At 36.6% G+C, this 72,089-nt stretch overlaps 3 protein-coding genes across 3 annotated transcripts; 1 reads left to right on the top strand and 2 right to left on the bottom strand.

The window, feature by feature from the left end:
• Positions 1-27,103: 27,103 nt before the first annotated feature.
• On the bottom strand, positions 27,104-30,535 carry LOC143609397 (protein NOI4-like). The gene is made up of 3 exons (XM_077084162.1): positions 30,379-30,535; positions 27,687-27,875; positions 27,104-27,224 (listed from the first exon to the last, which is right to left on the bottom strand). Exons 1-3 carry the CDS (start codon positions 30,382-30,384, stop codon positions 27,198-27,200), a joined length of 222 nt encoding a protein of 73 aa, XP_076940277.1. The 5' UTR covers positions 30,385-30,535; the 3' UTR covers positions 27,104-27,197.
• Positions 30,536-35,799: 5,264 nt separating this feature from the next.
• LOC143609398 (uncharacterized) lies at positions 35,800-38,356 on the top strand. Its single transcript, XM_077084163.1, has one exon. It carries the CDS (start codon positions 35,966-35,968, stop codon positions 38,306-38,308), a length of 2,343 nt encoding a protein of 780 aa, XP_076940278.1. The 5' UTR covers positions 35,800-35,965; the 3' UTR covers positions 38,309-38,356.
• Positions 38,357-39,483: 1,127 nt separating this feature from the next.
• Positions 39,484-43,071, bottom strand: LOC143609389 (NAD-dependent protein deacetylase SRT1-like). The gene is made up of 14 exons (XM_077084152.1): positions 42,973-43,071; positions 42,302-42,331; positions 42,127-42,219; positions 41,925-42,044; positions 41,747-41,847; positions 41,523-41,631; positions 41,348-41,427; positions 41,173-41,251; positions 41,012-41,065; positions 40,816-40,915; positions 40,625-40,707; positions 40,469-40,536; positions 40,246-40,348; positions 39,484-40,164 (listed from the first exon to the last, which is right to left on the bottom strand). The coding sequence occupies exons 1-14, from the start codon at positions 43,069-43,071 to the stop codon at positions 39,691-39,693; spliced, it is 1,593 nt and encodes a 530-aa protein (XP_076940267.1). The 3' UTR covers positions 39,484-39,690.
• Between the last annotated feature and the right edge of the window lie 29,018 nt (positions 43,072-72,089).

The following is a 72,089-nucleotide window of genomic DNA, read 5'->3' as shown; positions in this document are numbered from 1 at the left end:
CAATGCATCGAAAGGTGCAGGTGGTGAGTTGCCAAGAACTGATCAGGCTCTTGGAACTTCCACAACTCAGGGGGAGTCGACAACTGCAGCTGGTGGTGATGATGTGGTGGTAGTGGACGTAGAGGAGATGGATGATGGTTTGGTTGGTGATGATGATGTACTACCGAGTGATGAGATAGAGAAGATTGGAGAAGAGATTGTGATTGATACAGAGATAGAAGAGGGAGAGATAGTTGAGGAATATATTGAGCATGACATACCAGACGTTGAGAAAGCAGATATGAGTAAAGAGATGGCAAGTGATGAAACTGAATGGGAATAGCAGCCTAGATGGAAGGAAGGCTATGCTCAGTGGTTCGTCAAAACAAAGAAACCAGCGGTTCCTACAATGTTTAAGAAGAGTTACAACATTAAAGGCTATGTTGAAGCGAAGAAAGGAATTATTTGCTGGATATATGATGAGCAGTTGAGGCTCTTCGTGATTAAAAGGTATGACGGTGTTCAGTACTTTAGAAGGATGTTGAGATCGTTGAATACACTGCCAGAATGTGAAGTGAAAGAATTAGCCAGATTGGGATTGATAAACAGAAGTGACGATAATATGGCTAGAGTCATTGGGAAGATTGTGTGGAAAGAGAGTATAAAAGAGAAGAAATTTGAGCTGTTGAAACCACAAAAGGGAAAACTTGTTGAAGACAAGGATAGAGGTTTAAGAGCTGATGGAAAACCTTGGATGGTTATGAAGTATAATCCGATCCGGTGTTTGAAAGAAGTGCCGATGAAACAAATGCCGAGGAATGTGCTTAAAGACCTGAAGTGGTGGTATGTAGATTGTGAGACAGCTGAGGCAGTGATGGAAGACGAGGATGAACAAGAGGTGCTAAGAGTTTATGATCCGATGCACTTGGTAAACTTATCGCAAGCTGATTTGCAGGTGTTGAATGATAAGAAGATATTTTATATTCCTGCTTGGAAAGACGAAGCGAGGAAATATCAAAGAGTTGTCTCGGTTTGTGTTCGAGAAGGAGTGCATGCTTGAAGATAGAAGATTGAAGATTACTAGACACGTGTTTGAAGCTAAAGAGATGAAGCTACTGCCAAGGGGGAGTCTGTTGGTGCATGATGTCAGTAGTTCAGTGTCGAGTGTCTGTAATCGTGTTAGTTAGATTTGAGTTTTGTATGTAAGCGAAGTTGCTAACAAGTTCGCTGATATGGGCGAACTTGTTAGACAAGCGAAGTTAGGGACAACTTCGCCTTAACATGCCAGGCGAAGTTGTCGTGTCTATATAAGTTGTTTTGTTTACGGCTTATTCAATAAGAATTCCAGTTTATTCGTGTATTCAAGTCAGAGAGTTTGTATTCAGTGATCATAGTATCACGTGTTTACGGTTGGAATACAACGTGTGTTTGATTATCATATCGTGTATTAGCTCGTATTGTTTTCTATACTCGTAACGTCTTACGTAGGGATTCCGCACCTACGTAGAATGCGATATCTCGTGTAGATCCGGCTGGGAACCTACAATATATGTAGACCAAGTACAAACCACATAAACTAGGCCCAACAATCTCCCCCTTGGTTTGTAGCTTTGTCTTCAATCTTGTTTATTTCACTTCACACTAGCCTAACCAAAATCCATAAGGATTTCGGTATTATACCAATGCAATTCTTCAACTCGTCTTCGTTTTTGTCACTTTAGTCTTGATCATGTCATGGCCTTTTGATATGCGTCAGTCTAACCAAATTATGGCCCAACAATCTCCCCTTTAGACTGGTGCTTTCAAAACCTTCAGACTCTTTACTTGAACATGATCAACAACTTCAGCATCTGCATCCAATACTCTACCATCTCCCTCTTTTTGATAGCATCATCCAATTTGAATCTCAGATACTTCATATGCTTCCGTTGCAAGAAATCAGTCTTGAAAGAACAATTAACTTTGATAGAAAGATCAACCAAAATATTTTGAAAATAATTAAATAAACAAAATAAGACAGACATATTTTTAATTTTTTATTTCTCTAATTTTTATGATTTTCTTGAAAAGACTTGAGATGAGATCATACCAGCTAAACCAACTATAACACAATAACCGATATCAGGTTTCATTAGCTGAAGACATATTCTAAAATGATTTTTTTAACATATATGTTCCGACAAGAGTAATCAAGAAGTAAAAAATAAAATAATTGAAATAAAATAAGACCAAAAACAACACATAAAACAAATTTAATCACCCGGTCTTCTTGTAACTTAGCAAATTTGGGATCAAATTTCAGTTTTGATAAAAACACCGCCTTTTATGAAAAGATCTGAATATGGAATCATATTGTTTAAGGTGATGTCACAAAGATTCATGTTCAGCGTTATTATGACATAAAGAAACAGGTTGATAGCAGGTATAACGAACTTAGCATGATTTTCATTGCATCAATGATATGAATTAGGTTCAGTTCGGCATAAAGCTTAGATGGACATCACTCATGGACCTGTGGTGCCTCCTATCTCTTCTCAAAGCGTATTTGGCTTTCCCCAGATCACCTCAATTTGACTTCAACCCCCTAGTGCTTGATCAAAAGATTTTATATAAAAGCAAATTTAAGCTTTAAGGTTGAACGTTGGACTTAGTGCCAGTAAACTGACAAGCCTTTCATTCGAGACATGACAGGACTTACTTGTGTGCCCCCATCTCTATAGTTCTAGTTTGACCCTTTAAGCTTTTGAAATACCAAGTTTTTAACAGCACAAGTTATATACATACTCATAATAAGTTCTTTTTTTCATCTTTTTTTTATCCCTTTTTTTATTTTTTTTATAATAATAAACATAATAGCACAATATTTTTGGTGATCAAGACACTAACGGGCTCGTGTATGACTGGGTAATTGCTTTTCTGCCTATCATTCGGAGAGATGTATCTGGAGACATGAACATGTCTTCAAAATGACTCTCCACATTAAGTTTGGCAAATTTAGTTTATATCACTTCAACTTTTACGCACCATGGAAAGCTACCATACAATATCAATGACTGTTCTAGAGCCTTTTAAGCTTAATAACTTCACCCGTTAGGCACACAAAAACAATTTATCTATCACTTTCCAAAGGTTGGATCAATTTTCATTTGAAAATATTTTAAAGCTTCTTAAAAAAAGTTAACTAAATAATAATATCACTTCCCAGAAAGTTACAGAAGACACACATGTTAAGAACTCAGTCACCCCGGTCACTCTTCAGTTTTCAGGTAAATGGCTATCCCGTATGACCACTAGTGGTTAACAGGACCAAACACATATGAGAATACGTGTCCCTCCGACTTAGAATTACCGACATAATTTTAAGTGAAAGAATTCAAAACATAAAAACACATCACAATCGCCCCAGATGCTTTCAGTCCTTAGATAAATGGCTATCCTGTGAATCTACAAGTAGATCACCGGACCAAACATATACAAGTATATGTTCTTCAAACTTGAGCAGCCGACATAATTTTAAGCGAGAGTAAAGTTTGAAAGACATAGATAAATTTTTATTAAACGCACACACACACACACTTTTTGAATTTTTTAATTTTCTCCCCCTAAATTTATGCAAAAACTTTTATGTACAAATTTAACCTCAAAAAGACTCAATCGTCGAAACGTAGTATTTAATAAAAACTTTTATGAATAAGTGTGATAGTCAGCCAACTGATGTACTATCATTTCCATGTACGCTCAAGTCATTTTCTCAATTTTTGAGAAACAAAATACACTATACTTGAAAAACTATACGTGAACATATTTTTGTATTTTTTTAATAAATAAAAATTTTAAAATCTTTTTGACTGATCAATATTTCATACCAAAATGATACGGTTACCTTTTATCTTCAAGACATAACTTTCCCATTTGTGAGAATCTCCCCCTAGGAATAAGCTTGTTTTGAGATTCTGCATTCTTGCGAGTTGAATGTCTGGAACAAACTTTTTAATATGCAATGTATACCCTGATTTGTTCCTCCACACTTAGAGAGCATATTAAAAACGTTCTATCACAATAAAATCATCCCGTCCAGGCAACAAATAATCCATTTCACGGTTTAAAGATATAAAAACAATGGATATTTGCCCTGTCATGTGCCTGGAACAACCCATTTAATAAACAATGAATTTGTGGTTGTTCATACACGCATAGCGGGATTAGTTGGACATAGGAACCCAAGTCATAAATGTCTTGGGGTTTCCTTGAGCATCAACATATGTGACCTCTGGCCAACTCATATTATTCCCATCTTTAACAGAATCATTTGTTATGACAGATTCTGGTTGCAGAGTTTTAAGTTTCCAAGTCTGTCTTGGTTTAATGAAATTTGAAAGAACAGACTTTGGAGTGGTGCAATTCGAATTCGAATTCTTAGAACTCTCAACACTCTTTGACTTCTGAAAATTTATGTTTCTTTTAACAGTTTCTAAATCATTTGAGTGCAAACCTATCATATTAGCTTTGAATCCTTGAGTATCTGTGACCCGTTGTACAGATACTCGTGGTTTTCTAAAATAAGCATTTTGTTTAACCACTCGATTCAGTTGAAACTTGTTACCTTTCACCTGATGAGCTTGTCTATTAATAACACGGTAGTGACACTCCTTTGCCAAATGCCCGCCATTCCCACGCATGAAACACGCCTTCATCCTTCTTCTAATGTCAACGGAAGCACTTATCTCATGTTGGAATTCCTTCTTAGGAAAGGTTTTTCCATTCTTCTTACCCCTTGGCACATCCTGCTGATTTTGCTTGTAATAGGGAACATATAGACGATGGACACAATTTCTGGCTATATGTCCTGGCATGCCACAGTGGTAACATGTTTGCTTCTTGATATAAGTAGCACCCCGATGATTTATCAACACATGGAGATCCGTAGGATCTATGAGGACGAGACTGTCCTTGTTGTGCTGATTTGTGAACTCTCAACACTCTTTGACTTCTGAAAATTTATTTTTCTTTTAACAGTTTCTAAATCATTTGAGTGCAAACCTGTCATATTAGCTTGGAATCCTTGAGTATCTGTGACCCGTTGTACAGATACTCGTGGTTTTCTAAAATAAGCATTTTGTTAAACCACGCGATTCGGTTGAAACTTGTTACCTTTCACCTGATGAGCTTGTCTATTAACAGCACGGTAGTGACACTCCTTTGCCAAATGCTCGTCGTTCCCACGCACGAAACACGCCTTCATCCTTCTTCTAATGTCAACGGAAGCACTTGCCTCATGTTGGAATTCCTTCTTAGGAAAGGTTTTTCCATTCTTCTTACCCCTTGGCACATCCTGCTGATTTTGCTTGTAATAGGGAACATATAGACGATGGACACAATTTCTGGCTATATGTCCTGGCGTGCCACAGTGGTAACATGTTTGCTTCTAGCACCCGATGATTTATCAACACATGGAGATCCGTAGGATCTATGAGGACGAGACTGTCCTTGTTGTGCTGATTTGTTACTTGCCTTACCTTTGTTGCCACAACTCTGTGTATTATTGTTAGTACAATTTGAGTTGTGGTGTCATCTGAGTTTGATGGCACGTCAGAATGATATTCATTTTCACTAGCCTGAACCCCTTTACTATCATAAGCAACATCATTTACTATATCTGCACATGAAGTAGAAGCATCAAAATTGTTCACACATTTAAAAACAAGCTTGATTTCCTCTAGGGATCCTGATCCAACAGTTTCATATTGAACCTATTTACCATACTTCATATCTTTTATCTTTTCCTCCTGTTCTTTAATGACAGGGGTAGGGACATAATTGTGTTTGTAAGGTGGGGGAACTTGACTGTATCCTATTCCCTCACCTTCATTTTCCTTCCACCACAATTAGTTTTCAATCATTGAGTTAACTACTTTACTGGAACCATCGAATTTTTTAAAATCAAGTTCAGCCCTTTCAAACTTGCTAGTTAGATTCAAGATTTCTAGCTTGGAAGCTTCCAGTTTAGCAGTTAACTCAGCAATTTCTTGTTTGACATCTAGGTGATGACAACTTTTTATACTAAAATCAGACTTAAGCTTTTTAATGTCGTTGTTCTGTGCTTCTATTTTGTCTAGAAAGCCCTTTTCATTTTTCTTAAGTTTAAAATTTTCTGATTTTATTCTCTCCATATCTCTACTTAAACTGTCGTTATGAATCTTATACATTTCTATTTTCTCACCACAATTTAAAGAGCATGGTTGAAACCTTATCTCAGACGAACTCATTTTCCAGCCAAATTTTTCGGAAAAAAATATGAGCGCCAAAATTCTCAAGAAGAATGTCCCAGTCAAGAGAAGTGTCTAGGAAAAATTTCGTTAAAGACAAATTTTTCCGAATTTCCCGCTAAAATCTCACCGAAAATCACCCAAAAAATATTATTTTCGCCAAAATTTCCCGGAAAAATTTCGTTCAAGAAACATTTTCCCGCCAAAATACTTTTTTTTTACTCCTTGACCGAGAACTACTTTGGCCGAGAACTCCTTTGACCGAAAACTCAAGCTATTGACCGAGAACCAGTTGCGTTGACCGAGATCTCAAACATTTAACCGAGATCTGAAAATGTTGACCGAGAACCCACAACTTTGACCGATAACAGAGAGCTTTGACCGAGAACTCTTGAAATTTGGCCGAAAACTCAAGATTTTAACCGAAAACTCGAGATTTTGACAGAGAGCTCTGTTTTCTAGCTGAGAACCCCCCAAAATATCAACTTTGACCAAGTAAATTTGGTAACGGAATAACACCCGAAATCTCTGGGATTTGAATTAAAATCCAAATTCAATCCAAAATCTTTCCCAAGTTATCTCAACAACCCCTAAGAACACGAAGAACAGTTGTTCTTCAATTTCCAGAATTCTCCAATGCTCCACAAACATGAAGATCCAAAACTTGAATCTTTGATATCAAACCCAAGCCTTGAATGGTTCAATGGCTCTGATACCAATTGTAAGTCCCGAATCTGGATCACTACAATATGATATCAACCCGAACACGATGTTAGTGCGGAATCCTAACACAGTGGTGATTCAAGAACGATGTAGAACAGAATGAATATAATAAACACGATGTAATACTCCAAATGCACACGATTATATTATTAAACCGTCTGGTACATGAGATTACACACAATCGTTATTGCTCTCTAGATGGTGGCTTACGTTTTTCTCAATGTGAACAACTACTCCTGAACTAGCAACCTTTACCCTATACATTAGAGAACTATATATAGGGAAGCTAACAACCAAGCCCAAGTAAAACCCAAAAGCCCACCGATTCTCGGCTCATACACCAAACCCGTAGCCTATACATACATATGTAGACCAAGTACAAACCACATAAACTAGGCCCAACAATATCCCCCTTGGTTTGTAGCTTTCTCTTCAATCTTGTTTATTTCACTTCAGACTAGGCTAACCGAAATCCATAAGGATTTCGGTATTATACCAATGCAATTCTTCAACTCGTCTTCATTTTTGTCACTTTAGTCTTGATCATGTCATGGCCTTTTGATATGCGTCAGTCTAACCAAATTATGGCCCAACAATAGTAATACATGGTTTAATACGGTAGTATAAGCAACACAATCATACTTGTGTTTACACGAAAGTATAAGAAAGACATTCACACTCTCTTTTATGAAGGATGTGTTTATAAGAAACGTGTTTGTAACTACCTCGATATACGTTAACAATAAATGAAAACTGACTTAATGTAAGCATGAGTTGTTTCATTAATACCATGTATTGCTATATAAGCATTAACTATCTTAAGTCGTTGGAATTATCAATAGTATTATTGGGCCCGACAACCCCCATTCACCGTTGGTCGCTCCAACATCATTATCAGTGTGAATGTTTATTGTCCAAATTTCGTTGGGTAAACTCGTTATCTGCCTGGTTTGGTTATAGGCACATGTAACTACATATCATTTGCATGTCTTGTAAGCTTACGAATAGGTCATATTTCATTTATGTTCGTACATCATATAAATACATATATGTATCGTTTTCAAAGATACGTTTTCATACATTATCGCCATCTTCATGCCGTTTTCAAGGATACGCTTTCATACATTATGGTCACATTCATATCATTTTTAAGGATACATTTTCATACATTATGACCACATTCATATCATTTACAAGGATACATTTTCATACATTATGGCCATGTTTATACTGTTTTCAAGGGTCCATTTTTCATACGTTATGGCTACATTTAAGGGAAACAATTTAAAGCAATTAACACATATACAATATTAGCGTTTTTATGGGAAACGATTTTACATTATGGCTACAAAACCTGTGAACTCACAAACCTCGTGTTGACACTTTTAAGTATGTTTTTTAGGAAATTAACGCACAACTGTGCTAGTGAAAAACATCATAGGAAAACATGCACACAAGATTCGGATACAAATTTTGAAGGATTTTACTTGAATAACCCAACATATTGAGTCATATGAGTGAAATATTAGAAACCGTATCTTTTCATAAATATTGTAATATTTAAACTTGATTTTGAGACGTAAACTATGGATTTTAATCTATGTATCCAATTGTGTGTTTGTGTTTGCGATAATCATATGCTTTGACATCCATGTTCGTCACCCCTCGCGATTCTGCCAAGACGGGGTATGACACAATGTATGTTTTACACATATTCCCTAACTGTTTTGCCTTTGTGTTTTTAGCTGCATCAACCCTACAAGGACATTGAACCAACCTTAGGCTACTAAAATCAAAGGTAACAACTTTTCTGTTATTTAAATAATAGGAAACAAATTCTTTTTTGACGAGTTGAAGGATTAGGATAACATCCCGTCGTATTATTCTACTTGCGAGAAGGAGATTAATCTTGAGATTAAGAAGGTACTTATTTGATAGTTGTATTTAATAGTTGTGTTTACTGAAAGTAGTTAATAGTTGATTAATATATTTTACTTTAGCCAATATTTTGAAACCCAGACTAGCCGGTCCGACCGGGACCCGGTATGAATTCCGGTCCGGTTCGCAGTATAAACCCGTTTTCAAATAACCGGGGCGGTTTGCGACCCGACTGAAACCGTTGAACCGCCATTTCGGCGGTTAAAGCATATGCTTTTACTTAAATCAAAATGATGTATGGGATGGGAGTCAAACACAGGCCAACCATGAAACTGAAAGAGATTAATAAATATTGCAAGAGCCAACCGACCAGGGTTACTTTATGAACATTTGTATATGAAGCATGAAGCTTAAATATGCAAATAGCGGCCCATATAACATTAAATTTGCGATGTGGAACAAAATGGTAAATTGTTAGGTGCAATTGAGGTCCCTCAATTTAGAAAGCTTTTATCATCCACATTTGTGATTTAAATTTATAGACAAAAGCATTAATTTAGGAAAAATAACCTGTATCATTCACATTTGTGACAACCATTTATGGAAAATAGTAATAGAATCACGAGCAAGTCTTTTCTTTCTTTTTTAAGAATTTGATCATGCTCATTTTACATAATATATTAATTATATATTTATAACGTCATCCGGGTCGACGTCCGGTCCGACCTGTGACCCGGTAAGGCGCCCGGGTCGATGTCCGGCCCAGGTCTGAAAACATTGACTTTAGGTTCACAAGGCTCAAAGAATTAACTAACGGTTAAAGATACTTGATAAGCGGAAATGGGAGGATATTATAGAGATTGGTAGTTCTAAAGATGAGGCAGAAGAGGGCTAGGTGCCTATTAAAAGGACTAAGTTTGCTCGTGTTGTCAATTGAGTTGATCTTGTGTGGAGATGGTGTCGCTTAATATTTTTTGTTGTTTTTTTAGTAATATTGTGATGTACCCATGGTAGCAAAAGTCGCTAAGCGGACCCTAGGCGGCCGACTGGGGAGTTGGGCGTACTCGGAGTACTCAGATTTTACTCGGACATGGTAAGTATAAGGAAAATTAGTTTTTGGATATTTATATATGTCGAATATCACAAACTTACTAATATTTATAACAAAATAGGTAAAGATCAATATAAATAAGAGAAATACAATTTTAAATAATAAATTATTCTAAAAATTGTTAGTCATTAAGTAAAAAAAATGATATTTATTCTTTAATTTTAAAGAAATACAAGTTATGTTTTATTTTTTTAAGCCAAAATCGGCTCAAGTTCACCAACTAGTTGCAATTCTGACTAAGGTTGACCACCTTTAGTCAATTCTTAGTAACTATGCAGATTTAAAGAAACTCGCCCCGGCAACATACCTTGTAGCGAGTACTCGGGGAGTACTCGGCCTTGGAAACCTACTTTTACAACATTTCATGTACCTATGTTTGCGTTCCCGTGCCAATTGTTTCAGTTTTCATGTACGCTTTGGTTTTTCATTGTCGTTTAAACTATGTAACATTTTCATTTCATAGTTGAATTATATGTCTCTTGCATTTTAAATTTAGGTAAATTGAATTACAATAATCTTACCTATTATGTATTGACCAATAATAATCTCACATGAGTTATTTCCTTATGATAATCTCATATTTTCCATGTTTTTGTGTTTATGATCCTCTGTTAAAAATAGTTAACGGGGTTAATTTTTTGCTAACGTGGCTTGATGTGTTGGTAATTAAAAATTCTACTTGACTGTGACTTGACTTTTTATTATGATTTCTTGTTTATTTTTATGATTTTATGCATTGATAAAAGAATCCTGTTAACCAACAACTCCGTCTTCGCCGCTGGCTTTCTCCGATCACCAAACTCCGGTAACCACTTAATTTTCTCCATGTATTGCTTCAACCTCACCAAACCCACAACCAGAATCTGCTCAGTCAATGCTGGCTGACTCACCTGTCAACGCATCATTATCTTGTAGAATAACCAATTACGGCAAACTCCAACTCGTCGGACTCCCACTTCCCAGTTCTTCGGCAACACATTGTAATCAAACCCAAACCCTTATTCTTTCTGATGACGAAGCCTGATGCATGGAAACTGGAGTAGTTTCAGTCACTCTACAGACACAATCGTCCTGAATCAAAACATCACTGAAACAACACTCGCCATGAAAAATAAACTTTCTGGTTTACCGGAAAAGATTTAATATTCAACGGAAGCTTTGATTCTGAATCATTATTTCTTGGTTAATAAAATCATAATTAGAAGCAAGAAATAAAATAAAAGCCAAGTCACAGGCAGGTGGGATTTTTAATTGCCAACACATCAAGTCATGTCAAAAAAAAACCACCCCGTTAACAATTTTTAAAGGGAGATCATAAACTAAAAAACATAAAAAATGTAGGACTACCAGAGGAAAGTAACTCAGGTGAGATTATTATTGTCTACTACACAAAGAGTGAGATTAATTTAATTCAATTTGCCCTTAAATTTATTACCAATTTGTGTGATATTATTGCAATTTTATTTTATTAGGAAGACTGAAATGGGTTGTTGTTAATTATTTATACGAGTCTAGCCCAACTATATTCGATCCAATTTTTAAAAAACTTAGGGGGTGCTATGTTGAGAGTTATTGCGGTTTTGTCTATTGGTTAACTTATTGAGTTTTAGCTAATCTGTAACATCCCGAAATTTCTAAAAATAATGTTTAATATATTATTTATTTATGATGGAAAAGTTTACTTGAGTTAGTAGAGAATTAATAAAATAATAAGGATGGAAGAATAAGTAGGCTAATTAGATGGAATTAATTATGGACCAAAAAAGAAAGATGGGTCGTAGGTCCATGGGCTTAAGGGAGTATAAATACCTTAAAACTCTAATCCTTTCCATTTTCATACATCTCTACATCATAGCCTCCACCATCAAAACACACACTTAACTCAATTCCCGTTTTTGAGAAAACCACCCACAATGACACAAAGATTCCCGGAGATCTAGCCGTCGGATCGGTCCCAAATTTTAACTGAGTGTTCACGGTATATAAATGAAGATTCCTACCGATTAGATTTTCGATCAGAGGTCGGAAAGTACGGTGTTTATCAGAAAAACCGTAGCAGCTCAAAATGAAGTTTTCCGGCCACTGTTACACTATTCCGGCGACTGTAGAGGCGGGTTTCGGCGAAGGTGAGATGATGGGTTTGTAGATCGGGACGAGATGGTTCCGTGGACGCTTGAATCACTCAAATCGAAGTTCATTTGATATGGTTTTGAGCATCTCGAGTGATTTCAAACAAAAACCTCAAATGTACGTTTTTGTTAAAAAGGTTTACTTTTCATTAACGGATTTACATGAAAATTGGTAGGATGATAGATCGGGTCTAGAAAAATCGTAAAGTTGCAAACTTGAAGGTTAAAATGGACTTAACGAACTCATGGTTATGAACGGCTCGTTTAAATAAACCCTAGATCTAGTGTTGAACGTTTTAGCCATAAAGGTTCAAGCTTTATGCTAGTAAAGGGTTGAGTCTTGATGATGGGTTGATAACGAATGTAAAACGGTTAAGGAGAAGTGGATTATAGATGGTTAAAAGTGTAGTCATGGACCGGTTAACCGTTAGATGAGCCTTGAATGGGTTTAAGGTTAGAAAAAACAAGGGCTGAAGGCATCAGACATGGGTTCTCGGTCAAAATAGGTTCTCGGTCAACGGAAGCTTTCGGTCAACGAGGGTTCTCGGTGACTCGGGGTTTTCGGTCACCAAAGGTTGTCGGTCAACACGAGTTCTCGGCCATTGAGTTCTCGGCTACTGTGTTCTCGGCCAAAAACATAGGTTCTCAGTCCAGAACAGTGTTCTCGGCCAACTGGGGTTCCTGCTTGAGTTCTCGGCCATTTGGTCCACTGTTGGCTTTGGGCCTAGACTCAGCTGGCCCAGACGCCATTAGAAGGATAGATGGGCCGGGTTTAATTAAACTCATTTGAAACGAGCTAGCCCACTTGTATAACAAAACAAGTCCAACTTAGAAAGTGTGTTGGATAACTAAAATGCCAACTTAAATAATTATACGGTTAGTTAATATATATATATATATATATATATATATATATATTTAACAGTTGGCAGTGCACAATTAAATAAGGGGATAACAATTAACGGTGAATGCAACAGGACCCATGTGAGTTTCTAGCCCAATTCGTTGTTATGTTTTCGGGGCTGTGTGCATACTCGATGTGTTGTTAATACATTTATCCTAAGTGATAAGTGTATGCCATATGTGATAGATATGAATGATTGATTGTCGGTACACGAACGATCTTCGGATATTGCGCGTACTGTCAGGTTATAAATAAAGGTACGAATATTATATATGGAAGATTTATGAACATTACAAGTGAACACTTGTCGGGGCGTGAACGATCTTCGGATATTGCACGTATCGACAAGGGGTATGGTTGTTAAATGAATGATGTAAAGAACGCCTAGAGTGTTCATATGCTATAATGATATTATTTTATATGTGAAGTATGTGTATACAGGTACACTAGTGGTATGTGAGTCCTACGTTAGACATAATAAGTTAGGATGGTGAATCCCTCTAACTTCTTTTGGACCTAGACTCGGCTGGTGATGGTGTAGTTAAGGACTGCGGGCCTTATACGTGATGTAGATGATAGATGTAGATGTAGATAGGGACAGTGGGCCTTATACGTGTTATAGGAGATGGATGTCAACGTAGATAAGGACTGTGGACCTTATACGTAATGTAGATTGGCTTCAGCATAGGAAAGAATTGTGGACCTTATACGTACTATATTTGTGTTAGCATAGGGGAGGACTGCGGACTTCGTACGTGCTATGGTTTAGGTTGCAACATAGGGAAGGACTGAGGACCTTGTACGTGTTGTCAATATAGGATGGTACAGGAAAGGACTGCGGACCTTGCACGTACCATAACTGGTGAACATAGGTAAGGACTGCGGACTTTACATGTTCACGACCTTGAGTATAGGTATAGACGGCGGACTATGAACGTACTCTCGGTAGACTGGGGTTAGTGATATTGTAGATATGTATGTATGTATGGTAGTAGGGTAACGGATTAAGTATGGATATGTATCTTTGGATATGTATGTATGTGTATGTATTGTATGGCGTCTGATTAACTAGAACTCACTCAGCGTAGCTGACTTTTAGTATGCACGCAGGTGAGTAGAATGAGACAGCTAGCTTGAGCGAACACATGGTGGATGAATAAGAGACTGGCATCCGAAGACTCAAGATGTTTTAATGTTAATCGACATTTATTTTGAAAGACAAGATGTTTAACTAAGGAAAGTTTTGGATTTTTGTAATGTTTTATGAAAGTTTTTATATTCCGCGAAAGTTTTAATTAACTCTTATTTGTAAGAACTGTGTTTATGAGTAAATCCGACGTTAAAGTAGGGCTACCGGGTTCGGGGCCTTACATAATCTCTTAGGTATTGACTGTTCTATGTTGAGATCTATTGATTTTTGTATGTAGTTTAACTTATTGATTTGTAGTTAATCTATTAGATGCTGATTGTTTTAGGTTGAGAGTTATTGATGTTTTGTGTAAATTCTAACTTATTGATTTTAGTTTATCTATTAGGTATTGATTATTTAAGGTTGAGAGTTATTGATGTTTTAGTTGATCTATTATGTTTTGATTGTTTTTACGCTGAGAGTTACTGATGTTTTGTATATACTTTAACTTATTGATTATAGTTAATATATTAGGTATTGATTGTTTTTGGCTGAGAGTTATTGATGTTTTGTATATACTTAACTTATTGATTTTAGGTTAACTTTTTGATTTATAGTTAATCTATTAGATGTTGATTGTTTTAGGTTATTTTTTAGTTGATCTATTAGGTATTGATTGTTTTAGGTTGACAATTATTGGTGTTTTGTATATAGTTTGACTTATTGATTGTTAGTTAATCTCTTAGGTATTGATTAGGTTGAGAATTACTAAAGTTTTGTTTGTAGTTTAACTTTGTTAGTTAAAACTCTTAGGTACTGATTGTTTTATGTTAAGAGTTATTGATGCTTTGTTTGTAAGTTAGCTTGTTGATGTTTTGAGTGAAGTCTATTTACAATGTTTTTTGTTTAATGTATGCTTGTTTCTTAAGCAATGTCATTGGTAATCTGATCATTATTTTTAAAATCCTTGTTTCAGGCTGGTATATGGTTAAACAAAATCGTCGAGTATGGTATTACCTTTTTGGCAGCTTCTATTGCTGCTCTTGCTGGAACGAATTATCAACTCATTTATAACAAAACATCGTGTGAGTTCATGCCGGTGTTGGCGCTATTAGGGTTTCTAATGTTCTTCACATCAAAGTATCTGTTTGGGCAGTTGTTGAACACAGTTTTTGTCGGCCTTGGCTTTTAATTTACGAGTGTTCTGGTGTTAATAGCCACTTTGTCTCGCGATTTCGATATCCAATGCTGTTTAGTTCGAATTGTGTTTGGTGTGTCGACATTTCCAATGTGCCTGTTTGTGAAGGTTTATATTGATGGAGGTTTGTTTGAGACGGTAACACATGAACAGTTTGAAGACAATTTAAAGCTGTTGTGGAGGTCTTGGAGTTTGCTTCTTTGCAGTTATTGGAGGAGCCAAAGTGAAGATTGCAGTTACTTCAATAACTACATATGCATTAGTTGCATATGTAGTATTGCTTCAAAAAACATTCAGGCCCACCATCTGCATGTTAAATCTTTCTTGAGGTTCTATACTGTTAGTTTTGTTTGCTACGTTTTTTTGGAGATACGTATCCACAATTTACTTCTGTTGCGTTAGACGTCGTTATTGTTCTAGGTTGCCTTTGTTATGTGTGGCTGATATTGAAGTGCTACCTGTGGTACTTTGGGAATAACAGTTGCTGCTGTTCATATCTAAGAGATTCAAGTTGCTGTTTGAAAGGCTTGGTCGTATAATAACAGGTACTTCCATCCCCGTTCAGCGTGTATCTGCTGTATAGAGTTGTCAATGCAGGATTGCAGGTTTATTTTTGGGATTGTAGTCATTTTTTTTACATGATTAGAAAATATACTTAGTGAATGACTTTGTTTTGAGAGGCGATTTTGACGGTTTAGATTGGTTTCTGCCAATGTTGAGAGGCGATATATCGTTTGTTTCGTTACTAAGTAAATAAAATGCGGTTTAGACTTATTTATGCCAATGTTGAGATATTGACTGATTTGAAATGCATTTGATTTGTTGTTGTATTTTTCTGGTGTGTTTTATAAGTTGGTTGATTAATCTTGTGATTATATATTGTTTGTTTCGTTACCAAGTTAATAAAATGCTGTGCTTTGAGATTTACTTAACCCAAATGTAAAGTTTCCCACCAGATTGTCAAAAAAAGTTGGTTTCCTTTATTTATTACCTAAAACTAAAACAAGTTTGTTTACATTTTATTTAAGCATTTACCTATTCTACTAAAATAAAATAATCTGGACACGTGTCACTCGTAGATTTCTCCTCGCAATGATTTTCCCGCTCATCCAATTAGATCCATATTTTTACCATCTGGATCTTATGCCCGCTTAATATAACCCAACTAAAATCAATCTATAACCCAAAATCTCAAAATTCTTGGTCACGATAAGTCTGTAATCGCCGTTTCTTCTTCATACAACACCACTTCAATCTGGCACTTTCTCATCATCTTTCTGTTGTGTTCAATTTCTTACTTTCGGTTTTAACATTATGAATCAAACTCGCTATCTATTTATTAATGTTGATCTTCATCTTTATTTTGAACATATTGGTTTGATATTTCGGGTTAATCATAAGGATCAAGTTTGCTATCTACTGATTATGTTTCACCAGTCACCAGTAACCTGCGCATACAACCTTGGCTTCTTTAATTTCTTTTGGTTATGTAAGTCAACAAAGGAAGATGAAGGACAGCTAAAACGTATTACGGGGTTGTTTTATATTATTTGTTTCTAATATTTATTTATTTTTTGAATTTTTATTTTTTTGCTATAAAAGTTAATAATATTTTTATGGTTTGATGATAAATTGTTTAACAAATAAATGAGATGTGATATTTGATGTTAAGGTGGGTTTTTTTTTGGTTTTTTTTTTTCATAAAAAAAGTTTAATGGCAGATTAATTTTTTTTGTAACATATAATGTCTAGGTTTGTATTTCCTTTAGTTCGTTATAGCCATATAGACCAAATTTTTACGATTTGAATAAGGTTTCGGGACGGGTCTGCAAATTCAGTTCAACAAATAGGAGTTTCAAAAGAAAGAGTAATTTTGGAAATTGGATATTTGTTAGCAAAAAATAGTTTTGATTACGGGTCAGATTTCAGTTTGAAATCAAAGTAAACTGATAGCAGAAAAAGTAACATTTGACTGGATTGATCTCATGGGCAGGCTTAGAAACATCAAACAGTTCACTGAATGTTGATTTCAGGTTAATGGAATACCTAAAAGTTGATGTTTCTAGGTTTGGGTTGTGTTGACTGCAGATCTGAGTAACAATTTGATTAAGTTGTAAATGAGTCAAAGTTGTGTAAGGGAATTATTGTCACAGTTTTGGTGCAAGAATAATATTGGGCATTTTTACTAAATCAAAAGTCTACTGCAAAAAGAAAGTTCAAAGATTTGAAGAAATTATATTAATTGAAATCATAACTGCACAAGACTATATTTGGTTTAAAGATCTTTCTTGGTTGAAATCGAAACGTGACCCAACCGAGTTCAGGTAATGGACCATTTTTTGGTCAATTTTGACTCTTAGGTTGACTTTGAAGGAAATAATATTTTTAGCAATAGATAGAATACTGAAGTGTGACAATAGTTAGATTATTTGTACTCCCAAGGTTCCGAAGGAAGCAAAGTATTGCATATGTTTTTTCTTTTTCATTTAATATAACCCGTGATAGTAAGTAATTGTGTGGAACTCAAGACGTGCGGGTGGGAATAATAATCAAAGCCGATTACAATGAGCACCCTGATTCAGGTTTTGACCCGAAGGCGTTTTCTATGATCAAGACATAAGCTATAACACCATTCAAAGTGAGACACGAGCCCGTTAGAATACATGGCAATGTAGATATTCTTGTGAGGAATGTGGCATTTAAGGATGTGTTTGTGGGGACCACATATAAAAAAGCATATATTATAGTGTTTGTATGTTTCTGGTTTGTTTGTTTTTTTTTAAAGTATGTGAGAATCTTGATCTTTATGATGAACATATATGTAAGGGTTGTTATGTTTCTGAAAGTGCTTCTGATATAGACTATGATATAAACATTTTGGATATGCGTGTGTCGGTGTGTATATTTACTTTAGGAATGTTGATATAGAAGAAGCTTTGGTGATCTAAATGTTCTTGCTTTTGGTTTTTGTAATACGTGTCAATATAAACTAAATGGTTTCCCAAGACCTTATGGAGTTAAGGTGTTCCTTTTCCATTTTGATTTTTTGGTCTTTAGAACACCTGTAGTGGCAGCTTTGCCACCCATGTTATGGAGGAAAATGCGGGGGTACACCGCCCCCCCCCCCTGCGTTATGTGTTTTTTTTTATCTACGTTGTATGTAAAACGCTAGAAATGGCACCAAATTCAAGGAGATGACCGTTGCTTGTTTACCGTTGGAGAATAAAAAAAAATTTATTTCCTATATATTAAACCATTTCATCCCCAATCAAACCTTATCAAATTTATAAAAATTCTCTTTCAACTCTATAATTCCTTACACAAAATTCACTATATATGGATCCTCCATCTATATATAAACAGTTTTTCGGACCCGACCAACAAGCCGAGGACGTGGAGGAGGAACAGGCGGTTACGATTGCGATTATGCTCGAGACAAAGTATATGAGCTACGTTACGAGTGCGATTAGCTCTCCACCACCCCCCGTTTCAAAAAGAGCATATATCGAATGAGATTGTACCGAAGCCAACAACCGGTTGATGGCGGGTTACTTCGGCGACTCGCCGAGATACAAGAACCCGAAGACCTTTAGGCGTCGTTTTCGGATGTCTAAAAATTTATTTATGCGCATCACCAATAATTTGGAGCTTGAGTTTGATTACTTTCAGCAAAAGCCTAACGCTCGAGGGACGCTAGGATTCACGGCTATTCAGAAGGTTACGTCAGCCGTACGCGTGCTCGCCTACGGAAACACGACCGACATCAACGACGAGTATTTAAAAATGGCCGAAAAAAACAACTTGGGACACCTTGGAGTATTTTTGTTACGGTACGTTTTGTTTTTTTTTTTTAATAGTTTATCACTTGTTTACTGTGATCATTTATTTTATAAAAGTTTTGTAAAATATAGGAATATTGAAACTATATGGACCACATTATCTGAGAGATCCCAACGTTAACGAATCTACAACGTCTTTACGAGGTACATACAAGGGTGCATGGTTTCCCCGGCATGATAGGGAGTGTAGATTGCATGCATTGGGAATGGGCTAATTGTCCAACTGCGTGGCAAGGTCAATTCACACGAGGTGACCAAAAGGGACCAACGGTCAGCCTTCAAGCGATCGCTTCATACGACCATTGGATTTGGTCGGTATTCTTTGGTGTTCTCGGTTCCAACAATGACATAACCGTCTTAAAGCAGTCTCCTGTGATGGAGAGTTACATATCTAGGACCGTTCCCGTCACTTCGTTTTGGGCTAATGATAACTTCTACCATCATGGGTACTATTTGGGTGATGGAATATATCCAGAGTTCGCGATAGTCGTTAAAACATTCAGAGACCCGATGGATGAAAAAAGACAGTATTTTAAGAAAGTGCAAGAGTCTGCGAGAAAGGATATCGAGAAGTGTTTTGGTGTTCTTCCACAACGATGGCATTATGTTAAAATCCTTGTTGTCTGTGGTCTTTAGAAAGAATGAGATGTGCTATGTATGCGTGTATCATAATGCATAACATGATCATCGAGGACGAGGGAAGAGCAATATATCCAACTTTCATACCGGACCCGGATCCACCACGGACTCCGGCAAGTATGGAGCAACGACTCGAAAACTCGGATTCCGTGCGGTCAAGAGAGATACATAACGCACTAAAGGAGGATTTGGTCCAACATCTTTGGATGTATCGGCCTCTGTCTGGTGAAAACGATGATCAAAACGAGGGCAACAATGAAGAAGATGATGAAGACAACGACGAAGATGGCGAAGACGATGAAAACGACGATGATGACGACGAGGACGACGACGAAGAGGGCGAAGACGATGAGGGCGAAGACGACAACGACGACAACAACGACGAATAGTTTTTATTTTATTTTCATGTAATATTTATTTAATAAAATATTATTGTTATTTGATTATTCTTATTAAAAATTAAAAAAAAAAACAAAAAGTGTAAAAGTGACTGGGCGCCACGTGACGCATAATGCCTGGGGGTGGAGAGTTATGACTACAGTCTGTTTTTATAAAAAACCATAACTCTGACTGGGCGCCATGTGGCGCATAATGCCTGGATGTAAAGAGTTATGACTACACATGGTCTTATATGAAAACAAAATCACATAGATACAAGATTTTATAAAATGATGCTTCCTGTGCTAAGTTGTATGAAAACATTTTTCATGATTTGGACCTATTATTCAAGCGAAAATAGAAATAGTTATTTATATTGTTCTTACAGTGTTTGCTATGTATACGGTCACTATAGAAAATCTTCTCAATAACTAATAACTAATGATGCAAATTTGCTTACATTTTTATATAAAGAGGGTTTTAGAGTTTTGTAGATTGTTAATGTAAATTACTATGCTCAATTCTGTAGAACTATAAATGTTGTATAGAAACTTTTTTTACAGATTTGTAAATCGTAAATTTTTTTAAACAACTAAATATTGTACACGATAAGGATTGAACACTTGACCTAAATGTAAAGTTTCTTGTAGGTAGTATAAATGGAATACATTTCCACATAAATTATGTACATATTGCTAAAATACATCTTTATTTTTTTACTATTTGGATCAACTCGTGTATTACACGGGTTCTAAAACTAGTATAGAATAAAGTAACACTAATTTATACAATTACTTTAATTCACCCATTATAAAGTAACACTAATACAATTACTTTAAATAACCCATTGTCTGGTTACAAAAAAAAAAAAGTATTACATTATTTATCTAAGGCTTTTTTGGTTTTTCCATCTTCTACGGACACTTACTCATTTTCTTGCTTAGATTAAAATACATTAGTTCATCGTTGGTATTCATGTTATATTAAAGCGGATTGTTATAACAGCTTTTTAACAACTTGCTAGAACTAGCGCGCATTGACATGCATTGTAGGATAAGAAAAAGATAGCAAGTTCATGTAAGAAAAAACGAGGCACGTTGGCGGCTGGATCCGTACGTTAAACCGTAAACAAGAGTAAGAACGTTATACATCGAGTTTTTTACCATACGCGTAGTAACGGACGCACACGTGGTAGACATAGACGCATTATGATGTTTTAATGTATTACAGTTTTGATACGAAAAATCTCTCTAATGACTTCTCTCGGAGCTTTTATAGTAAATGGAATCTATAGAATTGTGATCAATCAAATATTGCAAAGTCCTGATATTTATTACCAGTCAGAATTAAACGATAACGGAATTTCGGTCTATACCGGGCACCATAGTTTTCTTATTATAACATCTCTTTTTAGTTTCAAAATATAACACGACCCATATTCATAAAAGGCAAAAGTAGATTTAAAGTTTATGTATTTATTTTAAACATTATTAAGGAACAAAAAACATGTATTGTTTGAGTTCAAAGCTTAGATATAAAGTATTTCCAAAGATTCCCATGTGTCCAAACAAAACACATTCTATCTACTTTAATATAATAAATATACACAGAAACACCTTCTCTACATAATGCAACTAAGTTTGAACAGTGGATTTGTAGGACGTAACTGTCATAGTTCCATCGCCGCCACATACAACCACAGGCCGTCAAATCTCTCAAGTGAGGTGATCTCTTTAAGACCACCCACTATGGGGCGTGGTCAGCTGATGTGGCGGGCGTCCTTGGGCGCGGAACACCGCCGTGGGGCGCAATCCAACCAAGGGCACGTAGGGTTGGGTGGTTCCAACGGCCGGCGCGGTTCATGGTGAATGTGGGCCCCCTCTCTCACACACATACATACATATGCATATATATATATAGGGGCGCTTTTGGGGGCATTAAACCATAGCGGGGCGGGCTTCGATGCCCCCCGTTGCTTACATGGCGATGACGTGTCACGGTGGAGGGGCTTTGAAACCCCTCACCATAGAGGATGGTCTAAGCAGAAGAGACAATATTGAGAAGGGTAATTAATGTAATGAAATCTGAAATGGACGTCTGTTTGATAAAAAGCAGAGAGAAGAAAGTAAGGAGAAAACACGTGTAATACACCTTAACCCGTGTGCCACAATAAATGTGATGAATATTGTACAACAAACTAAGACATATGTACAACAAAATGAAGCACAACATCAATGTACAGTAAATAAGAGAGTGAACACAAAGTTGTAGGCTAAGAAAGCGAGAACAACTATGTTGACTTTAAATGGTTTGGGTTGATCTAGGAGTGTTTGAGGATGATTTAAGTGATTTGAATGCTCAAGTCGCTTGAAAAGGCTTTTAATGCATGTTTACCACGTACTAGCCTAGGTGTCAATCTTATTGTTGAGTGATGCATTAGATGGACCGTCACAAAGATTAGACGGTCCGTCTAACCCGAGATTTGCTTTTTTACGCTTTAAACCTTAAACTATAACCTTGACATTTTTACTAGTTGACCCTTTTCATCTTCTAAAGTTGCCAAATTTGGCTCAAAATTTTCATGAAGGTACCCCTTTGAGTTAAAAATTCTTTAATAGGTGAACCATTGATTAAGATTGAACCCTAACCGAACTTAGGCAATAAAAAATCCATCTCCGAAAAACTTATAATGCCCATGATCATAATGAGCAATCTCCAATTTAGCGGGTCATATAATGCCCATGATCATCATGTTATCTTCTGAATCCAGGGTGACCAAAGTTTGGGCTAAGTCATAAGGGTGACCAAAGTCACTGATAGGTGACCGGGCTCAATACCTATAAAATTTCTGAGCCAAATAGCGCAAATATACTATACGAAGCGAAAAACGGTGGTGACCAGGAACACTCCCACCCCCCCCCCCCCCCGCCCCCTATAAAGCTACACCCCTGGGAGGGTTCAAATAAAACAACTAAAATCTTTTAGAACTCGTGAAAATCAATTTTAAACATTAGTTTTTAATTTTTATTTTTTTTATATGTTATTATATGAAAATATATATATATATATATGTAATTCGCGAAAATACATATATTACTTCGTATGTTCGAAAGGTACACATGTACTTTCACAATCTACATATATTTTTTATCCCTTTTTAGGTAAAAATTAACAACATATAAAAATAATGAAAAAAACATTATTAAATAAATTAACGTTTAAAAGTGATTCTCATGAAATTTTGAAGTTAAAATTGGTTGTAGCTGGAACCTTTAAAACTCGATATATTAATCTTTCTGTTATAATATCACATGCAATCAAAATTTAATAACTACTCCACTTAAATAGCCTTAAATTAGAAAGTAAAAAATGGAAAATAAAAGAGACCATATCATGATATGGAAAAATTAGAAAGTAAAAAATGGAAAATAAAAGAGACCATATCATGATATGGAAGCAGAATTTAGGCCAATAATTTAGACTCTTTTTTAAGTTTAGGCGTGTAAGTCAAGAACGCCTAACTTAGCAAGGAGGTATTGCAAGTGTTGTGAACCCAAAGCCTTGGTGAAGAATATATCAGCTATTTGATTTTTTGTGTCAACGGCTCTTGGTTGAATGTTCTTTTATTTGACCTGTTCACGAACAAAACAACAATCCATATAGACATGTTTTGTGTGTTTATGATAAACGAGGTTGTTGGTAATATGTCTCTCGCCATGATTGTCACAAAAGAGTGGGATTGGTTGATTTTTGTAGCAACCCAATTTATTTCAAGAGCTAACGTACCCACAAAATTTCACATACCGTGGTAGTAGGACACAACGGATTGCTTCTTAGACTTCCACGAGATAGGGGCTCTTCCTAAGAGAAGTAAGTAACTAATTCTTGATCTTCTTGAGTAAGGACAAACAAGCCGGTCGGCGTCACTATACGTTGTGAGTTCGGTTCCACCTTCCTTTAGTAACTATATTCCTTGTCTCAGGGTCATTTTTAAATATCTTATGATTCTCATAGTCACCTCCATGTGACTTTGACGTGGATCAGAAACGAATCGGTTCAAGACATTAACAGAGTAAACGATGTCATGCCGTGTTGCTTGTAGATAAAGTAACCTTCCCACGAGACGCCTGTATTGACTTGCATCCACTATTGCTCCATCTTCGTCTTTTCCCAATTTCAAATTTTGTTCCATGGAAAAGGCACTAGGTCGAGACCCTAGAACGCCACAATCTTTTAGAATGCCAAGAGTGTATTTTCGTTGGCTGAGAACTAAACCCTCGTTTGTTCGAGCACCTCAACCCCTAGGAAATATTTTAAGTTCCCTAGGTCTTTAATCCAACTTATCGTTGAGATAAACCTTTGTAGCATGAATTTTGGATGGGTTGTCACCAACTATGATAACATCATCAACGTATATTAAGGTGGCTACATTAGAATTTCTTTTCTTACAAATGAAAAGGGATTGATCCGCCTTTAATTGTATAAAATTAAGTGTCAAGAGAGTTGAAATAAACATTTTATACCAATTTTGAGAGGCTTGTTTTAAGCCGTATAAAGGCTTCCTTAGCCGACAAACTTTGTCGTCTCTTCCTTTATCAAACCCATGTGGAATTTTTATATAGACTTTTTCATGAAGATCTCCATGCAAAATGTGTTGTTTACGTCTTATTGATGGATAAGCTATTTATTCTTCAAGGTACACCCTATATCATATTTTGTTTCTTATGATAATTTTACTAACTCTCATAAAATATTCTTAGTGCCTTAGCGGCCATTACCTCAAATAGCCAAAATATTTTGCTCAAACAGTCCGGAACCCAAAATGGGTGGAAGCAATGAAGACCGAAATCCAAGCTCTTGAAAAAAATTGGACTTGAACACTCGAAGAATTGTCGAAGGGTAAGCGGGTCATTGACTCGAAGTGGGTGCACAAAATAAAATACAAGCCGAGTAGAGAAATAGAATGGTACAAAACGCGACGCGTAGAAAGGCTTCACACAAATGGAAGATGTTGACTATCATGATACTTTTGCTCCTATTGCGAAGTTGGTCACGGTTTGAAGCTTACTAGTCGTAGCAGTTAAAAGGGAGTGGTACACCCATCAACTAGACGTGAACAATGCTTTCTTGCATGGTGACTTACTTGAGGACGTTTACATGAAGATACCTCAAGGCTTTGGAAAAGCGAGATGACAACCGAGTTTGTAAGCTCAAAAAGTCACTCTATGGGCTTAAACAAGCATCAAGAAATTGGTACAAAAAAATTACCACCTCCTTGCAACGTCTCGGTTTCAAGCAGTCAAAGGTCGATTACTTGTTTTTATTCAAGAGAGAAGAAATTTTTTTTGTATCATGTAAAACTGAATAATAAATATATCTAAAAAGGTAAAAATATAATGTTTAAATACATTAAATAAAGTGCAAGGTTTGTTTTGTAAACTTAACGGAAACAACATAAGTTTAACCGACAAGTTTGAGTTGTTCCAAAGTACGTAGTACTTTAATTAAGGCGCAGGTAATAAATAACTAATACATAAACTCCCACTCCTATGCAATACTATTACTATTACTAGATCTATCCGTTCTTCACGTTGGTTTAACCAATTCTTTTGATTTGAGAGAGATGGCTGTTGCCACATTCAGATTATGTCTAATGATTATCGTCGTCTGTTCCGTGTTACTAAGGGAGGTTTTCGGGATTAGATTTGTGATCGACAAAGAAGAGTGTCTGTCGCACAACGTTGAATACGAAGGCGACACAGTTCATGTCTCCTTCGTTGTTATTAAGGCTGAAACTAGGTGGCATTTCACCGAAGACGCTGTTGATCTTCTCGTAATTTTCTTAATTTATTCTATTCTCTTGAATATTTCATTTCATTTGATTGATGTCCTATGTTGTCCCATAATTGTGTCACTTTATATATGTTTTCCTATCTTTGTGCATAAATAATATCTGTGTATAATTTGCAAACATATATAGTACTACTCAGATTCATATTTTCTGCTTGAGTTCAAACATGGCACTACTCAAAATTGTGTTTGATTGACAAAATGTTTTTTATAGAACCACAATTAGTTAATTTTAATTTGAACGAGTTAGAATTTAATAAAATTTGAATTCATCATTCGTTTGGCTGATTGAAGAAATGTGTTTTAGGTTTTGTAATTTTGCATAATCGTGTTTGTTCTGTAAATTTCTCAAAAGAATTGGAATGTATATAATCACAAATAATAGAATTGCCCTTTGTTAGGATCCTTTTGTACTTCGTTGCTTGTTTTATATATTTTTATATATATATTCAATACTAATAATAATAATATAATTGCTTGCAAACTACATTTTTATTAACTTTTTATTCATGTAACCTTTTAAAAAGTTAAATTGTACAATTTATTAAGAAAAAGCAGGACTGGATTCTATTTAATTCAGGAGCATTTTGGTAAATATATTCCTTCACAAGGTGACGGAATCTCGAATTTTGTAAAGGAATTTGAAGGAATGGATTCCAGTTCCAACGAATTCTGCAAACCGAACATGGCTTAAAGCTGACTTTTGAGATAAATGTGAAGTTAATATAATAAAACTGATTTTTGTAAATAATGCAAAATTAGCTAATCATATCTAACTCTCATCAAGTATTTGTATGATTGTCAGATACAAATTATCTTCAGTCTGTTTTGAAGCTGAAAATTTTATTTGACTAATAAAAGTCAACATTGGATTTTAAGTCAATGGGCTTGAAAGTTCTAAAATATTGTGTTTAACATTTCCAGATAAAAGGCCCGGAAGACGAGCATATACACGAGACGCATGACAAAACTAGTGAGAGATACGAATTTTCAGCTAACAAAAAAGGTGTATATCATTTTTGTTTTACAAACAGATCTCCATATCATGAAACCATAGACTTTGATGTACAAGTTGCCCATTTTGTTCAACTGTTCAAAGGTTTACATTATCATCATAAAAATCAAAGCAGAATGAACTCCGGCCCGATAAGATACAAGGAGTCTCTCATCACTTTTATGCCATGCAGCAGAACCATTTTTTCTGCAAAACAAAAACAAAATTAAAAAATTAATTCAACAATTTATTAAAACCAACAGTTGAATGTGTCAAGTCAGGTTATGTTTCATCTGTTAAACGGGTATAATGATAAGAAATTAGTTAAAAATGAAACAGGTCAATCGTGTCAAAGTTACTCCAAAACTCCAAATATAGTTTAAAAGCATAAAATCTCATAAATCATTTTCTCAAAAAATAGAAAACTATAACTTTTGTAATCATATTTGACACATGATTTTTCACGGGTTCACACGAACACGAGACATTTAACCGTATTATTACATTTACAACCAAACCCGGCCCAACCATTTGGTCACCTTTAATATAACATCTACATTTTTAGGTCCGATTCTCGAACCCTTAACCACTAATTCATTAAACACAAACACAATACGAGTTTATGAAAATAACTGTATTCTAATCAAATCAACAAAATGCACAACTTACAGATTGAGGCTTCCCAAGAATAGCTGTCCCAGACTTATTATATGTAGAGTCGGTTTTAGGTGGCGAGTCAGATGTGCCACCTGCTTTTTTCTCATTCCTAGCCTTGTTGAAAATAACTGTAAATCCCTCAGCTGATGCTGGATCGTTCACATCCCAGTCACCAAACTTTGGCAATGGTGGACCTTTTTCCTGTAAATATTTAACCTTTAATTAGCATTCATTCATTTCTAGGTATGGTATAAAATAGCATATCAAGAACAAAGTGGACTTTGACAAGTTTTATATCATTTGTAAATGAGTAGGACTTTCATCCAAACATTCAGAGATGGTTACAAATTAGGGGTTTTGATTCAAAAATTAATGAAAACTAATAACAATGGCTATGCATCTAAATACCAAATTAAATCCATGTTCAACTCCTTATATATTTGCTTGTTTTTCCTCATAATCTACACAAAATTATATCTATCTGGTTTTGATACATACAAAGCTTCATGTATTGTGACTACAAGAACTCATTTATACTACACATTCAAAACATCAAAGTCATGAGTAACACATGGAGCCAATTAGGGGTGCAAAGAAGCCGAGCCGCTCACAAGCTACTCGAGATCGGATCGTTATAAAAAACTTGAAACAAGCCGAGTGTTATTGAGCCACAGCTGAGCCCGAGCGTCAAATAAAGCTCGTTTAGTTATCGAGTAGGAGCTCGAGCCTTGTGTATCTTTGACTTTTAACTCATTTGGACTTTTATGTATTAATTTCACTAGGGGTGCAAGCGAGCCGAGCCGGCTCATGAGCTACTCGAGATTGGCTCATTAAAAGCTTGAATCGTGCCAAACTTAAATTAGTTCGAGCCTTAAAATAAACTTGTTTAATAAACGAGCCTGAGCCAGAGCTTTGTTTATTGAGCTCAAATTGTCAAGCGAGCCTAAACAAGCCTATTACTTATATAATTTTTATTTAACGTATTAAATACATATTTACATAATAATATTTATTACATATGAAATTATGATAAACAAACTAAATAAAAAGTACACAAAAATAGTTAAAAATGTAAATAAATCAATTAATAAATAATAAACGAGCTGAGCCTGATCCAAGCTTGAGCTCTCGTAAGCCTAAACGAATCAAGTTCGACCCAATTCGAGCTTGGGCTCGGGCGCTCGGCTCGTTTGCACTCCTAAATTTCACGCTGCACAGCCGAGCTCGAGCCAAGCTTTGGCTCTTTTAAGGTATCGCACACGAGCTCAAGCCGAGCTTAGGCTCGTTTTAAGGTATTTCTCAAATTAGCTCGAGTCGAGTTGATCTCGAGCTACAATTTCAGTATACAAGCCAGGCTCTTCGAACTGAGTCGAGCTTGAGCTTCAAGAAAGCCTAGCGATCTGAGGTTGAGCAGCGTAAGGCTACAATGCTCGGGCTCGGCTCATTTGCACCCTTAGAACCAATGGTAAGACATGTTTTGGTTTCATTAGGTTTCTGGGTCTAGAAATCCTTTTGCGAAGCCTTAATTTACCACGTATATTGTTGAAAATATGAAATGATGAGGCGATGACACAGCATGGTCCACGATGGTGATCATCACATGCGATGACAAATATGACATGACATTTCTATTCTCTAATAATTTCAATCTTTCCACATTTTCCTTGTGGGGCTTCTTAAAACTGTACTAGGTCCCTTCTTATTAATATTCCAAAACCATGTCCCCTCCCAACCCAAAACGAATATGGATTATTGTTGCGAATGTAGACAACTCTAGCACTTTATTGAAGAAACAATTATTGGTCATACACTCATACACAATATGAGTGAATATACGTGTCAAAAAATGAACCAGTTTCCTTAAGATAATATACAATTAGTAAATAAGAAAAAGCTTGTTCCTTTATAATATGCTATGCTCATTGCAAGGCCAAAAAAGAGTCATACAATCATAGATTCATACCCTAACAAAGATAATCATGCTTCAGAATAAAAAGTTAACTTATTTATGTCAAACCTAACAGTTACCATATGTTCAAATTTAGGAACTTCTTTTGCAAATATAAATACCAACAGTTCTGCATAGAGGCGCACAAACCAGTTCCAGCGTTTGGTCAACAAAAAGTCAAAACCTGGTTAAGTACAAACCGGTTTCTTGACCGGTACAGTTTCACCTGTTTGGAACTGGCTTCAATTGAGAGTATTACAAAATACAAATGGGTCCCAAACCTACGGTTTCGGTTGAAACCGGTTCAGTTCGGTCAACAAAAAAGTCAAAACCGGTTTATGATCGGTTTCAGTTCGGGTTGAAACCGGTTTCTTAACGGGGCTACGATTGTCTTTTGACCAGTTTTGGGTGGTTTCGGTTCTGTTAAGCAGTTTGAAACATGGATAGTTAAAGTCAAAGTGTGGATGATTAGTAGCAACAGAATCCATAGATGATGATTGATTCGATTCAATTCAATTCCTAAGATGAAACAAAAATTAATTAAAGGATGTAATCAATATCAGTAACTGATTGACCTAACGCAGTCCAATCCAATACAAGAACAAAATCAATCATCTTGTTATTACAAATAACACAGAATCAATCAAGAAGCAGAGACGATCGATAGAAGCTAAACACAAGGAATCTAAACACAGCGTATAACAAGCAGAAGATAATAATAATAATAATAATAAGATTTTGAAACTGAAAACATACCGCCATGATAGATAGAAGTTGGATTTGATTTGATTGAATTGAATTGAAAGGTGGTTTTGTTTTGGGGGAATTTTGATTTTGAAGAAGAAATGAAGAACCCAATACCTAACTTTTTAGAGTAGAGAGAAGAAGAAGATGATGCATATACATATACATATATATAAATTACAGCTGGCTATTTGTGGGGTCATATTCCTATGCTTACGTCACCACCACCACCACCCAAGTAAAAGCTAACGCCCTTTTTATTTAGGCTTGAGGGGTGTGGGGATTCAACGGGGGCGCTAGAGCCTCTCCGCTCGCGCCCCCAGGCGCGACCACCACACCACCAGGCGCTAGCCAGGGCGCTAACGGGGCGCGAGCACGAAAATCCAAGCAGGCGTGATGGGGTTAGCGGCAGATGAGGGCATAAAGTGGCATAGGGAAGTGTGCAAAGACCCGTTGGTGGTGTTTAAAAGAGCCGTTGGCTCTTATTTAATTAAAAAAAAAACCTTTTTTTCATCTATAAAATACCCCATTTCATCCATATCAATCACCACAACTTCAAAATAAAACCCAAAATCAACCCATCTTCCCAACTTTTTTTTAAAAAAATGGCTGGAAATTGGTACCCAAACCTAGATTCAGATTATATTGACGACGATTTATGGTCGTCACCGCACCAACCGATGTTTTATTCGGGGCCGCAAGAATCATCCGGCTTTCAACCATCCAACATACAACCGTCTCCTAACTTTGTTGTTCCGGAGACACAAGAATCACACGGTGAAGCTACGGGACCAAGAAGACGCGTCCACCGGAAAAAACAAGTTGCAACGGACGGGTCGGGACCGGCTTCGACTCCGAGGACGAAACGGAAAACCACTCCGTGGTCATCGGATGAGAAGGAAGCCTTATGTCGGGCTTGGATAGTCATTTCTGAGGATCGGCGTTGCGGTAATTGTTTTAACGTTTTTAAAAATGATTTTTAATAAAAAAGTTAAATAAAAAAGTTAAATGGAAATCTAATTTATTTATTCATTTTGCAGCCGACTACCAAAAGAGCAAGATTTTTTGGACAAAGGTTAGGGAGACGTTCTATACGCTCGTTGGGAGTACAGAGCGGAACGCCGATATGATTTCGGGTCGGTGGTCCGAAATTAGAAAATTTGTCGGCTTGTTTACTAATCTTTTCAACAGGAACAGCGGTCGTATGAGACCAAGTGGCAGTGATGATTTGGCGGTTTACAATTTCACGGTCGAAGAGTGGAAGCAGGAGTGTTTACGGAGGTATGAGACTGTGAAGACGTGGGACGATTTAAAGTTGTGGGAGAGGTTGAAAAGGTGTTCCAAGTGGGTTGAGCTGGTGGCGCCGGACGTTGATGCGGAAGTACGGCCGAAACGGACTAAAACTAGTTCGTCAGGAGCGTATAGCACTTCAATCGGGTCGGATTGCCGCGTTGGATTCGACCTAAACATTGCGGAGGAGGAAACGTCTTCACCGCCGAGGAGGCGGCCATTGGGAAGGGACGCCAAGGGGAAAAAACTGGCTGAGGGGGAAGCCATAAACATCGCCAATCTTGTTGAATCCCTCAATAAATTCAACAAAACCATGGAGGTGGTCTCTAATGACAAAAAGGAAAAAAGTCGAATGAGAGATTTGGACTTCCTTACTAGAGACTTCAGTAACTTAAATCCGGTCGATCAAATGCTAATGGAAAAGCAAAAGGAACGTATCCGAAAGAGGTTGATCGAAGAAGACCAAGCCGAAGAATAAGAATAATGTTTTTTTTAGTACTTTTATTTTTATTTTATTTTTAGATATTAATGTGTTTTTTTTATTAATGTGTGTTTTTTTAATAATTTATGAGTTATTTTAATAATACGTTGTTTGAATATATTTATAAAAAAATAAAAAAAAATTCGCTGGAGCCCCTGCTGGAGCCCCTCCACACCAGGGCCAGGGGCTCCAACGGGGGCTCCAACACCCCCCTTATCCAGTTTCTCTCTCTGCCACACGTCATAATATTATTGGCTGGAGCCCCCACTAAAACCCCCATTAGAGCCCCCTACACCCCTCAGCCTTATGCCAACTGCATTTTGACTTTTTCAGATATTTTATTTTACACTAGAAAATTATAAGCCAACAGGAACTTTAGTAACAGAAACTTATGTTTTAAAAAAACCGTATATAACACTAGTTGTGATCTTTTAACATATACAATCGGTAATATATGGTTTTTTGTAAAATGAACCTTGACGTGACATTAAATATTTTCAAATCAGTCATAAAAAACTATTATTATTACTATTCTCTTTTCTTAATATTTTAACGAGCATGTAGTTTTGAATTTGATGTAAGTTGAAGAATTAAATAGAAGCTTTTAAATTAAAAAAAATTATTTAGAAAACTCATAATAAGTTTTATATTAAATTTATTTGGTTATTGATTTAATAATTATCCATAATCATATAATAACCACTCATAATTAAAAGTTATATGAAATATCTACATATATAAATTCTTAATTGTCATTATTATTTAATATCAGTATTTAATATAACATAGATGTGAAAAACAAAAAATCAGATTACCTACAATTATGACAAGTATCTCCTTTTCATTTATTAGTATAGAGATTTTAACTATTAAATTAATTTTAGTTAGATTACCTACAATTATGACAAGTATCTCCTTTTTATTTATTAGTATAGAGATTTTAACTATTAAATTAATTTTAGTGTTTCATAAAGATTTTTCTTTTTTTTTAGCGTGTAGCTTTCATTTCATTGATGTCAAATTTGAAAAGTTTGAGTTTTTGATATCGCTATGGAACTAATATTTTCTGAATTTTGTATTTAATATCGTATTGAGCCAAACATTTCGATACCGACACCAAGAATTTAGAATTATAGATACCGGTATTTTCGGTACCAAGACCCACTCATCTCTAGTATTATATTTTTAATGGTTAATTAAGAGTTCTCTACCATTTTATGATCATTATTATCTAAAAAAAACTCGTATCTCTTAGTTTATTAGTTGCAATGAAAAAAATATCATTATTTATGTGACATGAACCAATATGAATAGAAAATTAGGACGTCCAGCTAACAGACACCCGACCATAAAAAAAACAATCACGTGAAAAAGATTCATGGATCATTCTTTATATTTTTTAAACGACGACTTTCTTGTATTTAGGCTACCGCACTATCCATACTTGGAGAGCCTCGATGCCCCACTCTAGCCAGACTATGTCGTCTTAATCGGGTCCACACTGGCTTCAAAGTTTAGCTTGGGCGTTCCTCCAAGATACCATACCGCGACTGCCACTTGACAGTCGTTGTGCCACCACAATAGCAGAACTCTCTGGCATAACGTAACACACCGTGGGACGAAAACCCGGGTGGGCTCAGGGTTCGAACTGACAATATTTGTACAAAGTCTAGCTCAATTATTCATTGTTAATATCCACCTAAATATGACACAAGTGCAATCCGCCTTTATATTAATAAAGGTTATTGAATTAATAATATTTTATATGATATAATTAAATTAATAGTTCTCCAAAGTTGAAGAACATGTATGCCATCAAAAGTCATAATTAAAGGATTAATTACACTATTATTTCAATGTAATTAATAACTCAAGACTACTTAATGTGATGATTTTCAATAATATAGACAGACAATGGCTTGTACTTATTTAAAGAACCTAACGATGGTTGGAGTATTATTGTTCACCAACCAAATACTTCAACTTGAAACATCATGAATCGTATATTTTTTTATTCGGATTTTTATATAATAAAGGGTATTATAGTTTTGGAATTATATTATTAAAGTATAACCGAAAATAATAAACTTGTAAAATTATTTTGCCAATTCTCATTTTGGTTGACATGGTGAAGAGTTATAGATTAGCTACATGTTCTGCACTAATGGGTGGTAAATATGGAGCTTTAAACACTTTGAGTTTATAGAATTTTGAAGGTCATGACTCTAAGTCTCAAAAACGACAAAAATTAAAAATAAATTTGACAAGAATTAAAAATAAATTTGCTGTTCAAAACGGAATTTTGTTGGTTTACACATGACGTTAAAATATAGATAAAAACTGTATGACGTATAATAAAAAAATATATACTATAATCCTATACATTAAAATAAACTAAAAATTGAATTAGTAATTAGTGATTTAAACAAACCTCCTTTTAGAAAACATTTATATATATATTAAACTATAATGGCAACAAATAAATAATAAAGGATATCATTCTATATTACAAGAACCGGTCATACCTTCCCTCTCTATACAGAGATGGATATATCTATAGTATTTGATAAAAATAACTAGTATTTATGACTCATGTTTTGTGAAGAATTCATCAAAAGCAAATACAAAATTTTAGCATTAAACAGAGGAAAAGTTAACGTTTCGAAAGTTTATATATAAAAACAAAATATTCTATGTAAACTCACACGTTACAGTAAGGGCGTTGCTAATATCCGAAAGCTTACGCTAAAAAAGGTCAAGCACGTTGCAGTAGAACCGCTAAACATAACAGAAGTTAAACGTAAAAATGTTGAACCACGCACGTGTAGCGGCGTGCTAACTCGAATTCAATAGGGTTTGAATTAATATAATATATAATAATTACAATATATAAATTTATGAAGTAAGGGGTTTATTTTTATAAAAGTTAACCACAATGGTCATTTCATGTGTTTTTACTAGTACTCTTAAGAAAAAAAAAGATAAATATATGATATACATTAGATATTTATTATTTATATACTTAGCTTGTAAGTATATAAGTTGATTGCAGCTGTTTTAACTTGAGGGAGGCATGTTTAAGACTTATGTTAGCTACATTTTTATATCACATTAGATACCGTATAGTTAAAAATAAGACATGTTAAAGGTTATTATTTCAATTTGATTTGTATACTGTTCTACTTTCTAATAGCTTTTGCTTATAGTATATTCTTTTAACCCGTGACTATACTATAAGCAAAAGCTATTAGAAAATAGAACAATATACTAATCAAATTGGAATAATAATTTTTAAAATGTCTTACTTTTAACTATACGGTATCTAATGCGAAAAAAAATGTAGAGTTTAAATTCTTGATAGAGTTTAAATTTTTGAAAGTACAAGGTTATATAAGTTTTATTTCACATGTAAAAAGATTGGCTACGTTTAAAGAATAGAGTGAAAGTTAACTTTTTAAAAACCGGCTATGCTTAAAGTAAAAAACTTGTAATTTGTCAAAATAAACAAAAAACTTGGGCTCTTGAAATATTTATAAAGCCCAATAAAAATAAAAGTCAGCCCAATGGCTTCATCTGTGTGAACTCGAAAACAAACTACCCCTGTACTCACTCCGCCGTCTCTGCCATCATATTCCATGAACAGCAAAACCCTAATTCAATGCCCACTTCACTAAAACTATTTTCCATCCAATTCATTTACAAACAACAAATAAAATACTATATGTAAGTTTGTATTCATGTTACTATTGAATTCTAGGGTTTTCATTTCACTGAATTGACATTCATCACTTCAATTCAAAACTCTGTGTATTCATTTCATCACTCATAATGCGTAAAATCTTTCAAATTAACCCAAAATCTTTACTGAGTGTTCATCAAAACACCATAAAAACCCGATCTTTATCCTACACACCAAATCCCACCAAGCAGAACCACTTCTTGCTGAGTGAAATCAAGAATATTCTTCAATCAGACAACTGGGAAACCATTCTTGCACACTCAGATGTGCCCAAGAACCTAAACCCACGTGTAATCCGTATGCTGCTTCAAGAAAACCAGGTGGGTGTTCAACCAAATTCCAAAAAGATTACATTTTTAGCCATTAGTCTGTGTAATCATAACTTGTATGGGTGTGTTAGTATTCTAATTGATGCCATCATTGCAATGCGTTTGTCTCCGGTATCGGTTTTGGAGTCTTTTGTCAGCTGTTATAAAGAATGTTTTGTTTCTTGTGGTAATTTGAATCCCAAGGTGTTTGAGGTTGTTGTTGATAGGTATAGAGTTAAGGGTTTGTTAGATGAAGTGGTTGAGATTCTTTTGAAAACCGATCAGTTCGGGTTCAGTCCTTTGTTTTTCAATTCAATTTTGAAAGATTTACTTAAGGGTAAAAAGTTGGAGCTTTTTTGGAAGGTATGCGAATCGATGCAGAGAAAAGTCGGTTTCTTTGATGTCTACGCGTATACTAATATGATAAAAGCTTATTGTATGGTGGGAAATATAGAGAAAGCGAAAGAGGTGTTTGTTAAGATGAATGTGAATGGGTGTAACCCTAGCTCTGTCACTTACAATGTGTTCATTGATGGTTTGTGTAAAACGGGTTGTATTGATGAAGCCATTAAGCTCAAGAATAGTATGGTCAACAATGGCTTGGCTCCTAACGTATTCTTGTATACCTCATTAGTTAATGGTTTTTGCATTGTGAAAAGATGGGAAGATGCAAGAATGGTGTTGGATGAGATGAGTGATGCGGGCGTGGAGCCAGATGTTGTGACGTATAACGCTTTGGTTAACGGGTTCATGTCAGAAGGTGACGTGGAAGCCGCGTTTAGGGTTAAAGATAAGATGAACGCTAGTTGTGTTGGTGCAAATTTGGTTGTGTATAATACACTTGTTTATTGGCTATGCAGGATGCATAATATGGATAGAGTAAAAGAGTTAGTAAATGAGATGTTGAGTTTAGGCATGGAACTTGATGCTAGAACGTTTACTTTGTTGATTCATGGTTATTGTAAAGTGAGGCGAATGAATGATGCTTTTGCAGTTTTGGAAGAAATGAGAAAGCTTTATTTGGAACCGGATGCAAGAACGTATGGTCTTTTAATCATTGGATCATGTCTCACTGGGAATCTTGAAAAGGCGGAAGTACTTATGCTGGAAACAAGTTTTAAGAATCTTAAACTCGATTATGTAGTTTATGAGACCTTTTTAAGTGCTTGTTCAAAAGAAAATGATTACAAAAAGTTGAAAGAAGTTCTGGAGGTGATGAAGGACCAAAGTGTAATTCCGAATGAGATTTGTTATGGAAGTGTTATAGGATGCTTTTGTAGAGTTGAGAAAATGGATGAAGCAAGATTTTACATGAATCAAATGATGGATTACGGTTTAGAGCCAAATGCTCACGTATTTGGAGCAATAATCATTGGCTATTGCAAGTTAAGTGAACTAAAGGTTGCAAATAAGTACTTTTATGCAATGATAGACCGTGGTTTAGTCCCATTAGCTTCAACTTATGAAGTTTTAATTCAAAAAAACTGCGAAAGTATCAACTTGGTTGACGCCTTCTCCATTTTTAGATTCATGCTTTCTAGAAAGTTCTTTTCCGTCACTTTCACGTATAGAGTCCTTCTTGATGGTCTCATAAAGTGTAAAAAAGATCAAGAAGCTTATGGGCTCTTGATGGAACTAAAAGACGAGGGTCACGTTTTTAATCTTTCATCGTTTAGTCCTCTTTTATTCGGTTTGTGCAATAAAGGAAAAGCTGAAGAAGCTTGTAAGCTTGTTGAAGATGGCTGGTGTACTCCAGATACGTTTATTTATAACATTTTAATGAAGGGTTTTTTCAGAATTGGTAAAACCGAGAGAGTAAAGGAAATGTTTGATAAAATTAAGGAGCAGGGTTTGACTCCAAACTTTGTCTCGTATAGTAGGATGATCGTTGGTTTCTGCAAGTTTAGGGATTTAACTGCAGCGTGTGGAGCACTAGATGAAATGGTGCAAAATGGCATATCACCAGATAATTATTTATATAATGTTCTTGTGAATTGTTGTCACAAGATTGGGGATTTGGAAAAAGCCAAGGAGTTGAGTGAGAAACGTTCTGTGTTGACCGCCTCTTTCGGCACATTGACTTTTAAAGATGAAGAATCCAAAACAAGCCAAATGGGAATATAATAAAGGACGCCGCTTTGTTTGTGCTTAAAATTTATGGGCTTCAAACCAAGAAGGGGAATGAAGAAGAAAGGCTGGATTTTTACCAAAATATCCTTGGGATTCAAGATAATAACACAGTACTTATTCTATTGTAGTTCTACTTAGAAATTATGGAAAATAATCCTTCAGCCTGATTTAATGTGATGACTATTCAGGTCAAACAACACAGGGTCAACACTCAACAGTTTCAGGCATTAAAGTCCTGAACTTTCCAGCTTTACCGAATGACAATAGGCCTACCATTTGGTAGTGATTTTTGACTATTTTTGGTAACTGATTTTGTTAGGAGGGCAGTACTATGTTAATATTATGTTTTTAAAATTATGAAGCTTTATTTTACCCTTTTGGAACCCTTTGCGGAGAAACTATACGTTATTGCTTAGCAGATAGAATGTAAATAAAAAGTTGCAGAAATGAGAATTGAAGTTTAGCAAATAACACGTCACCTGCATTAACAATTGATCCATTTGATATTATTTGATTGCCTAAGGTGCTAAATTCACACCAAGATTTTATCTTGTTGAAGTCTACATCGTTGCCTTTTGAGTTGCTTTCCAAGGGTTGTTTGGGACTTTTATCTAATTAATATAATCAAATAAGCAACTCCTATAAACATGGCAGATGAGATATTTGGATGTGTGTATGCTGCAAGAAGTTGTAGTACTAGTACTCAAAAAATCATTTGTTACATAAACTAGTGTTAGAAGTTGTAAAACTAAAGATAAAATGACCATAAAGGATATTCTTTTATATTCTTTTAAATTTTTGTATTTAAAATATGCTCCAGCAATTTATCAATAGCTCTATTAACTTTTTTACATTTGTTTGTTTGTTTTTACATTTGTTTGTTTGTTTGGTACTCTCTGTGTTTTTTTTCACTTGTTTGTTTGTTACTCTTTGTTTATATTAGTTATAAACTTGTTCTCTGAAACTAAAACATTTCTCTGAAACTACGCCATCGAACCACAAAATTTCCTGGATGATCAGCATGAAAGAATGTTTTCAAATTTCGGTATCCGCACGATAAATTAGCCACTTAAAGTTTTTGTTGAAAAGCCTCATTTTAAATAACCCGATTATATACAGTTTTAAAAATAGCTAAGAAAGGTCATTTTTGCATAAAAGTAGGGCATGAAACATGATGGAATCTAATTAGCAGAGAACAAAATCAAGTCACTCAAGTGGAATGAAGATAACTAGCCAAAACGACCAACTCGGTAACTCACTACAGTTTTGCCTATGGGCTTCAACGTTGACCCGGTTTCTCTTTACTACCCCTATCACCAACTTTCTTTAACCACCATCACACAAGATACATACAGTCCAAACAACCAACAGTTCAATTAATGAACTCGCGCTTTCTTTGAAGGCGTACTATTGGAAGACATATCTATACCATCAAGATTGACTTTTCCCCAACCTCCGTTGACTCTGGTAGTCAACACTGACCTCACTTTCTTTGAAGGCGCACAATTGGTAAATAGATCTATACCATCATCAAGATTGACTTTTTCCCGATTCCCCTTGACTTTATTAGTCAACTCTGACTGCACTGCCTTTGAAGGCACACTATTGGTAGATGTATCTATACCATCATCAACATTGACTTTATCCCGACCTCCGTTGACATTGTTACTCAACCCATTGTAGTGAACGATGTTTGTAGCAACAGCGTATGTAGAAACCGTTTTCCCAGAATCTTGAACATGTTTTCTGTCAATTATAGATGACTGCCCACAATATTGATCTTCGTTTGCCATATCTCTGAGCCGTTGGATCACAGTATTCTTATCTTCGCTGATGTCATCAGGTGATAACTGCATAAATATATGACATTTCATTTCTGTAATGGTATTTTAATTTCAGAGGTTAATTAAACTTAAATGTGTGGACTTTACCAGAAAATCAATTGGACAATCAATGCTAATAAACCGACAACCACAACCTTCACTGAAATTAACCCATAACACCATGTGAATCGGTCTTGATTTAAGTGTTTCCCTGCAAATGTAAATAGAAAATGAGCATTTGATGATAAAAAAAACACAGGGACTAAATTCGGAAAGTTTTTATACTTAAAGAGGGGCTGGAATCAACATCTAAATCTAAATAAGTAATAACCTTTTGAGCAAAAATGGTTGCTGGTTTAGGACCGCGGTTTTCAGCTCCGGTCTCTCGGGAAAGGTAACCTGCATTAAAACATAAAATCATGTATCAGGTAGGTTAAACAAAGAATTATAAAAAAGTTGTTATTTAAAGAATTCAATAATATTAAACCTCTACTGATTCAATAAATGGTAGGGGGGCTTTTTCTCCATGAACACTAATAACTTTAAGAGACCATTTTATATATTTTGATTCTGCAATATAAGTGCAGCAAACAACATATTTATAAAACTATATTTACAGCATAGTAAAGAATAAAATTTGTTCAAGTAATGATCAAATAAACCAAAAAACATATGTACCCGAGACACATCCTGTTTGATTAAGGATTAGCTGGAAAAGATCCACTCGAACGTATGGAGCAATAGGCATTTTAAGAAGTTGCAGTACCTCCACCATTACCTACATGAAAATAGTCTCAATTAATTAATCGATTCAAATATCTTTGTTAACTCTTGACTTCTGTAAATGACTAAACTTGATTCAAATAAATGTTACCTTGTCAACAAGACCATGAATGACCAAACTCGCTTTCTTGTCTTTTGGAGTTTTCTGTAAATAGATAAAATCATTAACACTCGCAATTCGCAAATTAATTTTCACCAATAATATAAACTAAGAAAACATTCATGACACTGAGTGAGGTTAACATGAAATACCTGAAGGTTGACTATTACCATCTTTCCTCCATTGCGAATGGACCTTAAAGGAAGATTGCATGCGGGAGTTATCTGCAAACTGCATTAAACTTAAATATATTAATTTCAAAATTCCAATGATCTTACTATAAAAATTTAAAAACAAAGAGAGGCGTGCGACTAGAATAATAATTACCTAGTCCCTAAACATAACACAAGATCTGCATTTCGACAATGATTTTCTGCTGCTTTCATCTCTTTAGGAGGTAGTTCATCCTATGAGAACAATTGAAGACATAAAAGTTTAAAAATAATAATAATAACAACGCATAATATTCATTATATATAATAATTAATCAGTAGTGTAGTACATCCCAATCAAGAACTGAGTCCTTGAGTTTCGCTCCGCATTTTGGATCACAACAGCGTCTTGATGTCTCCTTTAAACCTATAGTCTCCACCTCAAAATCTCTCAAGTACCTACATGAGCAATGAGTTCCTAACAGTATAAAATTTGGGTTCGAAAACATTCTAAAGAAGTGCAAACAAAGCATTTATAAAAAACTACAAAAAAAAATTATTGATAACAACTTACTCTGTGCGACATGTAGGGCAAACCTCCCTGAATGAATTTCCATGCAATTCTGAAAGCTTGTCCCTCGGTATTCCAGAACGTAGATGAAGGCTATCTACATTCTACACAAAACAATTTCAAAAAATATAAATAAAAATCACAAATTTCACCAAAAAAGAACAAAAAAATTGATTTTAACCTGACTGATAACGAACTTCAAAATACCAGCCCGTTCCAGTTCAACTAAAGCCATATGAGTAGCACTCGGTGCTGCACGATGAAAGGGTAATGATGCTTCGGGTACACCTTTGCCCTCGCGCTATAGTTAAAGAAACAGATTAGACGAATACAGCTTTTTATGTTTTTTTTTATTATGAGTGTATGGAAGTATGGTTATGGACCTGAAGAGTCCAAACTCCTTTCGGGCCTCGAAAATCAGGTATTCCGCAAGAAGTTGATATTCCCGCACCCGTAAATGCTACCAGATGCTTACTCTGCAGACAAACATACAATCCTTAATATACTTGTTCTGAAGATAATATGAACAATAAAAGAAACAGCAGATCTGAGCTCAACCTCTTTAATCATCTTTGCAAGTTGTTTAATCTGCAAATAAAAAGAAATTGCAATATCAGTGGGGATTAAAAAAAGAGCTTGATGGACAAATTTGTAATGTTAACAGACATAAACTTCATGAGCACATATTTCACATGTTTTTGGCCTAAATTGGCAGGAAAAAAAAGAAAAGAAGCCAAATTGATATTAGACTGGCTGCATTGTTGTTTGATAACCGGCTCCATTTTAAAAACTTTTCCTTAAGTTCTTCCAATGGAAACTAGGGACGTGCACGGTTCTGTTTGGTTATTAACCAAAACCAAATTTGGGTTTGGGTTTGCTTAAAAATACAGGAAATAAAATGGAGGTATAAAATGTAGAAATATTAATGGTTAAGTTGGGTTAGGCGAAAACAAAAAGCGATATCAGTTAATTTGGTTTATATTATTAAGGGTTTGGTTAAACTGGAAAGTAATATATGATGAGAAGAAGAAACATAGGTAACGCAACGATCAAGGTGTTATATGATAATAATATATGCGCAAATGAAAGCAATAGCAATAATAATAGTAACTGCAATGCAATGATGAGATGATAACCGTTGAAACTAAAACTAATAATATCTCATATATTGCATTAGGGTTTGAATATGAATAGAAGTGAAATTAGGGAAAAGAAAGAAAGAAAGTGACTTTAAGTTGCAAGAGGTGTTGGGTGTCGAAGAACTCCGACATTCCGACATCGCCGACGTCTTCTTTGTAAGACAGCTTCTGCGCGTATCCCAGAGACATTCTATTCTTTCTCAAATACAATAAAACAACATACAAGTATTATGAGCTTTCAGAATCAGGGGTGTGGTGTGTGTCAACGATTATCGAATTCGGCCTAAAATAGATAGGTCCCAAAGAAGAAGGATTTTGGGGATTTGATTTGCGTAGGGGTACGAGACAGACTACGGATGCACAACTATATCATCATCAAATACTAAGTATATTATTATTATTATTATTATTATTATTATTAAATTCAAACACCACTTCTATGGCTTGTTAAAAACTTTATACGGTTCATATATGGGTTACACAAGTCGTATAGCCTTTACATGACTAACTAATGTATGGATGACAGATTTTCCAGTCTATACAGGGCGTATAGCCCCTATACGAGCCGTATAGGTTTCAAACACCTGACACTCTCCAACACAAAAGTACAACAGTTTGCACATATACGACTCGTATAGCCCCTATACGAGCCGTATAGACGCATATGATGTCCAAATAACCAATATGGTGTGTGAATAACTTATGCCTATTAGAGCATGTTTGGGATTGAGTTTGAAAAGTGTTTATGGCTTTTCAAAAAACCATTTTGAAAAGTAAAGATTTAGGACTTTTGGAAAACTTTTTTTTAACCTTTTTAAAAAGCTAAAATAAAAAGGTTTTTTTTGTGATTGTCAACCACCATTTAACTTATTGGCTTTTTGAATATGCTAATTTAAAAAGTCCCATTGATCGCATGTTTTACATACTATCTATCGTTTAAAAGGTATGGTGAAATCCAAAGGTTAACACAGACTATTTACATTACATGGCTAGTCCGAGTTATAAATAAACTAGTTTTTTGATCCCCCGCGTTGCGGGGGATCATTTGATAAAGAAAAAGAAGCTGATTCAGATGTTGAGTCACAATGTGTTCACACATTTGTTCGTGTGATTTTGCCCAAATTCAAGTGTTATCAATGAACCTTCTCCTCCAGCCAAACCAAAAAATGTCTAAACATGAACAATGAAGACACTAAAAACACATTATGAAAGTTATAATACATACTCCTTAACACATCCATACTCATTAACAACACATCCAGACTCAATACTGACTTACTATCCAAAAACATAAACTACCAAAGAAGCATTACAAATGGAAAAAAATTGAGAAACATGCAAAAATAACATAACCAAAGAAAAACAAAGGCTTGCATGTGTAGCAAAAAAATTTCTTCTTACACGAATCCACTATGGCTGCAATCTAGTTGCATAAAATTTGCCATCTGGATTGCCAAGCCAAGATGCAGATAGGATCTACAAAGACCAATTTCTTGCTGACCCTACATTTCATCATTGCCTCGTATACGAAACACATGGAACCTGGAAACAACACAGACGAATCAGCCACTGGCGTAAACATTTACCATCGCGAATGTTTGTCAAACCACCGCCAACACCAAAAAACCACCACCAAGGTGCAAGAAATTGAAACATGTAACAGTTATGAATAATCTTCAGGTTGAAGTTCACCTCCAACATTCCAAATATTAGCAGATACCCTTAACAACAATAATAGTAATAATCAATATATGATGTAAAACCATTAAATGCGACTCAATGAGTGGCTTGAGAATCATATATACCTGAGCTCCTTTGAGTCATTAAGTTGTGCTCTAAATGTCTTCTTCTTAGCTTGAGGAAAGCTCTTAGATGTCAAAAATGAATCAAGTTATTTCATAATTCTGCAGTTTTCTTTGTAAATTAAGTAATTTTTTTTCTTTGTTTTGTTTTACAAAAGATGAATACATCAGAAAAGATACAATTTTGAATTAAACCAATCTACTTCCTCTATTTATTGGTTAAGTTGCTTCATTTATCTCCATAAGAAAAAAACACAATCGATTATTGTACGTCATTCCATTGCATAATACTTGCAACATAATTTTAAAGAGCATATCATTAACATATTTTATTTTTGGATTTAAAGTTTTAACAACCCGAATTAAAGCTATCTTCAAACTATAGAGTCTCATACAGGGCGTATGAGATTACACGGGGTTTGCTGTAAATGGGTTCGGGTGGACCCCGCAAACTCGTTTAGCTAAATGGGTCTGGTATGATGAACCGCCTAATTAGTGAGACAGACCGTCTAAAACCATACCGAATTTTATGAGTTTGACGAACCACCTAATTATTGTGGGCTGTTATTTCATTTAATTAGTCAGACGGTTTGTCAAAAAGTTGGTTTTAGACGATGAGTTTGACGCGAGCTCTTCAGAATTAGATGATCAGTTTGACATGAGTTCATGTCAAAAAACAAAAACAAATAAAAACTTTCAGGTCAAATTGGTCGTATTCGTATCAATTTTTCAAGTTCGTCTGGGGTTGGACCCGCCAACCTGTGAATATGACATGCTCAAAAACAGCATCTGTAAAAGCAAAACTGAATATGTTATACCAAAAATCAAATTAAACCCTACTTTCCAAAATTAAATGCACAAACAACAAATTAACAGGAGACTCTCACATGTAGTATTGGGATCATGGAAGCTATAATCATAATCAACACTATAATCAGAACTATTAGTAGGAATACTGAGCCACTTGTTAGCAACCATAGGCCACAAAAACTCTACACAACTGCAATCCCAACATTTTTCAACTTAATTTCTAATATGAAATTGGAGATCATACAGACACAAACATATGTTTTGAATTATTATCCCCAAATCAATTGTGCAGTGAATGTGTGATTAATTGTGACATTCATGACAAAACGAGGTATACTTTATTCACTACGTAGTGAGTAAACGATATATTGGTTAATTCGTAGCGATTAAACGAGTAACCGACTGATACTGACTAAGACCCGTATATATACTGAGGGGTCATATACGAGTTATATATATATTATAGTGGCTAACATATTGATATTTAGGCCCCAGTACGTTTAAAACCATTTAAACGAAAAAGGTTTCGTTTATTGATACGCTATAAGTTTAAACGCAATCGTTAACATCAAAACGAGCATTGTAGCATCCGTTAAGCCGAAAAAGATTTATAAATCACTTATATGACATGTTCTAAGCAATCCGTGAAAATATTTTGGATTTTTACATCGAGTCAGTACGTTTTTCTTATTTTACAAAAATAAGCTGAAAAACACTCGTTTTCGCGCTGTTTTTCGCACTCGAACTAGTTTTCTTGCGAAAAACCGAACCCAAACTAAATTTAAACTCGATATTTCACCTTGGTACTCAAAACAAGACCCTAATATACAAAAGAGAGGCCTACAGGCCCCTCATTTGTTGGCGGCCGCAATAAAATACCAACATCACACTTTATGTTTCTTCATTCTAAAGTTTCTAAATGCATAAACAATATATTTTCCTTGTTCCTATCTGCTGAACCAACTCCATACTTTCCAGAAACAGCAAAATTCTTGAGGTAGTTCTTTGGTTTTCATAAATTTTAACAAGTTTATAAACCTTAAACAAGAGTTAATCAAGAAAAAATTATGGTTAAGCACTAAAATCCTTTCAAAATTTTACAAAAAAACATATTATTATGCTAAACATGTTTACAAATCAGAACCATATAGATTTTTGACCAAAAACACGGATTAGAACGTTGATATAACGTTTTTACGGTTCAAAAGTTCGGTTTGAAACCAAAACCAAAACCCTAGTTAACAAGGCTGTTCCATGGATTATTTATGCTAGGTTTGATGTTATATGATATGTAGATACACTGTGTTTGTGACCAAATACCTGGAGAGTTGTTAAAACCATCAAAATCTACCGAAAACCGACAAGGTATCACTTGTTAACTCGTTTAGGGGCTGTTTGTGCTTCGATTGTGACATGCTTGTTTTCAGGTTATGAAACTTTTCAGGGACATTAGGGATCACATAAGTGAGTCCCTGTTAAAACTTGGTAATTTTTCGATAAACGGAGAATATTTGGCGATTTATTACCGTTTATTGGCGTTTATTCGGGAAAAATAAGTAAACTTCATGAAAAATTATGAAATTTAGTTTGGAACCCAGAAATGTTATGTTAAGATCACTGGAAAAATTTGAGAACATTTGGAGATGTCTAAGTGTTTTTTGTGCAATTGTGTTTTAATCGAGTTTTAATAGCCAAAAATGCACGAAAGGGCATTTTGGCCAAAGAGTTAGATTATGGAAATTTTGCAGGAGCTATGTCATAGTATTGTGACCACTTGGAAAAATTATCAGATTTTTTGGATGTCGTTTGGTATAAACGGGCTATTTATTACTTAATTATAACACATTAAATGAATTTTTATAAATAGTTATTTAATGATAAAATTTCTGAAAATATTTTTATAAAATTCTCCATATTTTATTTTATTTTTACAAAAATTTCCACAATTTATATATAAGTGCATAATTAGATATGAATAATCAAAGATTTAAAATAAATTTGTTTTAACGAAACCGGCAGTTTTGTGTTTAACGGACTGACTGGTATGTCAAAATATCAAAAGTGGTCAAATATCGTATTTTTGGATGAATTTGATAAAAACAAACTTTTTACGAGAATTCCGGACAATTCGGATGGATTGTACGCGTTTTGTATAATCAAATCCGTAAGAAAACGGAAACGAACCCTGCGATCAATCGAGATACCGAAACTTCAAAATTATTTTATAAATCAAATCATTTTATCAATCAGTATGTTTACTTAAGTTTATGTGATCTTACATATTTCCGAAACGCGTAAACGATCAACTTGACTAGGCTCGGAAAACGGTGAAACTGAGCAAAATCTGATTTTGAACATTTCATAGTATACAACGTCACAATCGAAGACTATGGTCATGTTCTGGGCCTAACAGCTACATCCAGACTAGTTATGCAGCCCGATTTAACTTAAACACTGTACTAGTGTTAACAGTAGATACCGGTTATAGGATTCAAGCTATAAACGAGACGCACTACTTACTGACACGTATTACCAGCTTGAACTACGATAAGGTGAGTTTCATGACCCCACTTTCTAAACTGTTTTACGGACTTTTGGGGTGGAAAACATGTTTACATATACTTATATACTTGAAAACGTGTGATGATGTGAATTATCTAAGTACTAACACTTGAAAGTCCCCACAAACACAAGTGATTAACTTCGTGCCAGTGACGTGTGGATAGTACTATCGGTTTGACAAACCCAACTGAAGGCGCCGGAGGGGTATGCGGGATATACTTGTTAACACAGTTGCACATTGTCATATAAATTTATTACATTCTGCTATGTGGTGTTAGACATAGTACATATTTGGGGCAAATTGGCTATTAAATGCCAACGAGAGTACATGGGCAAGGGTGGCCATGCGTGCGAGCTGTCTTGGTTTCACTTGTGGCTTAGTATAAGAACATCATGCACATATATACGTAAATACATACGTATTGTGAACTTTACGAACTCATATACTGATTTTGTTCGTACTCGTGAAACTTGAAACTCACCAACTAGACGTAGTTGACGCGTTTTAACATGCTTTTCAGGTAAACCAAAGTTGAATGAATTGCTTACGTACTTGGTGTTAGAAGTGAAGTTGAATAGCTGTGAGTAGACGCAAGTACATAGTATTGAATAAGAAGCTCGTGAACCGGTTATTTGATTTTCATCTAGTTTGTAAACATAGTACCAACCCATGTAATATGATGTAAATTAGTTTGTTGAATTTCTTTATAAACAATGTGGTTGATACCAGAATTATCTGTTACATTCCAGTATTACGCTTCCGCAATTACCTAGTCGGGGTGTGACATTAATTGTCCACCGTCTTGCGATGTCGCCTAGGGTTCATAAATGTGATAGGTATAGAACCGATTAACAGAGAAACTAGAAAGAGAGGCTAGGGTTTATCTCCAAAACATAACCATTCATTCCATAATATGTAACTTAAATAGAATTCAACTTACAATAGCAACCCAAACAAACAAATAAAAACATAAATGGTCCTTAAACTTAATAACAAAATAAATAACGTAACAATACTCCCTCCTTATCTGTCTTTTTGCCCTCAAAAAGTAATTCAAGGAACCTTGTCTCCATCACTTCAACAAACCCCTTTGGTGCTTGATCTTCATCATCTATCACTTGAAGTATATAGAGCTGTCTCTTTTTACACTTGTGGCCCGAAACAAACTTTTCGGTACACCAGAAACATTCACCTTTTGCCCTTTTCAGCTCGAGTTCATCGCTCGTCAAACGTCTCGAGCTAAGTGTTCCCGGTTTGGAAGTCGGTGGCATGGTTGTTGGACTTGGCAGTAAGGGTAGTTTTGAAGCATTTAACGGAGGGGTAATTTTGGTATCTTTACGTTGTGAATCATCATCTCCGTCTTTAAGGGTGTGTTTGTTTGAGGTCTGAATGGGCTGAATGAGGCTGAAGTCTGATTCGCTCATACATCAGACTGTTTGTTTCATTCAAATATCACATCTTAACAACTGAATGGGGCTCTTACCCATTACGCTTTACAACAACGCTGAATGAGAACTGAAGGAAAAGAAGACCTAATTGCCCTCACATTCGTTCATTCCTTCATCTTCTCTTCTCTTTTGGGTGACCGACCAATGCACACCATCACCACCATCGCTCGATTTCTGCCCGATTCAAAGCACAACCAGGTACGAATTCTTTCTCCTTACTCGATTTCTTGCTCTTTTCTTTCCCTACCCTAGTAGATTTTTGTTTCCCGGTCTCTTAGTTTTATGCTAATTGATTTTTATTGAAATTTGCAAGAGTAATTGGTTCAGTTAGGGTTTGATACACTTTTGTGCTAGAATTTGGTTTAGGTTTTGGGGGTATTATGATTACTATTTACAATTTAGGTTTGGTTGGATTTTATTAATTTGGTATTACAAGTGATTAGAAATGTTGATCGACTAAAGTTTTTATTAACACTTTAGTTGCAAAAGCTGGGAGATAATTTGTTGTCTGGTTCTTCATAATTGTTTTCTGATTTTCGAAATTGATTAGTCAGATTGATATGATTTATAACTGATAAGGTTTTTATAGAAGTGTTCAGTTGGTCGGTTTTCAAGTTTTCAAACTGTAACGATTCCGGCAAATCCAGGTATACCCTAGCCGGTATATACTATTTACGTGTCATTTAATATTGATTATATGAGTTATAGTACGTTTATACGAGTATATATGATTCATAGTACGAATCATACTCGATTATATAGTGAATCGTATTGGAATTACAATTAACCAATGAACGATTATTGAAACCCGAACGAATCGGGAATTACATTATAGACGAAGTATATAATGTTTAGTGATGTTACGAAGTATTAATGCTTCGGGATAAGTGAATTATAGCACAGAAAAGGGATTTCGATTTATTAGTACGTCGGTACGATAAACGAAACCTTTAACATCAAACCAAGCAAGAGACGATCGATCAAGCCGAAAAAGATGTGTAATTATTAATAATATGATGTTTTAATGTCATGGTTTAAGTTTTTAAAGTTTTTAAGTCGGTTTTATGTAAATTTTATTTTAATCCGAAAAACGACCATTTTATGCTCGTTTTAAGCCGAATTACGAGTTTAAACGAGAAACGAACTGAGCCAGATTATCCACAACATTATCCGGATTGCGTAATCCTAATGTGTGGCCTAGAATTGATGTGTGGGGCCCACCCCCATCCATCTTAATGGACCGATCGGTCCTTTCGTTTTTATTATTCATTTCATTTTCTTTTTTTTACCACACATCTCACACAAAACTCTCTCAATTCCTTCATCATCCATCCACAACCCTTGATTTCTATCAAGTTTGTAAGGTAAAAACATGGTTTAGTTGGTTAAATCATAGTATTGATTTCATGTATTTGAGTTGTTTTGCAAGAACAAGAGGTTCCAAGTGAAATATGGGTGAAAACCCGAGATGGAACCGATCCTTGCACGATCAAGTGATGTATACAAGTTATACACGGGATCTTGATCCAAGAAAGTAGTTAAAAGAGTTTAGAACGAAATTTTACGGTTAAAATCTTGTTAAAATGAGTTTCCAAGTGAAAGATGGGTGAAAACCCGAGATGAAACCGACTCTTGCATGATCAAGAGATGTATACATGTTATACAAGGGATCTTGGTCCAAGAAATGAGTAAAAAGAGTCGAGAACGGATTTTTACGGTTAAAACCTTTGTTTTTATATCAAAACCGACACTATGAAAGAAATGGTTTGATTGTTGGTGTAACTTGCTTGGTATAGTGTTATTATGCTTGTAAGTGTTGTATCTAGTGGCTAGCAAAGGCTAGAAACCCGGATCTTTGCGATCTAACGCTAGAAAACACAAGATAGTTCGGTTTTCGTGTGATTTAGTGATTTTGGACAGATTGTAATGTGCTTAGAGTTGGGTCACGAAATTTCACAGAGATGATCTACACATGAAAATAAGAGATCTGTGAATTTTTGGTAATTTTTGGATAAAAGATGAATATTTGGTGAATTTAATGCTCGGTTTTGGCCAAAAATGGTGAAAAATAGCTAAACTTGATGAAAAATTCTGAAAAATTTAGGATAAGCTTTTTATAACATATTAAAGTCACACACAAAATTTGAGCTCAGTTGGAGAAGTCTAAAGGGGCTTTTCGGTAAAACGAGTTCTAGGGCTTTCTAGCTCGGTTTTTGTGAAAATGGCTTAAAAATGAGTTTTGGGTTCTGGAAAAATTCCAGGGAGTTATGAGGATGGCAGGGATCATCCCGGAAAAATTTGGGATTATTCTAAAGTCTTTTGGTATTTTTGGATATTTAGTGTTTTAATAAGGTTTAAAAATAGATAAATAAATGTAAATATAAGAAAATAAATCTGGAAAATTTTTATAAAGTTTCTTACTGTCAAAATAAGTTTTGTGCAAAATTTCAAGACCCGAGACTAAACGGGTAATTATTTGTGCTAAAAAGAACATAAAAACAAATTTCTAAAGCTTAAAACGTGTAAACCGGCAAAACTCGCATAAGCGAGCTGACTGGTATATGAAAACCCTAAAAATGGACCATTTCCATAAAACTAAGTAAATTAAGTAAAAATAAATCATCCGAAAATAATTCGGATGATTTGGGTAATTTTACCCGATTTTACTGTTTCCGGCACCTAAATGACGGAAACGGGCCCCGCGGCCAAACGGGGTGTCCAAACCGAGCTCTAATTTCATCACTTTAACTAAATTAACAGTCAAACACCATTTTTGGGTCGGGTGTGACCAAACCCATTTTTGAAACTAAAAACGGATAACCGTGCTAGACACGCAAATCAAGGAAATCATAAAAATGATAATTTTGACCGTCAGACTCTAAGCAATGTCACAATCTGAGTCCTTAGAAGTGTCACGGGGTTAACATTGTCCCCGAATCGAGTACAGTACTGGGCTAACAATGTCCCCAGATGTACCGATTGATACGTATTTAATTTATGGGAATTATATAGTAACGACTAGATATTATATTACAGATCCAGGCTTATAGCAGTTCATTGTATCACGTCCCGACTCACAGAAAGGTGAGTTTTCACGAGCCCCTTTTTACTGAACTGTTTCTAAATATTTTCCCGGGGCGGAAAACATGTCTTTATTAAAGTATTTAAGTACATACCGATCGTATGGAAACACTTGTATATTTATATATATATGTTTGATGCACAGAATATATAAATTGTTTATCGTGTGTAATTGTTCTGGGGTAACATAGTTCCCAGAGGTTATTATTGTTCTGGGGTAACATAGTTCCCAGGGGTTATGATTGTTCTGGGGTAACATAGTTCCCAGGGGTTATTATTGTTCTGGGGTAACATAGTTCCCAGGGGTTATTATTGTTCTGGGGTAACATATTATTGTTCTGGGGTAACGTAGTTCCCAGAGGTTATTATTGTTCTGGGGTAACATAGTTCCCAGAGGTTATTATTGTTCTGGGGTAACATAGTTCCCAGAGGTTATTATTGTTCTGGGGTAACATAGTTCCCAGGGGTTATTATTGTTCTGGGGTAACGTAGTTCCCAGGGGTTATTATTGTTCTGGGGTAACGTAGTTCCCAGAGGTTATTATTGTTCTGGGGTAACATAGTTCCCAGCATAATTTCATTGCTAATAAATGGTTATTAAAATGATCTGTCAGTGTTTATTTAAATTAGTGAAACTCACCAACTATTCGTAGTTGACCCGTTTTCTTACATGTTTTCTAGGTATGCCCAAGATGGAATGATTGAAATGTGCTTAATGATCTGTGCTACTTGTTGGAAGCTTGCTGATCTATATTTTGTAATGAATATATTAATGTCTTATCGGTAAAACTCGTGTGTAACACCTAGACAGTAACGGAACTAGCTACAATGTAATATGATATAAATTAATGTAGTGGTATTTTCTTTATAAGCAATGCTGTTGATATCAGATGTGTCTGTTGCATCCCGTGTACGTTTCCGCTGCGGTTACGGGGTGTTACAGAACTTGGTATCAGAGCCAGGTTATAAAGAATTAGGATGTCTGAAAGAGATACCTAAAATATAACCAATAGCTCAAGTATTATAGGATCTGAATATCAACTAATAATTTATTGTGACGGGATCTGGATGAACTTGGATGGACAAGTGAGTTATTATGGTCCGGAACATAATAACAGACTTGTCTGCACGGGAGAATTCTGGGGAAGTCACGAGGAACTTTAAATAGGTAAAATTGGCAACATATGTGTAAATATATGATAATATTATTATGTGGTAAAGTTGTATAAATAAGTATGTATTAATTTGATTATGAATTACACTATGGAAAGAACTATATGCTTGTTAACTTGTGTGCATGTAAAAATGTCAAGCCCGCATAGCTTATCAGTAGAGGAGGATCCGGAGGAGGTTAGCCCCGGAAACTCCGGGAGCCTACACGTGTCATCCGACTCCGAGCCTAGCGAGGCGAGTCACAGGAGCTCGAGCCAGTCCTCCCCGGCCCGGATCGTCAGATCCCCTACTCCACTCGTACCGCAGGCCACCTCTGTCCCTCCGAGATTTGGTCCTCGCCTTACGGCGCGGATCAGCATTCCGCGTGTCCCACCGACCTCTCCCCCACCCCGACCTGCTACTCGTCGGGGAGAGTCCTCATCTCAGCCCGAGCCGATGGCTCTACCTGTCTGGGGCCTTCCGAGACAGGAGCGGGATGCGGCAGCCTGGCTACGAGTGCTCACAGAGCAAGTAAATGAGCACTCAGCCGCCCTGACCGTGGGGGTACAGAGACGGGTGTACCTTGGTGACCGCATACTGGATTGCCAGTATGCAATCGACCGGTTGACAAGGGAGTGCTCGTACTCCCTATTGATGGTTCAGCGGTTAGAGGCGTGGCTCCGGGGGGTGATGGCAGTAGTGGTGGCGTTGGTGGCAGTGATGATGTGGTGGGCATACCACCGTGTTTAGTAGTTATGTTTGGACGGGGATAGTCAGGGACCATTTTTTTTGATACTCTGTGTAAGTAGTTAGTGGTGATACTAACACGGAGTGAATCTTGTTTAGTTATGATACAACCACTGGCCCCTAGGGTGGGTCTATTTTGGGGCATATCTTTATAGATACTTTTGGGTATCATTCAAGCACTGAACCTTTTACGGGTTATGTCGAGATGATACCGACATAGGGCCCTTGTATTAAAACTTAGTTGTGTAATGTTGACTGGAAAGTATGTAAACTGATGTTTGTGTAATATGTATCAGTGTTTACTAATGAATGAAATATGTATTGTGTTTTATAATTTGAGATGGTATTGATTATATGTATTTCTTGATGTTGTGTAGAATGGCACCGAAACGATCAACGAAAATATCGGAAGTAGATGTGAGCCGTTTGATTGCTCAACAGTTGGAGGCGGCGATACCGGATATAGTATCGCGCATCGCCGCCAGTATTAATAACTCGACCAATCCAACCCCTCCGAGCAATCAAACGCCCATAAATAATGACGGGGAACAAAATGCTAATCCTCCAAGGAATGATAACACTATTCCGAGTAATGACGCACCGCCTAGGGTGGTCGTTACTGACAGCAATGGCCCTATACCTACGGTAGAGACAAACCGTACTGAACCAATTCGTGCATCCAGGGGATGTTCGATCAAGGATTTTATGTTGTGCAAGCCATTAGAGTTTAGCGGGTCTGAAGGACCGAATGGGTTAGTTAAATGGATAGAGAAAATAGAATCAGTGGTGAATATTAGCAACTGTCCCGAGGATTGTGTCGTTAAGTACGCCACCTGTACATTCACCGACCATGCCTTGACATGGTGGAACACCATAGTACAGACTCGAGGTCAGGTGGCGACAAACCACATGACCTGGACGGAGCTTAAGGCTCTTGTGTTGGAACATTTCTGCCCAAAGAATGAATTGCAGAAACTGGAAAATGAGTTGTGGAATCTGGAGATGAAGGGGGCGGACCACTTGGGTTATACCAATCGGTTTAATGAACTGTCACGATTAGTACCGTGGTTGGTCACCCCGGAGACGAAGAGGGTGGAACGTTATATTTGGGGACTTACTCCGGTAGTGAGGAGTATAGTCAACGCGAGGGGACACCGGACGTATGAAAGTGCAGTGACACAGGCTGGCATTGTCACGTATGATTTCTTGCGGAGCGGATCACTAAAGGTGACAGGAGAATCCGCTGGGGGAAAACGGGGTACACATGATCATAGAATCCAGGAAAAGCAGCAAAGCAAACGAGCTAGGCCCGCTGCCCAGAGCTATGCCATGACTAGTTCGGGCGGAAGGCAAGAACCGCAGAAGGGAACGTTTCCTAAGTGCGGGAAATGTGGTTACCACCATGGTGGCGTGTGCAAAGAGGTGGTGTGCCACCGGTGTGGCAGGATTGGACACTACGCACCAAATTGTAAGACAAATCTGAACAACCTGAACCGGCAACCGCAACCTATCCGTGCGCAGCCATTTAGAACTCAACCAGCCCGACAGCAGAACCCGCAAGGAAACCAGATGGTGACCACTAGCCGTGCTTGCTACGAATGCGGCAGCACGGATCACTTCAAAAGGAACTGCCCGAAACTGAACCAGGGAGGAAACGGGAGACAACTCACGGGTCAGGCATCGTCGTCCAATCTGGCGCGAGGCCGAGCATTTGTGATGGGGGCGAACGAGGCACGCCAGGACCCCAGCGTAGTGACAGGTACCTTCCTCGTCTCTGATCATTACGCTTCTGTATTATTTGATACAGGCGCCGATAGAAGTTTTGTCTCCGTTAGATTCCTTTCGATAGCAAACCTTCCTATTGGTGAAACCATAGAACCTTACACCGTAGAAGTCGCTAACGGTAAAACCATGATAGTTAATCGGATAGTTCGGAATTGCCCTTTTATTCTGAACGAACAATCCTTCCTGATCGACTTGTTACCGGTAGAATTGGGTAGTTTTGACGTGATAGTGGGAATGGATTGGTTGGCACGTAACAGGGTAGAAATAAACTGCGAAAAGAAAACCGTCAAGATCCGGGTGTCGGATGACGAGGAGGTATTAGTGCAGGGAGAAAAATCCGGCACCATGATACCATTTATATCCCACCTCAAGGTGTTGAAATATATACGTCAGGGATGTGTGGCGTATCTAGCGAGCCTGACGGCCGCTGATTCTGAGGAAAAACGGGTGGACGATATTCCCGTGGTACGCGAATTTCCACAAGTTTTTCCAGAGGAACTTCCTGGATTACCGCCAACCCGACAGGTCGAATTCAGAATCGATCTGTTACCACAAGCTGGCCCTGTTGCTAAGGCCCCTTACAGACTTGCACCGTCCGAGATGCAAGAATTATCCAACCAGTTGCAGGAATTGTTGGATAAGGGATTTATTCGTCCCAGCTATTCCCCGTGGGGTGCACCTGTACTATTTGTGAAAAAGAAGGACGGAAGCCTTCGAATGTGCATTGACTACAGGGAATTGAACAAATTAACCATCAAAAATAGGTATCCTCTTCCCCGAATCGATGATTTGTTCGACCAACTACAAGGTGCGAGCTACTTTTCAAAAATAGATCTTAGATCGGGATACCATCAGGTTAGAATCCAGGAGGAGGATATCCCAAAAACTGCATTCCGGACTCGCTACGGCCATTACGAGTTCTTAGTTATGCCTTTTGGGCTAACAAATGCGCCAGCAGTATTCATGGATCTCATGAATCGAGTCTGTAAACCCTATCTCGACAAATTCGTCATTGTATTTATTGACGATATTTTGATATACTCGAAGAGTAAAGAAGAGCACGAGCAACACTTAAAGTTAGTTCTAGAGCTCCTGGATCAGGAGAAGTTATATGCAAAATTCTCCAAGTGTAACTTCTGGTTACAAGAGGTGCAATTCCTCGGTCACGTTATAAACCACCAAGGAATACACGTTGATCTGAGTAAGGTTGAAGCAATTAAGAATTGGCAAGCGCCTAAATCTCCAAAGGAAATCCGCCAATTCTTAGGCTTAGCTGGATACTATCGTCGATTTATAGAGAACTTTTCCAGCATCGCCCAACCTTTAACCCTCCTGACTCAAAATGATCGGAAGTATGAATGGGGTGAAGACCAGGAAACGGCGTTTCAAACACTAAAACAAAGATTGTGCCAAGCGCCAATCTTAAGTCTCCGCGACGGAGACGATGGATTTGTTGTATATTGTGACGCATCCCGTAAAGGGTTAGGATGCGTGTTGATGCAAAATAAAAAGGTCATAGCCTATGCGTCTCGACAGTTAAAAGTTCATGAGAAAAACTACACTACTCATGACTTGGAACTGGGAGCAGTCATCTTTGCACTTAAAATCTGGAGACACTATCTCTACGGTACAAAGTGCACCATCTTCACTGATCATAAAAGTTTGCAACACATATTCGATCAGAAAGAACTGAATATGAGGCAACGAAGATGGGTCGAGTTGCTGAGTGACTATGACTGTGACATTCGATATCACCCCGGCAAGGCTAACGTCGTGGCCGATGCCTTGAGTAGGAAGGATCGGGTTAAACCATTGCGAGTGCGGGCGTTGGGGATGATAGTCCGGTCAAACCTTTCGGATTTGATTCGAGTCGCTCAACGCGAGGCGTTGAAAGAGGACCAATTGGATAAAGAAGGACTTTACGGGAATGAGAAGAATTTCGAACAGCGTGTGGACGAAATTCTCTATTTCAAAAATCGGATTTGGATCCCGACCCTCCATGACCTTCGTGATTTGATCATGGATGAAGCGCATAAATCGAAATATTCCATACATCCGGGATCAGATAAAATGTACAAGGATGTGAAAGAATTTTACTGGTGGCCAGGTATGAAAAAGAATATAGCCACATACGTCGGCAAGTGTACGACGTGTGCGAGAGTTAAGGCGGAGCACCAGAAACCCTCGGGAATGCTACAACAGCCGGAAATTCCCGAATGGAAGTGGGAGCAGATCACAATGGATTTTGTGACACATCTCCCCAAGACACCCCGAGGTCATGATGCGATTTGGGTAATCGTGGATCGATTAACCAAATCGGCACATTTTATTCCGATTAGGAATACTTTTAACACTGAGAGACTTGCGCAGATTTATATAAATGAAATAGTGTCTCGTCATGGCATCCCCATCTCGATCATCTCCGATAGGGATAACCATTTCACCTCCAAACTTTGGCAAGCTGTTCAAGAAGCATTGGGAACACGTATTGACCTAAGCACGGCTTACCACCCTCAGACCGATGGTCAGTCTGAGAGGACCATTCAAACTTTGGAGGATTTGCTTCGTGCTTGCGTACTGGACTTTAAGGGAAATTGGGATCAACATCTCCCACTCGTTGAGTTTTCCTATAATAACAGCTACCATAGCAGTATAAAGGCAGCACCTTATGAAGCATTGTATGGACGGAAGTGCCGATCACCACTTTGCTGGTCTGAAGTGGGTGACTCGCAGGTCATTAGATCGGATCTGGTCCAGGAGACGACCAGCAATATTCTTGAAATTAAGAACAACCTGAAAGCCGCACGGGATCGGCAGAAGAGTTATGCCGATACCCGTCGAAAACCGTTGTCATTTGAGAAGGGTGAAAAAGTATATTTGAAAGTATCACCGTGGAAGGGTGTGGTTAGATTTGGAAAGGCGGGGAAATTAGCCCCGAGATACATTGGACCATTCGACATCACTGCAAAAATCGGTCCGGTAGCATACCGATTAGAACTGCCTGATGAACTGAGTGCAGTTCACAACGTGTTTCACGTGTCGAACTTGAAAAGGTGTCTGTCGGATGAGACAGCGGTGTTACCTTTAGAGGGTGTTCAAATAAGTGATAGGCTCAACTTCGTAGAGGAGCCCATTGAAATAGTGGACGGTAAGATCAAGCAACTTAGACACAATAAGATCTCGTTGGTCAAAGTTAGATGGAATTCGCAACGAGGTCCAGAATTTACTTGGGAACGAAAGGATGAATTTCGGAAGAAATACCCCCACCTATTTCCTCAAAAGGAAGTAGTTGACGTGTAAAATTTCGAGGACGAAATTTTTATAACGGGGGGAGAATGTAACGATTCCGGCAAATCAGGTATACCCTAGCCGGTATATACTATTTACGTGTCATTTAATATTGATTATATGAGTTATAGTACGTTTATACGAGTATATATGATTCATAGTACGAATCATACTCGATTATATAGTGAATCGTATTGGAATTACAATTAACCAATGAACGATTATTGAAACCCGAACGAATCGGGAATTACATTATAGACGAAGTATATAATGTTTAGTGATGTTACGAAGTATTAATGCTTCGGGATAAGTGAATTATAGCACAGAAAAGGGATTTCGATTTATTAGTACGTCGGTACGATAAACGAAACCTTTAACATCAAACCAAGCAAGAGACGATCGATCAAGCCGAAAAAGATGTGTAATTATTAATAATATGATGTTTTAATGTCATGGTTTAAGTTTTTAAAGTTTTTAAGTCGGTTTTATGTAAATTTTATTTTAACCCGAAAAACGACCATTTTATGCTCGTTTTAAGCCGAATTACGAGTTTAAACGAGAAACGAACTGAGCCAGATTATCCACAACATTATCCGGATTGCGTAATCCTAATGTGTGGCCTAGAATTGATGTGTGGGGCCCACCCCCATCCATCTTAATGGACCGATCGGTCCTTTTGTTTTTATTATTCATTTCATTTTCTTTTTTTTACCACACATCTCACACAAAACTCTCTCAATTCCTTCATCATCCATCCACAACCCTTGATTTCTATCAAGTTTGTAAGGTAAAAACATGGTTTAGTTGGTTAAATCATAGTATTGATTTCATGTATTTGAGTTGTTTTGCAAGAACAAGAGGTTACAAGTGAAATATGGGTGAAAACCCGAGATGGAACCGATCCTTGCACGATCAAGTGATGTATACAAGTTATACACGGGATCTTGATCCAAGAAAGTAGTTAAAAGAGTTTAGAACGAAATTTTACGGTTAAAATCTTGTTAAAATGAGTTTCCAAGTGAAAGATGGGTGAAAACCCGAGATGAAACCGACTCTTGCATGATCAAGAGATGTATACATGTTATACAAGGGATCTTGGTCCAAGAAATGAGTAAAAAGAGTCGAGAACGGATTTTTACGGTTAAAACCTTTGTTTTTATATCAAAACCGACACTATGAAAGAAATGGTTTGATTGTTGGTGTAACTTGCTTGGTATAGTGTTATTGTGCTTGTAAGTGTTGTATCTAGTGGCTAGCAAAGGCTAGAAACCCGGATCTTTGCGATCTAACGCTAGAAAACACAAGATAGTTCGGTTTTCGTGTGATTTAGTGATTTTGGACAGATTGTAATGTGCTTAGAGTTGGGTCACGAAATTTCACAGAGATGATCTACACATGAAAATAAGAGATCTGTGAATTTTTGGTAATTTTTGGATAAAAGATGAATATTTGGTGAATTTAATGCTCGGTTTTGGCCAAAAATGGTGAAAAATAGCTAAACTTGATGAAAAATTCTGAAAAATTTAGGATAAACTTTTTATAACATATTAAAGTCACACACAAAATTTGAGCTCAGTTGGAGAAGTCTAAAGAGGCTTTTCGGTAAAACGAGTTCTAGGGCTTTCTAGCTCGGTTTTTGTGAAAATGGCTTGAAAAATGAGTTTTGGGTTCTGGAAAAATTCCAGGGAGTTATGAGGATGGCAGGGATCATCCCGGAAAAATTTGGGATTTTTCTAAAGTCTTTTGGTATTTTTGGCATATTTAGTGTTTTAATAAGGTTTAAAAATAGATAAATAAATGTAAATATAAGAAAATAAATCTGGAAAATTTTTATAAAGTTTCTTACTGTCAAAATAAGTTTTGTGCAAAATTTCAAGACCCGAGACTAAACGGGTAATTATTTGTGCTAAAAAGAACATAAAAACAAATTTCTAAAGCTTAAAACGTGTAAACCGGCAAAACTCGCATAAGCGAGATGACTGGTATATGAAAACCCTAAAAATGGACCATTTCCATAAAACTAAGTAAATTAAGTAAAAATAAATCATCCGAAAATAATTCGGATGATTTGGGTAATTTTACCCTATTTTACTGTTTCCGGCACCTAAATGACGGAAACGGGCCCCGCGGCCAAACGGGGTGTCCAAACCTAGCTCTAATTTCATCACTTTAACTAAATTAACAGTCAAACACCATTTTTGGGTCGGGTGTGACCAAACCCATTTTTGAAACTAAAAACGGATAACCGTGCTAGACATGCAAATCAAGGAAATCATAAAAATGATAATTTTGACCGTCAGACTCTAAGCAATGTCACAATCTGAGTCCTTAGAAGTGTCACGGGGTTAACATTGTCCCCGAATCGAGTACAGTACTGGGCTAACAATGTCCCCAGATGTACCGATTGATACGTATTTAATTTATGGGAATTATATAGTAACGACTAGATATTATATTACAGATCCAGGCTTATAGCAGTTCATTGTATCACGTCCCGACTCACAGAAAGGTGAGTTTTCACGAGCCCCTTTTTACTGAACTGTTTCTAAATATTTTCCCGGGGCGGAAAACATGTCTTTATTAAAGTATTTAAGTACATACCGATCGTATGGAAACACTTGTATATTTATATATATATGTTTGATGCACAGAATATATAAATTGTTTATCGTGTGTAATTGTTCTGGGGTAACATAGTTCCCAGAGGTTATTATTGTTCTGGGGTAACATAGTTCCCAGGGGTTATGATTGTTCTGGGGTAACATAGTTCCCAGGGGTTATTATTGTTCTGGGGTAACATAGTTCCCAGGGGTTATTATTGTTCTGGGGTTACATAGTTCCCAGGGGTTATTATTGTTCTGGGGTAACGTAGTTCCCAGGGGTTATTATTGTTCTGGGGTAACATAGTTCCCAGAGGTTATTATTGTTCTGGGGTAACATAGTTCCCAGGGGTTATTATTGTTCTGGGGTAACGTAGTTCTCAGGGGTTATTATTGTTCTGGGGTAACGTAGTTCCCAGAGGTTATTATTGTTCTGGGGTAACATAGTTCCCAGAGGTTATTATTGTTCTGGGGTAACATAGTTCCCAGGGGTTATTATTGTTCTGGGGTAACGTAGTTCCCAGGGGTTATTATTGTTCTGGGGTAACGTAGTTCCCAGAGGTTATTATTGTTCTGCGGTAACATAGTTCCCAGCATAATTTCATTGCTAATAAATGGTTATTAAAATGATCTGTCAGTGTTTATTTAAATTAGTGAAACTCACCAACTATTCGTAGTTGACCCGTTTTCTTACATGTTTTCTAGGTATGCCTAAGATGGAATGATTGAAATGTGCTTAATGATTTGTGCTACTTGTTGGAAGCTTGCTGATCTATATTTTGTAATGAATATATTAATGTCTTATCGGTAAAACTCGTGTGTAACACCTAGACAGTAACGGAACTAGCTACAATGTAATATGATATAAATTAATGTAGTGGTATTTTCTTTATAAGCAATGCTGTTGATATCAGATGTGTCTGTTGCATCCCGTGTACGTTTCCGCTGCGGTTACGGGGTGTTACACAAACCATGGCGAATGGTTGTAACGTTTTAAAACCGTGGAGAATGGTTGTATAGTATAGACAAGTTGCAAAAATTTAATGAATACAAGCTGCCAAATAAAAGAACAAAATAGCCAAAGAGAAGCACAGCATAGCTGCAAATACTTCACACAACAAAAGAGTTCAAATTCACTTATCAATCTCCAGTTCATAACAAGCTAACAATCAATTTTGAGTCTTGAACATTTCACATTAATAGCTAAATCAAAGTAGAGTTTTATGATTATCACAACAACCCATTCACAACAAGCAGTTAAACTCGGCTGGATTAAGTTATTAGGATTTAACTATTTATGTGACGGGCAAGGTATTTAAGATATTGACTTTTGAAAATTTAACATGTCATTTTGGCTGTCAAATCACAATGCCCAAATACAGAAATTCAACACAATATTAGGTTGTATTTAAAATGTTAAAATATAATTTAATGTTACGGTCGGCGCCGGTTTTTTACGGGCGTTTTTTATATAAACCTCAAACCAAACCTTTCACTACGATTTGAAACTTTTAAAACCGACCGCAAAACCAAAACAATGACTGGTTTGGGTTGTTTCACGGTTTCAAATCGAACCTTGAACACAACTAGTTTATACAAAAAGTTTATCAATTTACTTAACTTCTTGTTTCATTTTCTGCGCCATCTCCTACTTTCGGGTACAAACACGTTTTGCTGCTATTTTTAAATGGGTCGACTGCATTTTTTTTTACTGTTTTGATCTTTACATTCTACAAACCCTTTCAATAAATCCCTAAAAATTAAACTGTTTAATAACTAACACTAGTTTGCTCATTATGAATCTACTGCTTTGAATCTAGAATAAATCATTATGAATCTAGAATAAGTCTATAAATCTATTGTTCTTTTTTGTTTTCATTTGAATTGCTCAAAGAAATGACACAAAAAGGATTAGGATTAGTTAGAAGCTAGAGGGTGTTGACAAAACATTTCTTGAAACATATCTTCATGAAATAACACTCCATGGACTTCAAGGAAGTAGCCTTAAACAAACATCATGGATGAATGTAGTAGAGAGGCTTTGAGAAGTTCAATAAATTCGTAGAAGCTTTGAGAAGTTCGCCACTTCCTTACCCCGATCTTTGTGTTCAATTGTTTGAGGCTTCTACTTCAAATGGAGAAGTTGGAGACATTATGATAGGTTAAGAATGTAGGAGTGAAGTATGGATTATTTTAATTTTATGTATCATAGTTAGAATTTGAGGATGTTTTTGTGGATCTTATATTATTTTATGGATTTTTCCCAAATGTTGGTAATGTATAATTTGGATTTTGAATCATTATTTAAATTTGATTTAGGTATGTTTTGGGACCAAATTTTCTCATCATTAAAGAAAATGTTATAAAGCATATATGGTGTTTTGAAGGTGATATTCCCAATCCTAAAGCATATGTTATTGAATGTGCATGTGGTGTTTTTCTGCAGCAACTGTTAACTAATCAAATGTGTTAAAAATCATTTAATGTATATTCAAGTTCATAAAAACCTTGAGGACTATTGTTTGTATTATTTTTTATTAGCAGTCAGATTACCATCAGTACTCTTACAATTGATGCACACTAATGGTGAACTATTTTTAAGATGCATTTTGGTTGGTTATAGCCAAAGTTTGTATTAAGATGTATTTTGGTTGGTTATAACGAAAGTTTGGTCATTCATTATAGTTATTAATAGCTCTGACTAAACATATATATTTCATTTAGCGTAAAATAGTTCAGAGGGGTAAAATAGTCATTCTGCACATCCATTCAGAGGTTCAACCAAACAACATTTACTGGTTCAACACTTACCGGTTCAGAGCCTCTTAATCATTCAGACCTCTTAATGGTTCAGCACTTAATGGTTTAACCCTTGCCAAACAGCCCCTAAGTCGATTCATTAAGCTTGTGTTGTTGGTAGTTTGAAGCCTTGCTAACCCATATGCCTCATGTAACATTTGAGGCTTGAACATCTTTACCGGTCCTTTTATTCCTAGTTTCAATCCTTTCACATATAGGCTAACGGCATATGGTTCACTAATGGTAACCTTATTAAGCAAGCGATCAAAACCTGAATTATATTCTCGTAGGCCATCGATATCATCAGCAATTTATACAAGAGATGCTATTTCTTCCATTGCATCTTCAAACATGGCATTAGAGAAACGATCCGAAATAGCCACAACATAGTCTTCCCATGGTAGTTTAGCCACGGTAAGCCCTCGTGTTTTCATATAAGATTGATGCCATTCAATCGCATCCCCTCAAGATGTATAACCGCATGCCTTAGTTTGAGATTTTCCGGTGTCTCATCGATGGTAAAGAAGTGTTCACAGTGGTAAATCCAACCTTCAACATCTACCCCTGAAAACTTTGGAAACTCTACTTTTCCAACCCGCATAGGCCGAATACCCACCCGCGAATCAACATCACTAAACAACCCCTTACCAGACCCGCCACCCGCCGCCGCTGAAACTGCCGCCACTTGAATGCTCCTTGAATGCTCGTAGGATCTCTTCTTGTTGTTTAAGAGATTGCTCTTGTTGTTTCATCAGTGCAGCTAGGGTTTCTTGCATATCTGAGATGGCCTTGCCATGGTCCTTGAGAGTGTTTTCAACTTCTTGATTCCTGGTGCTCATCATGGTGATATGGGATATGTCGAGAGGATTGACTGGAATGCTTTGATACCTTTTATAGGCAAAGAACCGATTAACAGAGAAACTAGAAAGAGAGGCTAGGGTTTATCTCCAAAACATAACCATTCATTCCATAATACGTAACTTAAATAGAATTCAACTTACAATAACAACCAAACAAACAAAAAAAAACATAAATGGTCCTTAAACTTAATAACAAAATAAATAACGTAAAGCCAAACAGAAGGACTCAACCCAAAAGACTAGTATGATAAGTGAGGGAACCCATTTGGCTTATAAACCCCACATCAGTTGCCCATACAACCGACGTGGGACAAGTCCCATACCTTGCAATGGTTTCAGTCCGTAACAATGCACCCTCCTTAAGGGCCAACGTCCTCGTTGGTCACGAACACGTTGGTCACGGCTGGCTCACTCCAGGCCACCGCTCCGTGGGCCACCACTTCGAGTCCTCGTTGGTTACGGCCACGTTGGTCACGACTGGTTTCCTCCAGGGCACGACTCCGTGGGCCACCACTCCGAGGTTGGCTCTGATACCAATGTTACAAGCCAAACCGAAGAACTCAACCCAAAAGACTAGTCTGATAAGTGAGGGAACCCATTTGGTTTATAAACCCCATATCAGCTGCCCATACAACCGATGTGGGACAAGTCCCATACCTTGCGATGGTTTCAGTCCGTAACAAAATAGAACCCAGCAAAAACACACAAAAATCGTCCACCGAAAAACAATCACCATCTCAATTATCGTGCGCCGTCGCCTTTGGTGAACCCGACAACAACATAGATCAATCTGCCACACCCATAATCAATCACCTCCAGCACCGATGAGTAGAGAGAGATTGAAGAACGATATCACCTCCCAAGTAGGGAGAGATAACAGAGACGTCGCCTTTGTCGCCATAGACGGCCGGTAATGGTTTTCCGTCGGCCAAAGCCAATGAAATCATTGCCGGGAGCCGCCGGCAACAACAGGCAAACACTTATTGTCTTTGCTTCTCTTTCTAGAATCACCCATCGATGGATTACAGAGGCTAAAAAGACAGTGGTCGTGGCGATATCTAGAAGAAGGGCGGTGTAACTGAGAAATAGAGAGAAACCGCATGGGTATTGTTGGATATTAGGCTAAACAGAAAGCACACACGTAGAAAGAGCCAAGTATAGATGGCAAGAAGGCAAATTACCAACATGACGAAAGAAATGTATACATATTTGAAGCGTCGGTTACAATACACAGTGCAGAAACTCTCCTGTATTTGTAATATTATAAATGCCTTTTGTTAAGGCATGAATTTTATGCTGAGGATCCATTATTCTTGACTATCTTGTGGATAGATTATCCTTGAGATCTGTTTCAAGTTATGAAGGATCAAGGATCCTCCGTATTATTTATTTACTAATGATTGTATTTGAATTGTTATATGTTAGCCAGGTATAACGACTTTATGACTCGGTCTACCTTAAACTTCGCTACTGGAAGCTCCCAAGCACGTGGTCAATGAACGTTGGAAGAGTTGTGGACGAGTGGCGGGTTTTTAGGAGAGGTTGTTAGTTGATATTTTCTTTATAAACATTGAGATGATGATCGATTAGGACTCACTTGTATACACACACACTCAGAGCAGAACTCGTTTTTCTCTCTACACATTAGCATTCGTTGTAACACTGATTGTAATCTCCAAAACATTTGTAACCTTTTTGTGATTAATAAATTGGTGATCGACGAGTTGTCATCACCCGGGGTTTTTTTCTTTTGATCTGAACAAGATCAAAGGGTTTTTTCTCTCAAAAAATTACGGTGTTCATTTCATTTTTGTTCATACAAACGATATTATTATCATAGCACTATACCTCACTTTCACGAATTTGGATACGTTATCCTTAGCAGATTTTTATCCAAAACAATTTGGCGCCCACCGTGGGGCAATAGGTGCTATAATCCATATCATTCCTATCAACTTTCGATATTTTCATACCCATATCATTTTCAATGTGTAACATCACGTAAATTTCGAGCCAAAAACGTCAAACTTCCAAAGTCTGGGGATCAAATCTGCTAATTTCCAAACTCCAAGGTTTAAAATGAAAATTCTGTTTTCTTGTTCTATTGCGATACGCGATGGGACAAAATGACAAGTCATCGCGTATCGCGAAGAGCTTGGTCAAAAGCTTCTAGAAGAAGTCAATAGCGATACGCTATCGCCGTCGAACCAACGTCATCGCGTATCGCGATGACGTGGCCTGAAAGTTTGTGACACGTGTCACCACGTGGCATTCGAATCGCCACGTGTCACCACACGGCACAACTCCTGCCACGTGTTGCCACGTGGCAGGTCTACGTGGTGACTTAGGCAGCCTATGTCGCGATACGCGACGGGCTCCAAAATCTGCCTATAAATAGAAGGCCACGGGATCTTGCTTCTCACACCTCAAAACACACATACAACTCTCTCTCTCTCTAACCTCTCTCTAAACATTGGGAACTGTACCCTTGATTCACCTCAAAGTTCGTACCATAATTCCTCGATAAACGTGTCCCGATTCATCGTGTTTCGTGCCGACATTTCATCGAAGTTCGTGCCACCCTCCACCCACATATCAACCAAGAAGGCGTTTATTATTTTTTTCAATATCATGGCGATGAGTCTCGAAAGGCGTGCCGACGAATGTTGAAGTTTGGTGTTTATTAGCGTGCTAAAAGAAAGGTGACGGGAAAAGAAGTTTGATCAAGAAAGAAAAGAAGGCAAAGCAGCGTCGGAGTGCTGCTCGAATCATTAGGGTTTCCATAAGCCGACAAAGGTAGGCATAGGCATAACGCCAATGAAATTAATAATAAAATATTATAAAATGCTTAAACCTTAAGTCGAGGTTATACTCGAGACATCGATAAAATAAAAGAAAAACATAACAAAGAAAGGATAAAGGATATGATTGTGAATTTTGATATATATATATATATGTGTGTGTGTGTGTGTGTGTGTGTAAGTATATATAATCTTTGTTATGAAAATATTATTTAAGTAATAAATAACTATTCTTAAATAATAAAGAAAAGAAAAGAATACGTTTATTAGAGAAGTAGAAACGTAGGGTTTTATAAATAAACTAAAGGTTTATAAATTACTTTTAAACTAAAGGTTTTAAAGTAAAAAGAGATTTTGAACTAAAGGTTAATCGAGGTAAAGTTTATAAAATAAGATTAAAGGTCTTAAGCCGGATTGTATATCCGACTAACAATTGGTTATACTCGTACTATAGATGCGAGATAGCAACGGAAAAGACCCTCGGACGGTGTTTTGAAGCTGATCCAAATCAAAAGGTGAATACGCCCCAACTTTTACAAACTTGTTTTCAACGAGTCAACGTGTTATATGAAAAACTTTACATGTGACTAAGTGTCTCTAAAACATTTATAAACAAGGGTATAAATACTGGCCTCAGGCTATAGTATACGTTTGTATGGATCCTTACATATGTGGTGGGCACATCACACCTGGTCACAATTACGCTCACATAAGGGGAGTATGACCTTGTGTATACATATAGGCACTCAACTAGTCGAACGCTGCGGTGTTTACTGGGGGAACCGAGTATAGAGACTTGAGTTTATAAATTGTATTGTTTTAACTTGATTATTCCTAAGCCACGTTGGGCTGAGGCCTATGTAGTCTCGAGGGGTAATTAAGTAAAGAAAATATTTTTAGCGTCAGCATATTCACCAACATTCGTTGCTGACGTATTTTCTTACATTTTGCAGGTGACCAAAGTTAGAGCTTGGAGGAACGAAGTGCTTAAAGTTATCCAATGGCTCGGATCTATTTTTTATAAATTTAAAATATTAAAAATGGTGGTTTGTAATTAAAAACAACTAATACTTTTTGTTATAACTTAAAACATGTATTTTATAATCCCGTATTTTATAATGTAAATATTACACTTTAAATCCACAAGTTTATAAAGTCTTTCGCTATTAAATGTAACTCTGATTTATTTATAATTGTGGTACCAACATATGTGTCATACACCTAGGCCGTGGTCCGGGGTGTGACAAGTGTTGGTATCTGAGCCTTCGATCTTAGCGAATTAGGTATTACAAGATAATACCTAAGCTTCGATCCAAATATAGGAATTAATTGTTTATTTGAAATAGGGATAAGATAGGCTGGTAAACCTTTTATTTCTCTCTTCACTCTAAACCACCCAAATTGTTAGATGTCATTCAAGAACGTGATGGCAAACTTTGTGCGCAAGGCTAAAGAAGCTGGAATCGCCGAACCATTCCCCGAGGATAATATGAGTGAAGGTTACTATGAAGCATACTTTGACCAAGATGTAGAACATGACCTAACCAAACCTGTATACTACCCCGGAAGCAAGCACTATCCAATAAATGTTTCCGATAGCCCACCGAAACAAAGAAGTGAACCACCGAGGCACTTAAGCTACCATCCACCAACAATACCCGTGTACCATCCTTCAGAAGTTCCAACATACCATCCATTGGAGATCCCCACATATCAACCATCGGAGATACCACCCTACTACCCATCAAGCAATCCAACATATGTACCACCAAATCCTCACCCATCCTATGCTTTCCTTTCCAACTTACCCATCAAGGAAGAACCAAGATCCCCAACATATGATTGGATGCAATGCCACTCCGACCAACGAAGATGGCATACCGGAAGTTCCGCTTTCAATGAAATTAACTCCCAACCAAACAATGGTGAAGGGCCGTCCCACAAACCCAAGATGAGGGTGATGATGCCCTATGAAAGTTTTCGAATGCCACAAATTGTTAAGGAGACTGTTCAACTCATGGAAGAAGATGAAGAGGAACCAGAAAGGGAGGAGGACCCCGGAGAAGAGGAGGACCCAGAAGAAGGATCTGAGGAAGAACCGGAAGAAGAGTACCCCGATAATCCCAACGAGATATCAACACCGATGGAGGAATCACTCACTTCCCAAAACCCAAGCTACGGTTCTGTTGACCCCTATGTTCAATATCTCTAGAAACTCAAGAACCAAGCTACATCAAGTTTCCCACCTTTTCAAGGCGTGATCCCAACGGAAGAAGAGCAAGAAAATGAAATTCGAGAATAGAATCCACTATTCATCCGACATGACAGCATCTCCGTATCCCGAACCAAGAAATCATTATGACATGGTGACAATGGGTTACCGCGACCCACCTCCGAGATATGGATACCCCAACGAAATTCCGCAGTCATAAGAGGAGCACTTGGACCGCGCTTTGCATGAGTCAGACGATTTGAGGAAGAAGATGGCCGTTGAAGGAAAGAAAAAAAAAGAAGATAGGAGAGACGCTTCTTCGAAAATGCAACAAGTTGACGAAGGTGGTAAGGAAGTTCATGAAAGATTGAAGATGATGGAGAAGGACATGATGTGGAAGTGTGTGTATAATGTAACCTTATGTGTTATGTGATAAATGTGAATCACAAAAGAACGTTGAAGACGTTCTTAAATAAAGATAGGATAATCAATATATATATATATATATATATATATATATATATCAAACGATATATATATATATATATGTATGTGTATTGTAAAATAAATAAATATATATATATATATATATATATATATCATTTCGTGATATATATATATATATATGAATGTGAAATAAGATATATGTTTAATAAAAAAATTGTTAAATTTCAGATATAAAAGATATATTGAAAAAGAAAAGAAAATGTCTGAACAAAGTAATAACAATGAGAATGCATGAAAAGAATAAGAGATAAGAAAAGGAAAGGGGAAAGACCCCGTAAATAAACAAGATAACCCAATTCCCGAAAAATATATGAGTCAAATACAAAAGATGATAAAAGATGCGGTTAGAGAGGAATCTATGGCTAGGTCCCAATCAAAACACTCAAAACATTCCCAATCTGTTAATCTGTCTCATAAGTCCGTTAAATCTCGCCCGAAACCTTCTCATGTCGAAGAAAGTGTTCACGAATCGAATATTGATGGAGGAGTTAGACAAGAGTTTAAGAAACTCAAGATCGACGGGTGTTCGTTTAAGGATTTCAAGTACTATGGACCAAAAGAATTCCATGGTGACAAAGGATCCATCACAACCGTGAGGTGGGTTGAAGAAATGGAGACGATTGTTATAACAAACAAGTGTACATTTTGAGGAGAAAATTCAATATTCTGCTCTTATGTACAAAGGGGAAGCGCTCGAGTGGTGGAATACGATGATTATGAGTAAAGGAAGAGAGGTGATGTACAATCTAACTT

The sequence above is a fragment of the Bidens hawaiensis genome, unplaced genomic scaffold (genome assembly GCF_021521415.1).
Source record: "Bidens hawaiensis isolate Kalapana, Puna unplaced genomic scaffold, B.hawaiensis_p1.1 tig00419604_1, whole genome shotgun sequence".
NCBI classification, from domain to species: Eukaryota; Viridiplantae; Streptophyta; class Magnoliopsida; order Asterales; family Asteraceae; genus Bidens; species Bidens hawaiensis.
The sequence above is the reverse complement of the archived record's forward strand: the minus strand, read 5'-3'. Positions and strand labels throughout refer to the sequence as shown.

Coding starts and splice junctions, on each gene's coding strand:
- LOC143609397 (XM_077084162.1), bottom strand. Junction 27,225..27,686: donor TTCTTGGGAAGCCTCAATCT/GTAAGTTGTGCA, acceptor TTTGTTTTGCAG/AAAAAATGGTTCTGCTGCAT.
- LOC143609398 (XM_077084163.1), top strand. CDS start 35,966: ATGCGTAAAATCTTTCAAATTAACCCAAAATCTTTACTGAGTGTTCAT.
- LOC143609389 (XM_077084152.1), bottom strand. CDS start 43,071: ATGTCTCTGGGATACGCGCAGAAGCTGTCTTACAAAGAAGACGTCGGC. Junction 41,848..41,924: donor TGAAGTTCGTTATCAGTCAG/GTTAAAATCAAT, acceptor TGTTTTGTGTAG/AATGTAGATAGCCTTCATCT. Junction 40,916..41,011: donor TTCATGGTCTTGTTGACAAG/GTAACATTTATT, acceptor ATTTTCATGTAG/GTAATGGTGGAGGTACTGCA.